Source organism: Oncorhynchus masou, unplaced genomic scaffold (genome assembly GCF_036934945.1).
Source record: "Oncorhynchus masou masou isolate Uvic2021 unplaced genomic scaffold, UVic_Omas_1.1 unplaced_scaffold_1908, whole genome shotgun sequence".
In the NCBI taxonomy this organism is placed as follows: Eukaryota; Metazoa; Chordata; class Actinopteri; order Salmoniformes; family Salmonidae; genus Oncorhynchus; species Oncorhynchus masou.
The window spans coordinates 51342-102069 of NW_027008406.1; the positions used below are offsets into that span (position 1 = coordinate 51342).

The 50728-nt window shown below is 41.5% G+C and overlaps 1 pseudogene; it reads right to left on the reverse strand.

Annotated features, from left to right (window-relative positions):
* Nucleotides 1-16193: 16193 nt before the first annotated feature.
* LOC135532565 (C-1-tetrahydrofolate synthase, cytoplasmic-like) lies at nucleotides 16194-47816 on the reverse strand (annotated as a pseudogene).
* Nucleotides 47817-50728: the final 2912 nt, after the last annotated feature.

The window sequence follows — 50728 nt, forward strand, 5'->3', positions numbered from 1 at the left end:
TTTTGTTAGTTTATTCATGTATAGTGTCTTTATTAAAGTACCATGAATAACCACCACGCTGCGTTTTGGTCCACCTCTCCTTCACCTCAAGAAAACCGTTACACCAGGCTTAACTGCACTCTATAATAATTAAAATAGGTTACATATCCCAAATGATTGCACAACATTAGCCTTATGTATATGATCCACTATTTCTAGAGACCCTCAGGAACAACCATAACGGACGTGACAGAGGAAAGAAAGGAAACAGAGTAATGTAATGTAATGTAATGATGCAAATACTCTACAAACTGAAGAAAACTAACTCTCAAGTGCCAGTTATAAATGTATGTGGGTATTGCTGAAGGTGGCTACTGATACTGGATAATATTTAACATGATACAAATAAAAAAGAACTGAGAATAGCCAGAGCATACAATTAAAACACTCTAGAGCCCTTAAATCAACTTGGTAGTTTCGGCGCTATGCCTAAACCTAAAGTTTGGGTCTCCAAATTTCATCCCTGAAAATTATGATGACATACAATTAAAATTCTGAATAAATGCACAGCTATTTATAGCCTACTTCGCTTTGGAAACGGGACCGAAATACATATTATGTTGATACGATATTCCGTTAGCTTCCTTATAACTTGTTTCAAGTCTCCAGCGATCATAAGTAAAAATGATCTAAAACAATTGCTATTTATATATATACATTCCCCTTCTCCAAATAGATGACTCATTTAGCTCTTGTCAATTTATAAATTACAGTGCATGGAGAATGGTGTTATTCCGATCTGAAAAAAATTATTATGTGTTTTTCCACTTAGAACCTACAGGAGATTGACCATATTCATGGTTTCCTGGCACTTCATTTTTAAGGTGACGTAATTATGAGGGAATAAAGTCCATGTCAGTAGACCCACATCTGTAGACACACCTCCTGTAGACACACCTCCTGTAGACACACCTCCGTAGGTACACCTCCTGTAGACACACATCCGTAGGTACACCTCCTGTAGACACACATCCGTAGGTACACCTCCTGTAGACACACCTCCTGTAGACACACCTCCTGTAGACACACCTCCTGTAGACACACCTCCTGTCGACACACATCTGTAGACACACCTCCTGTAGACACACCTCCTGTAGACACACCTCCTGTAGACACAACCTCCTGTAGACACAACCTCCTGTAGACACACATCCATTTCTGTGATCTCCACCCCAAATGTTTAGCTGGCAGGCACATACGTTTCCCCATGCTTAAGTTCAAAGTCAGAATATGCATAGAGAGAATAGTGTATAAAAAGGGAATTAAGTTCCATTTATGCTTATGGGTCTCAATTCCCCCCATGTCCCCTTTCCAGACAGTGCATTTGAGGAGGAAAGGGACATCTATTTCATAGTCCTAAATATTGAATGAAACAAGTCAAAATCAAGAGTCCCTGGGATTCAGAGGAAAATTTGATTCACAAATAAATACCAGAGAGAGAGAGAGAGAGAGAGAGAGAGAGAGAGAGAGAGAGAGAGAGAGAGAGAGAGAGAGAGAGAGAGAGAGAGAGAGAGAGAGAGAGAGAGAGAGAGAGAGAGAGAGAGAGAGAGAGAGAGAGAGAGAGAGAGAGAGAGAGAGAGAGAGAGAGAGAGAGAGAGGCCGGATGTTAATCAAACAAAGTTGAGGGCAAAAAAATGTAGGGCAAAAAAATAGTTGGATGTTGGTTCTAGTGAGCCACGCTTGGATTGGGAGTGACCTTGCTCTCAAGACTTGCATAAGCTCCCTGAGCTATTTGGGGTTTAAAAAGGCTTCTGAAGTTTGTAATTTAAACTTTGAAATATAAGATTTGATTTTCTCTTTCGAAAACCCCCCCCCATAAAATTCCAATAATTAGAACCCACATAATAATTGACATTTCCTGTTGCTGAAAGAACAAAGGGGAGAACAAAGCTTACACTGGCCTCTCTCTGAAGTCAATATGAGGAAAGTGTGTGTATGTGTGTGTGAGCGTGCACGTGTGTGTGTGTGTGTGTGTGTGTGTGTGTGTGTGTGTGTGTGTGTGCAAGGAGATCGAGGTAAGTGGTCATTTTAATGGAGAATAACACAGATTTCTCATTATCACCGCTAAGGAAGAAGACTTCTTTCTGGCAAAACGTTGTGACTCAAATTGCCTCCTTTCTGTGCTTTCCAGTGGTAATAAGGAGAGGAGCTGAGGAAAGAAAGCAATGTCCCTTTCCTTATCTAATGAGCCTTTAGTTGTTGGCTAATGTCTCTCCATCTGTGTGTATTAGCATATTTTACTCTGTTATTGTAAACAATGTAAACGTAAACAAAAAATTTGATATAAAAATTTTGATATACATTTTGATATCATGGATGGTCAGTCCATGCATCCATAACTGAATTTGAGAGTGGTCACATTTATCCAGGCCCATCCCTCAGGTTTTTACCAAAACACAGGCGAGATGACCTCTTTAATAAAGTTTTAATTCAGGATTCTACTTATAAGGTTCTATGCATGTTGCCACTTCTTCTAAATTCTACACTCTTGGGGATTCACAAGATTGTCAACATCAGAAAAATGTCACTAAAACTGATTGTGAATGTGTTCTCACGGTTTCTTAATTTAGAGAATGACTGCATATTGGACTAATTCATTAGGTATATTGATTGGCAATTATAAAAGGCTAAATTATTACATTCAAGGATGTTGATAAGTGAGTAAATTAGTACAGGTGGGATTAGCCACGTGAAAAAATACTACAGTTTATGATATATAGAATATTAATATAGAATTCTGTAGTAAACTGTAGAATACTATACTACACACTGTAGTATTCCTCAATCATATGTAGTACTTATTATAGAAGTTTGTGGTATACTGTAATATGCTATATTAAATACTTCAGTATACTACAGAGCGCAAAACAACTACAGTAAATACTAAATTATATACTACAGTATTTAATTTGCATATATCCTGCCCATTCCCCTCCCCCATATAACAAGTTGTGCCTTCTATAAGTGAGAAACCTACATGTCAAGTATAGACTATATATTGTGTTCCCTACAGCTTATGGAAAAGAGCAGGGGCCTTGAGCCTATCTGCTCAGATTTCAGTCCTACCTATCTATTGATTATGGAAAATGAGCTATTTTAATATATGCCATTAAGTTTTCAACCAGGGGAATGCTTCTACTTCTATGTCAAATATTATAACACAGTAGTAAATATTACAGTAATGTCTGCAGAAACACTACAGTAAATATTATAGTTTACTACAGTCTGTAAAAACACTACAGTAAATACTACATTATAAACCGGGTGGTTTGAGCCCTGAATGCTGATTGGCTGAAAGCCGTGGTATATCAGACCGTATACTACAGGTATGACAAAACGTTTATTTTTACTGTTCTAATTAAGTTAGTAATCAATTTATAATAGCAACATGGCACCTTGGGGGTTTGCGTCGTGCATAAGAACAGCCCTTAGCCATGGTATTTTGGCCATATACTGGTATTTTGGCCACCTATGTAACAATCACACTATACTGACAATAAAACAATCTCTGACAAAGACATGAGGGGAAACAGAGGGTTAAATACACAACAGGTAATGAATGGGATTGAAAACAGGTGTGTGGGAAGACAAGACAAAACCAATGGAAAATTAAAAAAGGATCAATGATGGCTAGAAGACCGGTGACGTCGAACGCCGAGCACCGCCCGAACAAGGAGAGGCAACGACTTCGGTAGAAGTCGTGACAATACTACATTAATTACTACAGTATACTACAGTCCACAAGCACAGTAATTATTTTTACTGCAGTATTTATTACGGTATACTAAAGTCATGTCCATAACACAGTAAACACTACAACATCACTGTACATTGAATACTACAGTAAGGTTTGTAAAAACACTACAGTGAATACTATAGTATTTATACCACAGTATACTATAGTATTTTGTCATGTGGGTACTGTCACTAAAGTGACCATTTTATCATCATGCAGTTTCAGCTCTTGACTCAGTTCATTTACGTAGTGTACAGACTTTATATGTTGTAGGTTGAATTGATTACAATTGTCCTGTGTGGCTCGGTTGGAAAGAACGTGTGGCCTGCAATATCAAGGTCATGGGTTAAAGTCCCACAGGGATCACATAAGCGTCATTGTACATATGCAAAACATTTATGCACTCACTGTCTGGACATATGGAGCCTCATTTGGCATTTTCAAAAACTATTACCAGAGGATAAAGAGCCCATGAAATATGTCTTAATTGTATATCCTAAAAAGACAGCATATAACTACAGTACAAAAACACAACAACCAAGATTTATTTTATTCAGTCCTTCAATTATGCATTCAGATTTCTGTAATACTTTTGTGGGCAAATGACATTTCCAAATGAAAAGTGAAATGCCTGCAGGAATAAGAAAAGGCCTAAAGCGCTTTGGTGATATCAAAAGTATTAAAATCTCAACATCACGTTGGTAAAAGTGCTGTTCTTAAAAGTCTTAATATGATCATATTAAACAGCTTATGATTGGTCCTGTGGTATCTCAAATTGTGCCAACAAAACAGCATTTGAGACTTCCCTTTCAGTCCATGTGGCTAGCTAGCTAGTTTCTTCACAATCCCCTTTCACACTAAGTGCTGATGGACAGGCTGGCTAATTCTCCACAGCAGCAGTAGCGCTGCCTGGGGTCTATTCCTGGAGATGCTACCTATGGTTGTGTCCCAAATGGAACCCTACTCCCTTTATAGTGCACAACTTCTGGCCAGAGCCCATTTAGAGTTAGATAAACGTGGAATTTTTGGCAAGGACATATACAGGATACTACCCTCCACAAGATAACCTTCACTCCAAATCAAAACTCCAAACCTACAACCTGATTTTGGACAAAATAACCTGGGAAGATGCCTACTGCCTGTCACGGATCCCTCCGGAACTTTCCTTACGCACACCTGGTCCCTATTCCCATTTGATTAGTAATTGTATAAGTGTGCCCTTTGTTCACCATTGTCCTGTCGATTATTGTTACAATGTCCATTGGTTTGTGTGAGTACTTGTGCTGTGTGTTTTGGCTTTCCTGCCATTGTGGATTGCTCAGATGATTACTGGTCTGTCCAGCGCCGCCGCAACTTCTGCAGTTGCAATCCGGGCCGTCCGATGTCGCCACAAGGTGTCCGTCCAACGATGCAACTTCTGCAGTTGCAATCCGGGCCGTCCGATGTCGCCACAGGGTGTCTGTCCAAAGATGCAACTTCTGCAGTTGCAACTGGCCCGTCCGACGTCGCCACATCCGGTCCATCCGACGGCACTGCAACTGGCCCGTCCAACGATGACACAACTTCGGTAGCTGCAACTGGCCCGTCCAACGATGACACCACTTCGGCAGCTGCAACTGGCCGTCCGATGCATGCCACAACTTCGGCAGCTGCATAGGGTCCTGTTCGACCCGTACTGCGTTCCTGTGATCATCCTCGTTGCACTGCTAGTGCGTCGGGGGGTTACTGTCACAGATCCCTCTGGAACTTTCCTTACGCACACCTGGTCCCTATTCCCATTGATTAGTAATTGTACAAGTGTGCCCTTTGTTCACCATTGTCCTGTCGATTATTGTTACAATGTCCATTGGTTTGTGTGAGTACCTGTGCTGTGTGTTTTGGCTTTCCTGCCATTGTGGATTGCGCAGACGATTACGTGTCTCGTCCCGAATGTGTAACGGTTCTCGTCTGTCGAAAGAGAAGCGGACCAAAATGCAGTGTGGTGGTTATTCATGTTCTTTGATGAAATGAACTAGACATGAAATAACGAACAAAACAAAGAACGAACGTGAAAACCTATACAGCCTATCTGGTGAACACAAACACAGAGACAGGAACAATCACCCACGAAATACTCAAAGAATATGGTTGCCTAAATATGGTACCCAATCAGAGACAACGATAAACACCTGCCTCTGATTGAGAACCACTCCAGACAGCGATAGACTATGCTAGATACCCCCACTAAGCCACACACCCAACACCTAACAACACCCCAAGACAAAACACACCACAATAAACCCATGTCACACCCCGGCCTGACCAAATAAATAAAGACAAACACAATATACTACGACCAGGGCGTGACAGAACCCCCCCCTAAGGTGCGGACTCCCGGACGCACACCAAAAACCATAAGGGAGGGTCCGGGTGGGCGTCTGTCCATGGTGGCGGCTCCGGCGCAGGACGTGGACCCCACTCTATCAATGTCTTAGTCCCTCCTCCTCGCGTCCTTGGATAGTCCACCCTCGCCGCCGACCATGGCCTAGTAGTCCTCACCCAGAACCCCACTGGACTGAGGGGCAGCTCGGGACTGAGGAGCAGCTCGGGACTGAGGGGTAGCTCGGGACTGAGGGGTAGCTCGGGACTGAGGGGAAGCTCGGGACTGAGGGGAAGCTCGGGACTGAGGGGAAGCTCGGGACTGAGAGGAAGCCCAGCACTGAGAGGAAGCCCAGCACTGAGAGGAAGCTCAGCCAGGTAGTTGGATGAGGCAGATCCTGGTTGGCTGGCGGTTATGGCAGATCCTGGCTGACTGGCGGATCTGGAAGAGTCTGGCTGACTGGCGGATCTGGAAGAGTCTGGCTGACTGGCGGATCTGGAAGAGTCTGGCTGACTGGCGGATCTGGAAGAGTCTGGCTGACTGGCAGATCTGGAAGAGTCTGGCTGACTGGCAGATCTGGAAGAGTCTGGCTGACTGGCGGATCTGGAAGAGTCTGGCTGACTGGCGGATCCTGGCAGACTGGCGGCTCTGGCTGCTCCATGCTGACTGGCGGCTCTGGCTGCTCCATGCCGACTGGCGGCTCTGGCTGCTCCATGCCGACTGGCGGCTCTGGCTGCTCCATGCCGACTGGCGGCTCTGGCTGCTCCATGCCGACTGGCGGCTCTGGCTGCTCCATGCCGACTGGCGGCTCTGGCTGCTCCATGCTGACTGGCGGCTCTGGCTGCTCCATGCTGACTGGCGGCTCTGGCTGCTCCATGCTGACTGGCGGCTCTGGCTGCTCCATGCAGACTGGCGGCTCTGGCTGCTCCATGCAGACTGGCGGCTCTGGCTGCTCCATGCAGACTGGCAGCTCTGGCGGCTTCTTGCAGACTGGCAGCTCTGGCGGCTTCTTGCAGACTGGCAGCTCTGGCTGCTCCATGCAGACTGGCAGCTATGGCAGCTCCTTGCAGACTGGCAGCTCTGGCTGCTCGCTCCAAGCAGACTGGCAGCTCTGGCTGCTCCATGCAGACTGGCAGCTCTGGCTGCTCCATGCAGACTGGCAGCTCTGGCTGCTCCATGCAGACTGGCAGCTCTGGCTGCTCCATGCAGACTGGCAGCTCTGGCTGCTCCATGCAGACTGGCAGCTCTGGCTGCTCCATGCAGACTGGCAGCTCTGGCTGCGCTAAACAGGCAGGAGACTCCGGCAGCGCTGTAGACGCGGAAGGCTCTGGTTGCGCTGAACAGGCGGGAGACTACGGCAGCGCTGTAGAGGAGGAAGGCTCTGGCTGCGCTGAACAGGAGAAAAGCTCCGGCAGCGCTGGAGAGGCGAGGCGCACTGTAGGCCTGATGTGTGGTGCTGGCACTGGTGGTACTGGGCCAAGCACACGCACAGGAAGCCTGGTGCGGGGAGCTGCCACCGGAGGGCTGGTGTGTGGAGGTGACACAGGATGGGCTAGACCGTGAAGGCGTACTGGAGATCTTGAGAGCAGTGCTGGCACAGGACGTGCAAGGCTAGGGAGGTGCACACGAGGCCTGGTGCATGAGGCTGGCACCATCTTCACCATCCGACTAACACGCACCTCAGGACGAGTATGGAGCGCTGACCCAGGTGCCATCAAATCCCCGACACGCTCCGTCGGGCGAATTCCATGCTTAAAGCACCAACACAGCAACTCCCTCATTTCTCTCTCCTCCAATTTCCCCATTAACTCCTTCACAGTCTCTGCTTCGCTCACCTCCAACACCAGCTCTGGTTCTGGTCTCCTCCTTGGCTCCTCACGATAAACAGGGAGAGTTGGCTCAGGTCTGACTCCTGACTCTGCCACACTCTCCCTGAGCCCCCCCAAGAAATTTTTGGGGCTGACTCTCGGGCTTCCATCCGCGTCGCCGTGCTGCCGCCTCAGACCGGCACCTCTCCAGGCGGCGATATTCTCCAGGCTGAGCCCAGGGTCCTTCTCCGTCCAATTCGTCCTCCCATGTCCATTCCCCTCTTTGTTGCTCCTGCTGTTGCCTGTTACCACGCCGCTTGGTCCTGTTGTGGTGGGTGATTCTGTAACGGTTCTCGTCTGTCGAAAGAGAAGCGGACCAAAATGCAGTGTGGTGGTTATTCATGTTCTTTAATGAAATGAACTAGACATGAAATAATGAACAAAACAAAGAACGAACGTGAAAATCTATACAGCCTATCTGGTGAACACAAACACAGAGACAGGAACAATCACCCATGAAATACTCAAAGAATATGGCTGCCTAAATATGGTTCCCAATCAGAGACAACGATAAACACCTGCCTCTGATTGAGAACCACTCCAGACAGCCATAGACTATGCTAGATACCCCCACTAAGCCTCACACCCAACAACACCCCAAGACAAAACACACCACAATAAACCCATGTCACACACCGGCCTGACCAAATAAATAAAGACAAACACAATATACTACGACCAGGGCGTGACAGTATGTTAATCATTGTGCGCTTGTGTTATTTATTCGAGGTAATCCTCGCTCTTTTGTTTGTATTTCAACCCTGTGTTTTGTATAGTGTTTGGTTGGTCTTTGTCCCCGTGCAGCAGAGAGCGAACACCGGTATAAATACACAGGTAATAAAAGGTTCAAATGGGAGACACCTGGTGTGGGGTGGAGACATGTACACGAGAGGTGAAACAAATCAGGGTGTGTCTGTACATTACTTTACTACTTATATTTTTGACAACTTTTACTTCACTACATTCCTAATGAAAATAATGTACTTTTTACTCATTACATTCCCTGACAACCAAAAGTACTATTGACATTTTGAATGCTTAGCAGGACAGGAAAATTATCTAATTCACACACTTATCAACAGAACATCCCTGGTCTTCCCTACAGCCTCTGATCTGGCAGACTCACTAAACACAAATGCTTAGTTTGTAAATGATGTCTGAGTGTTGAAGTGTGCCCCTGGCTTTCCATAAATACATTTTAAAAACTAGAAAATCTTATGGTTTGCTTAATATAAGGAATTTTGAATAATTTATACTTGTACTTTTAATTTTGTTACTTAAGTATATTTTCCCGATTACATTTACTTTTGATACTTATGTAAATGTTAAATCAAATACTTTTACTGGGTAACTAACTTTTACATAAGACATTTTCTATTAAGTTATCTTTACTTTATGACAATTGGGTACTTTTTCCACCACTGCTCATCAGACCAAAGGACATATTTCCATCGTTCTAATGTCCATTGCTTGTGTTTCTTGGCACAAACAAGTCTCTTCTTTAGTAGTGGATTCACGCAGTGTCATCTGAACAGTTGATATGGAGACATGTCTGTTACTTGAACTCTGTGAAGCATTTATTTGGGCTGCAATTTCTAAAAATGGTAACTCCAATGAACTTACAGTGGCTTGCAAAAGTCTTCACCCCCTTGGCATTTGTCCTATTTTTTTTGTCTTACAACCTGGAATTGAAATAGATTTTTGGGGTATCATTGATTTTCATTTGTATCAGACAAAAAAAATGGAAAACTTGAGCGTGCATAACTGTTCCCCCCAAAGTCAATACTTTGTAGAGCCACCTTTAGCAGCAATTACAGCTGCAAGTCTGTTGGGGTATGTCTCTATAAGCTTGGATTTTTTTCCCATTCTTCAAGACAAAACTGCCTTCAAGTTGGGTGGCTTCCGCTGGTGTACAGCAATCTTTAGTCATACCACAGATGCTTAATTTAATTGAGGTCTGGGCTTTGACGAGGCCATTCCAAGACATTTAAATGTTTCCCCTTAAACCACAGCAACCAGTGTTGCTTTAGCAGTATGCTTAGGGTTATTCTCCTGCTTGAAGGTGAACCTCCGTCTCAGTCTCAAATCTCTGGAAGACTGAAACAGGTTTCCCTCAAGAATTTCCCTGTATTTAGCGCCATCCGCCATCCATAATTCCTTCAAATCTGACTAGTTTCCCAGTTCCTGCCGATGAAATCCCCGCTGCCAGCATCATGCTTCACTGTGGGGATGTTGGTCTCGGGGTGATGCGAGATGTTGGGTTTGCGCCTGACATAGCACTTTCCTTGATGGCCAAAAAGCACATTTTTTGTCTCATCTGACCAGAGTACCTTCATCGATATATTTGGGGAGTCTCCCACATGCCTTCTGGCGAACACCAAACATGTTTGCTTATTTTTTTCTTTAAGCAATGGCTTTTTTCTGGCCACTCTTCCGTAAAGCTCTGCTTTTTTGGAGTGTATGTTTTAACCTCTTGGGTAGGGGGCAATATTTTGAATTTTGGATGAATGAGGTGCCCAATATAAACTGCCTGTTACTCATGTCCAGAAGCTAGGATATGCATATGCATGGTAGTATTGGATGGAAAACACTCTAAAGTTTCCAAAACTGTTGAAATAATGTCTGAGTAAAACAGAACTGTAATTGCAGGCGAAAACCTGAGGAAAATACATACAGGAAGTGGGATCTTTTTGATGTGGGTACTTTTCTATTGAATGCCTATACAGTATGTAATGGGATAGGACTCAGGATTCAGTTCCTATGGCTTCCACTAGATGTCAACAGTCTTTAGACATTGTTTCAGGCTTGTATTCTGAAATATGATGAAGAATGAGACCATTTTCTAAGTGGACTGTAGAATGAACCAGAGCTGTTTTGCCGGCATGACCGATTGCGCGCCGTTCATTGTTTTTCCTTTCTATTGAAGATGCTGTTGTCCAGTTGAAATATTATAAGTTATTTAGACAATAGACAACCTGAGGATTGATTATAAACGTCGTTTGACATGTTTCGACAAACTTTACCTGTACTATTTGTCTGCATGTCGTGACCACCTTTGAACCAGTGGGTTACTGAACAAAAGGCGCCAACATAAAAGAGGGACTTTATCGAACAAAACAAACATATATTGTATAACAGGGACTCTTGTGAGTGCATCCAGATGAAGATCAAAGGTAAGTGATTAATTGTATCGCTATTTCTGACTTTATTAATTCCTTTACTTGGATGCAAAATGTTTGTTTGATTTGTAAACGGGGCGCTGTACTCAGATAATCGTATTGAATCCTTTCGCCGTAAAGCCTTTTTTGAAATCTGACACAGCGGCTGGAATAAAAGGAAGTTAATCTTTAAGCGATGTATAACACTATTTTTATGAACATTAAATTGGACTATTTCTGTATTTTGAATTTGGCGCTCTGCAATTTCACCGGATGTTGTCGAGGTGGGACACTAGCACTGCCCATAAGAAGTTAAAGCGGTCCTATGGACAGATACTCCAATCTCCGATGTGGAGCATTGCAGCACTTTGTTGCCTCTCTGATTAACGCCCACCTTGCCTGGTGCGTGAGTTTTGGTGGGAGGCCCTCTCTTGGCAGGTTTGATGTGGTGCCACTTCTCCACTACTTTGTCTCTGACCTGTTTGGAGAGCTTCTTGATCTTCATGGTGCCGCTTGCTTGGTGGTGCCACTTGCTTAGTGGTGTTGCAGACTCTGGGGCCTTTCAGAACAGGTGTATATATTCTGAGATCATGTGACACTTAAATAAAGTCAACCTGTGTGCAATCTAACTAATTATGTGACTTCTGAAGGTAATTGGTTACACCAGATCTTATTTAGGTGCTTAATAGCAAAGGGGGTGAATACATATGCAAACACCACTTGTCCGTTTTTTATTTTATATAATGTTTTTTTTTTCACTTAACTAATTTGGACTATTTGTGTATTTCCATTACATGAAATCCAACTAAAAATCTATTTAATTTACAGGTTGTAATGCAAAAAATAAAGTGGAGACAAATTTGACCCCAATAACTACCATGGGATATGCGTCAACAGCAACCTTGGGAAAATCCTCAGCATTATCATTAACAGCACACTCGTACATTTCCTCAATGAAAACAATGTACGGATCAAATGTCAAATTGGCTTTTTAGCAAATTACCATTCGACAGACCACATATTCATTATTTGTTGATTTCAACAAAGTTTATGATTCAATTTGGCATGAGGGTCTGCTATACAAATTGATGGAAAGTGGTGTTTGGAGAAAAACATACGACATTATAAAAGCCATGTACACAAACAACATGTGTGCGGTTAAAATTGGCAAAAACACACACGTTTCTTTCCACGGTGCCATGGGGTGAGACAGGGATGCAGCTTAAGCCCCACCCTCTTCAACATATATATCAACGAATTGTCAAATGTCTACTGTTTGGTGAAGATATGGTGCTTCTGTCCCCAACCAAGGAGGGCCAACAGCAGCACCTAGATATTCTGCACAGATTCTGTCAGACATGGGCCCTGACAGTAAATCTCAGTAAGCTAAAATAATGGTGTCCCAAAAAAGGTCCAGTTGCCAGGACCACAAATACAAATTAAATCTAGAACTGTTGGCATAGAGCACACAAAAAACTATACATACCTTAGCCTAAACATTAGCGCCACAGGTATCTTCCAAAGGTGTGATCTACCTGAGAGACAAGAAGGGCCTTCCATGCCATCAAAAGGAACATACAATTCGACATACCGATTAGGATCTGGCTAAAAATACTTGAATCAGTTATAGAACCCATTGCCCTTTATGGTTGAGAGGACTGGGGTCCACTCACCAACCAATAATTCACAAACTGGGAAAAACATTAAATTGAAACTCTACATGCAGAATTATGCAAAAAACATCCTCTGTGTTTTTTGTTGAGAGAGAGACCATCCTCTTAGAAATGCAAGAGAAAGGTCAAATGGTAAATTAGCTCCCTTTATGCAATTCTTATGGCTTCCATATGGTGTTAGCAGTCTATTTTCAAGGTTTCAAGCTTGAAACTTCAAAGACAAATAAGACATAAGAGTTTTAGTAGAAGGACACAGTCTTGGAAATCCGTGTTTGCGCGCGCCATGAAGATAATACGCAAAATTAATTTCTAACTTTTTCCCAAAATAAATGTTATAGTTTTATTACATTTTAAGGTAGTAAATAGAAATGTATTTTGACTTGTTGAAACAAAATTTAGGGGTAGTTTTTCGGATTCATTTCTCTGCAAGTTGAACGAGTGGATTACTCAAATCAATGGCGCCAACTAAACTGACATTTTGGGATATAAAGAAGGATTTTATCTAACAAAACGACCGTACATGTTATAGCTGGGACCCTTTGGATGACAAATCAGAGGAATATTTTCAAAAGTAATTCAATATTTATATGTAAATGTGCCGGTGGAAAAATATTTTGATGTGATAGTGCACTACTTTTTGCTGTAATAGCTACTGTAAATCGGACAGTGCAGTTGGATTAAGAAGAATTTAAGGTGTCAGCCGATATAAGACAAATATGTACCTAAATGTTAAAATCCATAATATTTATTAGAATTCATTTGAATTGAATCGGAAGCTGTCCCGCTAGCGGGACCCCGATCCTTAAGGGGTTTTATATTCTACAACCAAGCAATTCCCAATCCTTCAATAACAAAGCCATCACCTCCAGAGAGATTAACCTGGAGAAGAGACCCTTAATAAGCAAGCTGGTCCTGGGGTTCTGTCCACAAACACAGACTCCTATGGTGGGAGAATCAGAATTAGTTCGGTAACATAGTAATTAAGATGTCTTATCTGCTTAAAACTTCTTACTGATCATTGGGACACTAGCGTCCCACTTCGACAACATCCTGTGAAATTGTAGGGCGCCAAATTCCAATGACAGAAATCGTAATATTAAACATTCATGAAAATACAAGTGTCATACATCATTTAAAAACGTCTAGTTAATCCAACCGCTTTGTCAGATTTAATAAAGGCGTTACGATGAAAGCACACCATGCGATTATCTGAGGACAGCGCCCCTACACACAAAAGCATTACATACATTTTCCAACCAAGCAGAGGCGTCACGAAAGTCAGAAATAGCAATAAAATAAATCCCCTACCTTTGAAGATCTTCCTCTGTTTGCAATCCCAAGGGTCCCAGCTACATTACAAATGGTCGTTTTGTTCGATAAAGTCCTTCTTTATACCCCAGAAAGTCAGTTTAGTTGGCGCGCTTGACTCAGTAATCCATTGGTTTCCCTTGTTCAAAATGCATACAAATGAATTCTGCAAGTTACCAATAAACTTCTTCCAAACATATCAAACAACATTCCTAATCAATCCTCAGGTACCCTAATATATAAATCAACGATACAATTGAAGACAGAGAATACCGGAGACCATTACCGGAGATAAATAACAAAGTGCACGCCCTCACCGGAACCGACAACAAACACTACAGCCAAAATGGGAGCCACATAGAAAAACTACAAAGTCAAGCTAATTTTTCAAAAAACAAACCTGAAACTCTTTCCAAAGACGGTTGACATCTAGTGGAAGCCCTAGGAACTGCAATCTGGGAGGTCTTCCTTTTATATTCACATTCCCAGCCATTGTAATCAGTGGTGAGCTGAAAAAAATCTGTGTGGATTGTCCTCAGGTTTTCACCTGCCATGTCAGTTCTGTTATACTCATATACATTATTTTAACAGTTTTGAAACTTTACAGTGTTTTCTATTCAATACTAGCATGCATATGCAAATCATAGCTTCAGGGCCTGAGTAACAGGTAGTTTAAATTGGGCACCTTATTCATACAAAATTCAAAATACTGCTCCCTAGCACGAAGAAGTTAATATGCTTAAAACTGTTGAACTCTTGTTGTTAGATTATATCCCTTCAGACTCTGGTGTTGGCAGTCGCACTTACTCCCCATATGGGCCTCAGTCACCTGGGGCCCAGAGAGAGGAGAAGTCAGGCTTGTCTTTCACATGTCCCTGGTGCTATGCAGAATAACAGAAAAAGAAGAGAACAGGAGGGAACATTGTCTTCAATGTTGTCAATGTTGCGATTGTGTCTTTACCTATTTTAAACCATAATGTCGTGATTTATCGGAAACCATTTACTATTCTCCACAATGTCTGTGCGCCAGTCACTCCCTCTATTGGCCTTAGGGGAGATAAGGTCTGAGACAAGATGTGTGGGGTAGTGTTTGGAACCATTGTATGTCATCTCTGATGTTGCACCTATCCTTGGATAGTGATTGACCTAGAGGCTCACTCACCTTAGTGAGCTTGTCTAGGTGTGTGGTTAAGGAGGGGATTTACTTGAGAAGGGGATTTCTGGAGTTGACAAATTACTTATGCCATAGAATGTTTTGGGGGCCAAATTTTGTACAATAAGGACAGTCTTCATAGCAGATGCTGGCTCGGTGATATTCCTTTCTCATTTATCAAGTCTCACCTTGTGACCCATTCCACAGGTCTGTTGTTTGTCATGTAGACTAAAGGGGTGTATCTTGGCTATGAAATATATTTGTATCCTTTGTCTCGGGGCTCTCAACAAGGTTGTTTTGTTGACCAGCCATACAGAGCACTCACTAATAAAGATTCAGTTTAAGTATAACTCTGATTTGTGTGCTAAGTTTCTCTCCTCATTTGATAATACAGAAATTAACCCCCACACCCCAAAGAGCCCCAGAACAGCAACATAATTAGACCCATCCAAATCATGTGAAAAACAAAAAGATAATTATTTGACACATTGGAAAGAATTAACAAAAAAAGAGAGCAAACTAGAATACTTTTTGGCCCTAGACAGAGAGCACACTGTGGCAAAATACCTGACCATTTGTGACTGACCCAAACGGAAAGCTTTGACTATGTATAGATTCAGTTAGCATAGCCTTGCTATTGAGAAAGGCAGCCGTAGGCAGACCTGTCTCTTAAGAGAAGACAGGCTACTGAGCTGCCTTCCTAACATCCTGCCAAATGTATGACCAAATTAGAGACACATATTTCCCTCAGATTACACCGATCCACAAAGAATTAGTAAACAAATCCAATTTTGATAATCTATTGGGTGAAATATCACAGTGTGCCATCACAGCAGCAAGATCTGTGACCTGTTGCCACAAGAAAAGGTCAACCAGTGAAGAACAAACACCATTGTAAATACAACCTATTTATATGTTTATTTACTTTCCCTTTTGTACTTTGACTATTTGCACATCATTACAACACATGATATGACATTTGACATGTCTTTATTCTTTTGGAACTTCTGTGAGTGTAATGTTTACTATTCATTTGTGTTAAATTCACTTTTGTTTATTATCTACTTCACTTGCTTTGGCAATGTTAACATATGTTTCCCATGCCAATAAAGCCCTTAAGTTGAATTGAATTAAGGGAAAGAGAAAAGTCCAATGAACATGGTCCATTAGGGAGTGGACAGCAGGAGAACAGGTGTGAGATGGAGCATATGGCCTTTTTCCTTCTCATGTCTTTTTTTCTTAATTTGTTCTCCTTGTTTGGTCCACATTTAATGAAAGGGGTTGTTACAGTATATCTACAAAGAATGGTAGTTAGCTGATTTACTGAGTGTATGGTTGATAATGGTACTGTGAGTAGAGGCAGTGTTCTTCAACCACAGCGTGAGTAGGCTTTTGTTCCAGCCCAGCACTAGCAAACTCTCCTGATGCCTGCACACCCTGTGGGTTCCCCGGGACAAGGGTTGAAGAACATTGGTTCTATTGTAGTTCTCAATGGTTTGATCACTGGCTTTCCTGTTGCACTGTGGTTGAGTGTTGCTGACAGTAGTTGGAGGGGACAGAGGTCTTCACTCCTCTTCAGATTAATAATTTCCAACTCTTTTAGAAAAGCACAAAAAAAGAAAAGGATTAAGGAGGGTGGGAGAATGATGGATGGAAAAGAGGAGATGGAGGAGAGCGAGAGAGAAAGGAGAGTTTAAAGAGACAGGCAAGAGAGGAAGGGATGGGAGAGAAATGCAAGGGAGGGAGAGAAGTGAAGTGGAAAAAAGGAATGGGGGTACACTCTTAGAAAAAAAGGTGCTTTCTAGAACCTAAAAGGGTTATTTGGCTGTCACCATATGATAACCCTTTGAATCATTATTTTTAGTTGCAGGTTAAACCCCTTTCGGTTCATGGATCCCGAAGGTTGTACATAGAGCAAAACATGGTTATCCTATGGGGATAGCAAGATAATCCTCTTGGAACCCTTTTTCCTAAGAGTGTAGAAGAGAGACAAAGGGTAGAGAGAAAAATAGTGTGGGTGAGAGAAAGAGTGGAAGAGTGGGAGAGAGAGAGAATGAGTTACACACTGACAAACAGGTGTAGCAGGGAACCAACACAGTCAGCAATAAAATGCTTAATAAAAACACATTTTCAAAGCCTTACACAGACCTTGTCTATGGCCCAAATGTCACCATATTCCCTATTTAGTGCACTACTTAGGGCCCTGGTCAAACGTAGTGTACTAAATAAGGAATAGGGTGCCATTTGGGATGCAGGCATTTTTTACCATTGGCTTTCAAACTGAATTGGATTCCAGACGAGAAACATTACTATTCAAATGAGAAACGAGATCAAATTACTCACAAGAGCAGTGGCACAACACAACCTCTTTCATGATTGTAAGTGAATTCATGTTTTTGATTCCATTTAATTATAAATCGATTATGTCAAACAAAGTAAAGGTGGTGATTTAGTCATTCAGCCCGTTGCCCTGTGAACTCACCCGAGAGGAGGCAGGGACTATTTGCTCTCAGTGCTGAAGTCGTTGTCATGGAAACAGGAGAAGGCTGGAGATTGGGGTGCTACACTCGTCTAGTATAGGGCGGATAGAGGAAGATAAGAAATGTGTAAGAACAATAATACAGAATCTGGAGAGCAGCAGGTTGCAATATGCTACCTTTTTTGTTACTATACTCAATAACAAAAAAGGTGCTAGTTATTACCAAAAAAATGGTACTTCATTTTTTCCCTGCAGGGAAAATTCTGCCATTTTGAGTTCCATTTAGAACCACCATAAACAACCCTCTGGTTCCAGGTAGAACCAATGGCAGGTTCTACAGTTATACCCATAGGATACTTCAGATGTGCTAATGGAACACACTGTTAGGTACACACATGGTACTGGTCAGTACCTTTTAAGGGTAGTGACCAGTACTGACCAGCCCCCCAAAATTATTTAAAAAACATGTAAACCTTGTACATGTGGGCTACATAGATGAGGTAGTCATATTGCACACAGAGTCCATGCAACTTATTATGTGACTTGTTAAGCACATTTTTACTCCTGAACTTATTTAGACTTGCCATAGCAAAGGGGTTGAATACTTATTGACTCAAGACATTTCAGCTTTTCATTTTGTAGTAATTTGTAGAAATTTCAAAAAACATAATTCTACTTTGACAAATCTAATTTTATTCTATTTTAAATTCAGGCTGTAACAACAGAATGTGGAAAAAGTCAAGGGGCATGAATACTTTCTGAAGGCACCTAAATCTAAGTGTTAAATGCATGTTATTCATGGGGTGCCTTTGATACAACTATGAAACAGAAAGCATGTGTTGTAACAGCGTAACAGATTTTATTATGATTTTTTTTTACAAAAATACCCCAACCACCGCAGTCAGTAAGACGCATGGTCAAATGATGAAAACATCAGGAGCCTAAACATCATTATAAGTGCCAAGTGTGCTTGATAAATAGTGAAAATCAGCACAAAAACAATGGCATTATAATGATTATATATAGTTAATTGTCAGCCCGCAGTGGCATCGGTTGGAGGTTGTCCATATCACATAAATAATGAATGATGGTGAGTGAGCCCATAGCATTGTCACCGGCTTGTTTTACCCAAACAGTGCCTTCCCTTCCTCTCTCCTCTCTCACTGTTTCATTTGGTGGTGGTGTACACACCTGTCACGCTTACTGCCTCTCCCCCTCTCCAGCGCAAGATGTTGCCAGGCTACTAACCAGCGGCCCTGGCAACCATTACCACACACACCTGCATCCCATCATTACGCACACCTACTTTCCACCATTACGCACACCTGGACTTCATCATCACCTTGATTACCTTCTCCTTTTTTAGCCCTCAGTAGCCTCAGTCATCAGGTAGTATTGGTTTGTTTTGATTCACGGTCTCATGTTTTGTTCATCTGCGTTTATCATTATAAAACTCACCTACTGTACTTGCTTCCTGAATCCCGGCGTATATGTGACAGCACCTGTTTAGTGTGCACCATCCTGGCTTTTTTGCTATTAGGCCTCAGAGATATATGTTCAGGCTGAGGCTCAGAAGAACAATCAGAGATGTCATGATTCATTTCTTCCCCACCATCTGAGTTGTTTTCGTTCAATTTTGTATCAATGCTAATGCAACATGTGCATCCATTCGCCTTGGTATTCTTGCCATAATAAATTACGCACGGTTTCACTGTGTACTCCAAGTAGGCTAGAGTAGACTGACAAGGCTGCTTGGATTCGTGCATATTCAGAACCCCGGTACAACCTAGCAAATATCGTTAGAAAATATCCTCTGAGCAATTTTGGGCAACAGTGTCTTGGCTTCGTCAGCACCACAACGCTGTTCAGACAGCTCACCCGCATAGATGAAACTCAATCTCATTGAATTTGTCTCCTCAGATGAATTGTGTGTGTGTGTGCGTGCACGTACAGTTGAAGTTGGAAGTTTACATACACTTAGGTTGGAGTCATTAAAACTTGTTTTTCAACCACTCCACAAATTTCTTGTTAACAAACTATAGTTTTGGCAAGTCGGTTAGGAGATCTACTTTCTGAATGACAAAAGTAATTTTTCCAACAATTGTTTACAATTTCACTTAGAATTCACTGAAGGTACCATGTCGTTCATCTGTACAAACAAGCGTACTCAAGTATAAACACTATGGGACCACACAGCCATCAGACCGCTCAGGAAGGATAGATGAACGTACTTTGGTGCGAAAAGTGCAAATCAATCCCAGAACAACAGCAAAGAACCTTGTGAAAATTCTGGAGGAAATAGGTACAAAAAGTACCTATATCCACAGTAAAACGAGTCCTATATCGACATAACCTGAACGGCCGATCCGCAAGGAAGAAGACACTGTTCCAAAACCACCATAAAACAGGCAGACTACGGTTTGCAACTGCACATGGGGACAAAGATCGTACTTTTTGGAGAAACATACTATGCTCTGATGAAACAAAAATAGAACTGTTTGTCCATAATGACCATCGTTATGTTTGGAGGAAAAAGGCGAAGGATTGCAAGCCGAAGAACACCATCCCAACCGTGAAGCACGGGGGTGGCAGCATCATGTTGTGGGGGTGCTTTGCTGCAGGAGGGACTGGTGCACTTCACAAAATAGATGGCATCATGAGGGTGGAAATTATGTGGATATATTGAAGCAACATCTCAAGACATCAGTCAGGACGTCTCAAATGGGTATTCCAAATGAACAATGACCTCAAGCAGACTTCCAAAGTTGTGGCAAAACGGCATAAGGACAACAAAGTCAAGGTATTGGAGTGGCCATCAAAGCCCTGACCTCAATCCTATAGAAGATTTGTGGGCAGAACTGAAAAAGTGTGTATGAGCAAGGAGGCCTATAAACCTGACTCAGTTACACCAGCTTTGTCAAGAGAAATGGACCAAAATTCACCCAACTTATTGTGGAGAGCTTGTGGAAGGCTACACAAAACGTTTGACCCAAGTTAAATAATTTTAAAGGCAATGCTACCAAATACGAATTGAGTGTATATAATCTTCTGACCCACTGTGATGAAAGAAATAAAAACTGAAATAATTCTCTCTACTATTATTCTTACATTTCACATTCTTAGAATAAATTGGTAATCCTAACTGACCTAAGACAGAATTTTCACACAATTTTTTTAAATTGAAATTTCGGAATTGCGAAAAACTGAGTTTAAATGTATTTGGCTAAGGTGTTTGTAAACTTTCGACTTCAACTGTACGTGCGTTTATGTTGAAGGAGGGGTTTTCTGAGTCCTTGTGAAATATTTGAATACGTCTTCTGATTTTATTGACATGTGACTTCATCCAAAGAAAAGTGACTTGTGCTTCATTGGGATTCTGTTTTGTATTTGTCTCTTGAGGGCTTTTTGCACTAAACCAAGGCGAGCCAAACCATGCATTACTGAGCTGGCCTGGTTACGCCTCCAACATAGTTGCTAAAAAAGCACAATGTCAGCATGGTAGTGTGAAAATGTTATTAGATTCTTTCTTGCCTTTCAAATTGTGCTTGTAGAAAAATGTGCACATTTTGTGAAGTGGAGACAAAATAATCCTCAAAACAATCGCCTGAGCATGCAACTGATCTTGGAGAAGAGGCTTTTGGTCAAAATAAGAGATATGTTATGTGGCAGGTGTCATCTATCTGTTAGTCAGAGATGGAATAAGAGACACGTGTGTGGCCTTAGTGAAAATCTCTGTGTGAATCTTATTTTAGCTGAATGCTCGTCGATATTACGAGGGAGTTTCAAAAGTGTCTGCAGTGTCTGAATCTCTCCTGCAGTGATTCTAAAACGCTCAAGTCGTCACTTGTTTCAGCATTTCCTCACTATACCCATGTGTCACATGCCCATGTATTCCATGTCATGTTCCAGTTCCGCATTCATATGAGTAACACTGAGTAACTCATATGAATGAGTGACAGTCCCAGTACTCACCGTGCCAACCAAGGGGTAGAGAAAACCAGCACCCAAATTGGCATGGATGTCCCTGATGGGCAAGGTAAAGCCGGAGGGCACCCCTTTCCTCTCTGGGTCGTGGGACAGGGACAGGTGGGTCTTTGCCATGCATATGGGCAGGTTGCCCAAGCCCTGGGGGATAGATGGAGAGACGATGTGGTTAAGTTTCATTCACCCTGGTAAATGCATCACATTGGGAAGCTTTCATTGGCGTACAATGGCCAGTCCAGTGAAGTGTTAGCTAGGAATTCACCATTTGTTGTAGATGGCATTCATACAGAATCACAGCCTTTTTGCAGGGCAGGATATTTTTGGTTTATTTTGCAGTACCAGTCAAAAGTTTGGACACACCAACAAATATTTCTTTATTTTTACTCTTTTCTTCATTGTAGAATAATAGTGAAGACATCAAAACTACGAAATAACACATATGGAATCATGTAGTAACCCAAAAAGTGTTAAACAAATCAAAATATATTTTAGAGTCTTCAAAGTAGCCACCCTTTGCCATGATGTCAGCTTTGCACACTCTTGGCATTCTCTCAACCAGCTTCATGAGGTTATCACCTGGAAAGCATTTTAATTAACAGGTGTACGTTAAAAGTTAATTTGTGGAATTCCTTTCCTTCTTAAATGCATTTGAGCAGATCAGTTGGGTTAGGGGTGGTATACAGAAGGTAGCTCTATTTTGTAAAAGACCAAGATCAAGTGTCTTCAAGTGCAGTCACAAAAAACATCAAAAGCTGTGATGAAACTGGCTCCCATGAGGACCGCCACAGGAAAGGAAGACCCAAAGTTACCTCTGCTGCAGAGCATAAGTTCATTAGAGTTAACTACACCTCAGAATGCAGCCCAAATACAGTGGCAAGAAAAAGTATGTAAACCCTTTGGAATCACCTGGATTTCTAAGTCACAACAATAGACAAATTCAGTGTGCTTAAAATAAAACACAATTGATTGTATTTTTCCTGTCTATATTGAACACATAATTTAAACATTCACACTGTAGGTTGGAAAAAGCATGTGCACCCCTAGGCTAATGACTTCTCCAAAAGCTAATTGGAGTCAGGAGTCAACTAACCAGGAGTCGAATCAATGAGACGAGATTGGAGATATTGGTTAGAGCTGCCCTGCCCCCAAAAAACACAACATTTGAGCTTGCTATTCACAAGAAGCATTACCTGATGTGAACCATGCCTCGGACAAAAAGAGATCTCAGAGGACCTAAGATTCAGAATTGTTGCCTTGCATAAAGCTGGAAAGGGCTACAAAAGTTTCTCGAAAAGAAAGTCTGTGGTAAGACAGCATCTCTGTTGACAAGTTTACAATACATAAAACACTAAACAAGAATGGTGTTCATGGGTGGACACCACGAAAGAAGCCACTGCTGTCCAAAAAAACATTGCTGCTCGTCTGAAGTTCGCAAAAGAGCGCCTGGATGTTCCACAGCGCTTCTGGCAAAATATTCTGTGGACAGATTAAACTAAAGTTGAGTTGTTTCAAGGAACACACAGCACTATGTGTGGAGAGAAAAAGGCAAAGCACACCAACATCAAAACCTCATCACAATTGTAAAGTATGTTGGAGGGAGCATCATGGTTTGGGGCTGCTTTGCTTCCTCAGGGCCGTGACAGCTTGCTATCAACGGAAAAATTAATTCCCAAATTTATCAAGACATTTTGCAGGAGAATGTGAGGCTATCTGTCCGCCAATTGAAGCTCAACAGAAGTTGGGTGATGCAATAGGACAATGACCCAAAACACAGAAGTAAATCAACAACAAAATTGCTTCAACAGAAGAAAATATGCCTTCTGGAGTGACCCAGTCAGTCCTGACCTCAACCCGATTGAGATGCTGTGGCATGACCTCAAGAGAGCGGTTCACACCAGACATCCCAAGAATATTGCTGAACTGAAACAGTTTTGTAAAGAGGAATGATCCAAAATTCCTCCTGACTGTTGTGCAGGTCTGATCCGCAACTACAGAAAATGTTTGGTTGAGGTTATTGTTGCCAAAGAAGGGTCAACCTATTATTAAATCCAAGGGTTCACATACTTTTTTCAACCTGCACTGTGAATGTTTACACGGTGTGTTCAATAAAGACATGAACAATTATAATTGTTGTTTGTCGTTAGTTATTAGTTCAAGCAGACTGTGAGCGTCTATTATTTTGACTTAAATGAAGATCAGATCAAATTGTATGACCAATTTATGAAGAAATCCAGGTAAGTCTAAAGGGTTCACATACTTTTTCTTCCCAGTGTAAATTATTCACAGAGTTCAAGTAACAGACAGCTCAACATAAACTGTTCAGCAAAGACTGCGTGAATCAGGCCTTCCCATGGTTGAATTTCCGCAAAGAAACAACTACTAAAGGACACCAATAAGAAGAAGAGACTTGCTTGGGCCAAGAAACACTAGCAACATTAGACCGGTGGAAATCTGTCCTTTGAGACCAGATTTTAGATTTTTGGTTCCAACTGCCGTGTCCTTGTGAGACACAGAGTAAGTGAACGGATGATCTCCGCATGTGTGGTTCCCACCGTGAAGCATGGAGGAGGAGGTGTGATGGCATAGGGGTACTTTGCTGGTGACAATGTCAGTGATTTAATTAGAATTCAAGGCACATTTAATCAGCATGGCTACCACAGCTTTCTGCAGCAATTCCCCAAAACACACCTCCAGGCTTTGTAAGGGCCATTTGAACAAGGAAAGTCATGGTGCTGCGTCCGATGACCTGGCCTCTATGAACACCCAACCTCAACCCAATTAAGATTGTTTGGGATGAGTAGGACAGGAGAGGGAGTAGGCAATGAGTGCTCAGCATATGTGGGAACTCCTTCATGTTGGAAAATTATTCCTCATGAAGCTGGTTGAGAGAATGCCAAGAGTGTGCAAAGCTGTCTTCAAGGCAAAGGGTGGCTATTTGAGGTATGTAAAATCAAAAATATATCTAGATTTGTTTAACACTGTTTTGGTTCCTACATGATTCCATGTGTTATTTCATAGTTTGATGTCTTCACTATTATTCTACAATTTAAAAAATAGTAAAAATAAAGAAAAACCCTTGAATGAATAGGTGTGTCCAAACTTTTGACTGGTACTGTTGTTATTTTTAGGAAGGAATAAAGCACAAATGGAAGTAAAGGTTATGATGAAAATAGTTGGTGAAAAGAATTCTGGATTTTGAGTTTAATTTTCAGATTTTTTGGAATGAGTGTTTGTCTGGTTCAAGATATTGACGAAGTTTCCCCTTTCCACGGATCTAGGATAAGATTTCCTCAGACCAAGACCCTTAACCAATTGGGGGTTGCCTTAAAATATCTGACCCTGGACCAGCGGTTAGAGGCAAATTCTTCCAACTCTGTTGAGCTGTCTAACATAAAGGTTGTCCTGTTGCATGGTGTGTGGACTTACTTGTTTTGAGAACAGCGCCACCTTCTGTTGGGCCTGAGGAAGGAGCTCCACATCATCCGCTCCATACATTGACTTTGCAATTACTCTGATTTTGTCGTCAATGGGCATCTGAAAAATATACAGATTTTTTCAGTGAGTGTTGTCAACACATAGCTTGTAGCATGACGACACCAACAAGACACTGACTTTATTTGCAATGGGGTAACCAGCAGTACTGAACAATTAACACCTGAAGTAGAAAGCTTGTGGCGCATTCATTTTACAGTTTAAATTTAGTCAGTTCGAATAGGTTTTTATCCAGAAAGACAGTTGTGGTTAATGCCAATGCTATGTTATTTTCAACAAGGTCATCGTGTTCATCAGGGCATGCAGGGCAACAAAACTGTTTTAAAACATGTTGGAATACAATGGCAAGAAAAAGTATGTGAACCCTTTGGAATTACCTAAATTTGTACATAAATTGGTCATAAAATGTTATATGATCTTCATCTAAGTTTGCGTTCATTTTATTTTTTACAGGGACAGTACACATTAATCAACGTTTCAGTAAAAGTGCCGGTTTTAGCCAGCCGGCTAATTTTCAACCGCAGTCCCTGGGCAGGTTATAAGTCACAACCACAGACAAACACAATCTGCTTAAACTAATAACAGAAAAACAAACGTTTTCATGTCTTATTGAACACACCGTGTAAACATTCACAGTGCAGGGTGAAAATCCAAGAATGCGAACTCTTGGATTTACAGTTGGGATGAGGTTTTGATGTTGGTGTGCTGTGGAACCTCCGGGTGCCCTTTTGTGAACTTATCGTAGACTCATCAACAGAGATGTTAGCATGTTCCAGATATTTTTGTAAGTATTTAGCTGACACTCTAGGATTCTTCTTAACCTCATTGAGCATTCTGCACTGGGCTCTTGCAGTCATATTTGCAGGACGGCCACTCCTAGGGAGAGTAGCAACAGCGCTGAACAATTTGTCTTACCCTGTACTGATGAACATCAAGGCTTTTAGAGATACTTTTGTAACCCTTTCCAGCTTCATGCAGGTCAACAATTATTTATCTTATGTCTTCTGAGATCTCATTTGTTTGAGCCATGGTTCACACCAGGCAATGCTTCTTGTGAATAGCAAACTCACATTTTGTGAGTGTTTGTTATAGGGCAGAGCAGCTCTAACCCCTTCTAATGTTATGCTTTACCTTGGCCAGGTTGCAGTTGCAAATGAGAACTTGTTCTCAACAAGCCTACCTGGTTAAATAAAGGTGAAATATATATAAAAATAACCAGCATCTCCAATCATTGATTGTACTCCAGGTTAGCTGACTCCAATTAGCTTTTGGGGTTGTAGAACATGTTATATGAGATTGAAATTTTGAAATTGAAATTTTGCATAATAAAATTAGATACATTTTATGATGCTTCTATTCCAAGAAAAATTAAAAATTAAAACCTCCGGGAAATATGGCACTGTGCAACGTGACAGTCGGGAGACTAGCTCCTGAGTGGCGCAGTGGTCTAAGGCACTGCAGCTCAGTGCAAGAGGCATCACTACAGTCCCTGGTTCGGATCCAGGCTGTCTCAAATCTGACCATTATTGGGAGTCCCATAGTGCCTTAGACCACTGTGCCACTCAGGAGCCATAACCAATATGACCAATATATATTGTCCTGCTAATAGCCCATCCTAGAGACGTTGTTTGCAGAATTCACAACCAGTTACGCTTATGAAAAACAGGGTTATTAATAATAATGCTTATTCACCCTTCCACTTGTTAAAGGTTCCATTTTCTTATTTAAAAAAAAAAGTTTTATTTTACCTTTATTTTTACAGGGTTTTCCTCATTGAGTTAACATCTCTTTTCCAAGAGAGACCTGGTGCAATAGCAGCAGAGGGAACAACGTTTCAGACAAATTATATACACTAATATACACTAATACAACATTAAACAAAACTATAAACACAAACAGTACAACAAAAACATTTTACATTAAAAACATGAATGTTTTGATTAACAACAATGTATAACGTTTTTTGGATGAATTAGTATATTTGAGTTTAACATTAACCACAATATTTGTCTTTTCTGGTGGTTTAAACTGAAATTGCAACCAACTGGCTTGTTTAAAAAATAACAGTATTTTGGAAATTATTTCATTTACAAATAACCGAAAGTGAGCGAAAAAAGTCCATTCTTGAACATGGGGTGAGACATTTTTACTAATTTGTAAATAAAGTCAGTTTGTTATTTAGAATTATTTATTTCTGTTTTTAGAGAGACCCTCATGGGTCTCCCGGTCGGCACGGGTATTGAACCGTGATCTGTAGCAATGCCACTCGGGATGCCCCAGCCACAAAGTTTTTAATGCTGATCAATTGCCCTGCACAAAGTATCTATTGTCCTGCTAACAGCCCATAATGTCGCTGTACAACGTGACCGGTCGGAAGTAGGCTACAGTACTACAGTAAGAGCAAAATAATCCCCAAATTTCCACACCCTAATTGTAGTCAAACCAATAACCAAATGGAGATAAAAATCTCATTGATTCAATAAGACCAGTCCCCAATGCTTGTCTCAAAGCAGCGCTGTTTTGACCTCTGAATGCTGTCTTTGCCCCCTTCCACTTGCCTCTTCCATTAATTTTGAAAGCATATTTTCCAGTAAGCATAATAAGTGCTCTACTGTAACTCCCCGTTGTGTTGGTCTGGAGCAGTGACGCACCGTACTAAACCAAAAATTATCTCCAAGTCCCGCAGCATAATCTCCAAACATTTAGTTGAGCAACCACTGTAGATATATTTGACGTTGTATTATTTTCACTTTCACTTTCTTAGCAAGCGAATGCAGCTAGCCAGTTTAGCCTACTAAAACACCCAGCTCAAACAGAGAGGGATGCTCTGTTAGCTAGCTGGCTATGGATATCCAGCACTGGAACTCTTCCAAGTCAAGGTAAGCTTATGGTTTGATTAATTTATTGCCACCAGAGCCCGCCGCTCTAACTGCTAAACTACTTGGACTGTCATGTACACTGTACTTCATGATTGTAGCGGGTTTACAATTGCGTTAGTTCTTGTAGCTATGTTGACTAGGCCGTTAGCTAATATGGTGACAACAATGTAGACTGTGTGTGTAGCGATTAGCCGTTATGATATGAAAGTTTGGCTTGGAAAGGTTTATTCATCTGGTCACAAGACAGCTGATGTGTTTTGCACTGAAGCCCACAAGTGAAGGGCAAAGGTGAGAAGAGGAATAGTATGAGCAAAGTGATCATGCTGTTTGTTTGTGGCTGCTATGAAAGTGAACTGTGTTTTCCTGTGATTAGGGGTGTATTCATTCTGCTGATTATTTTCTTAAATGGAAGCAAATGGAATTAAACGGGGATATACATAGCTGAATTTGTCCAATAGAAACTATTTTTCAAGTGTTGGAATAATGATTACACCCTAGATCAGCTAGATGCAGGCAAGAGTGTGCCTAATAGGCAAGGTTGTAGAAACCTCATGATGAGTATAAGGAATATTCAAATATAATGTGAAGCAGCCTAAACCTATTGATGTTACATTGAGCTGGGTGAATGGAAGATGAATGACAGTCATCCAATATGCTGTAATAGAAATGCTCATAAAAAAATATTGATCCTCCTTCATCTTAACTGGCACCAACCGCCACTGCTTACCACCTTATTACTTTCACCAATCCAACCAACTCAGATCCATCATTACTTCTAGGAAGGACTGATGCATTTCTGAAGTTTTCCAACAGCGTCACATTTGTAATGGGGTAGTTGAGGATAGAGTATAGTTTGAGCTCCAGGGTGAATGTTCCCAATGGTACAGATGCAGGAACTGGAAAATGCTAAAACTGAACCAAGATCAACATCTAGGGGCAACTTACCCCTATGCCATAGCTGATAGTGGGAGCTTTTTTACCTCCAGGTCATACAGGAAGTTCATCTGGTGTGGTGTCTCAGCTGCCCTCTGTACCGCCTGACCCAACGCCACCGCTCCGGCACCCCTTCAGCCCAGTGTGAGCATGGCACCGCTTCCAAGGCCCCCGCCAGTTTAGCCTGCTCACAGACTAGGCCCAACTCTGCATCAGTGTCAGTGCTGTTGTAATCAAAGGACAAATAACCAATGTGTCCGATGCAAGGCTGGGCAGTAAGAAATGTTTTGCCTGTGACAGCAGGAATGAAAGTGTGCAGCTTCTCTTGAGTTGTGGTAAATTCCATTTCATTTCCGCTGAGGACCATTGAACTCTGAACTGACTGAATTGAAATGGAAAGAATCAGATCCCAATCTTGGAAATGACCCCAATGGAAATGACCTCAGGTCTTCTCGATCAGACGAGGAAATACACTTCTATTGAAAAGGTCTAAAGAGACACCAGCTCTTGAATAAGGTAAAGTCAACTTTTTAATTGGACTGAAAACATCCACACCAGACCAATACCCTGAGACCATTCAAGACAGTGACACACACTGTGTGTGTTCAGTGCTGTTTTTAAAATCCGCTGACAGACACCCAAACATCAGTCTGGAATAGGAACACTGGAGACAATGGCCTACCTGAAGGTGTTGATGGCTACAACGACGGGTAAGCCAAATGCCCGGGCATTCTCCAGCTGCTTCTTCAAGTGGTTGCAGCCATTTTCCAGTAACGTCAGGTTCTGCAAACAAAAATTGGAGAGACAGACCAACTAAAAGTGATTCTGACACAACTTCCATTGATGTGGGACTGTCCTAATATGGACACCGTACACTACTATTTTTCCTCTTGATGGCTTGAAGCACATCTCAACCACAGGAAACAACGTCAACAGCAATAACAACAAAAAGTAATTGGACATCTCATTTCTATCTTTATCTCCAATCCGACCACAACAACCTCTCTCCTCTACAATTCTCATTGAGGTTTAGCTCTGACAGAAAATCTCTAAACCTTCACTATATAAATAAGTTGAAATGTGTCAATGAAGGTTGTTTTAAAATTCTCCACAGAGTGAAAATAAATCCTGTATCATTTCGAAGGGGGACAGCCTGTGTCACGACTTCCACCGAAGTCTCCTCTCCTTATTCGATCGGTGTTCTAGCCATCGCCGCTCCATTTTTCATACAGTATATCCATTTGTTTTGTCTTGTTTTCATACACACCTGGTTTTAATTTCCCCAATCAATCTACTTGTATTTAACCCTCTGTTTCCCATCATGTTTTGTGTGTAATTGTTTTCATGTCAAGCGATGTTCTTTAGCGCTTTACTTTATCGTCCCGTTTTTTGAGCGCGTTTGTTTTGTTGTGCTCCCGGTTTGGAACTATAATAAAGTCACCTTTATTTAATCATCCTCTGCTGCACCTGACTTCACCTTCATACACATCTTGACAGCCTGATATACATTTCAGCAGCTTGTGAGTGAGTGTATGGCTGGCTGCGAAGCCATGGGGAACTTACCTCCGCTGAGTACTCCTTCGGCATGGCTGAACCTGCCGAGACCTGTGGAAAAGAAGAGGAAAACCAACAGGGACATTACATTTAGTGTGCACGGCCACTACACTGTCTCTCCCACTCTCTTTTTTGCCTTTCTCCTCACTTTGATGTATTGGGTTGTTGGGTTGGGAAATGGTCTCGGTCGCTCTCTTTCTCACTCTCCTTCTTTCTGCTAAATTCTGGCACCCATAGAGATGTGCCATCAACGGTCCACTGTTTATTTTCTCTCTCTCACTGTATCGCTCTCTTTCGCACTCTCTTTTTCTTTCAATCACTCTCACACCCCTCAAGAAGCAGGCACCACAGAAGCAGGCACAACATAAAACAATTTCTTAATTGTTCAGTTTAGATTATGAGAATAAACATTGACTTTATTTATTCAGGGCACTACCCCTGTGTTTTGGACAATTAGCATGTCAAATTACATTGACTACAACAACTCCTGTACGGCTTTACCTCCCCAGTGTCGGCACTCAACGGACTCTGAGCGTCTGTTCAATGAATAAATATCACATGTAAGAATACATGTGTGACCAGGTGTTAAATTAACGAGCGCTCAGTCCTTGAAGAGTTAGAGATCTCGAGAGACGTTACACGGTGTGTGTGTGTGTGTGTGTGTGGGTGGTGTGGTGTTGATGCTAGACATCGATGCCAGCCAGTGGTGCCCATTAGCACGTTAAATAATTAGACATCTCTGTGTCATTGCCCAAAATGGAAGAATCTGTGACCTGTGACAGAAGAGGCTTCAAGAAGACTGTATGGGCTTGAAGTTTACATCGTACTCGTCGGCTGTCCCCGTAGTTTAACCTTTTTTGGTTCCATGTAGAACCCTCCGTGGAAAGGGTTAAACCCGGAACCTAAAATGGTTCTACTTGGAACCAAAAAGGGTTCTTCAAAGGGATGAGGACAGTCGAATAAACCTTTCAGGTTCTCGATAGCATGAAGAGGGTATGTGTGGTACAGATTACTTTTCCAAAGTGCAAACTCTGTTTTAAGTTCATTGCAGTTTCTCAGTTCAATTCAATTATATTATTTTTATTTTCAATTGCCATGGCAGCTTCAGGTTTAGTGCACACTGTCATGAAAGTTCAAACCCATGGCATTTATCAACAGTCGATATCTGTGCGAGGTAGGTTGCCCTTAAACACAGATCTAGGATCTGATTATCTTTTCCCCGATCTTCATCTAACCATAAGGGATTGAAAACATATCCAATCAGTGGATAGTGGCAATTTATGTCTAATCCTATAGTATGTTTGTTTATATAGTTTACTACTTTTAACAGAGCCCTATGGGCCTTGGTCAGAAGTATTGCACTACATAGGGAATAGGGTGCTATTTTGGAGGCAACCATATCCAGGAGCCACTTGCCAGATGTTCTTAGATCTTCAAAGGGAGTGAATGAGAGGGGCCAGTGTTTAAAAAATCAAGTCTCATTTTTATGTTGTCCACGGAGTGCGTTCAGACCCTGGCTCTTACTTAATTGTATAAGAAATATTTCCTTCATTGCGCTGATCTAAATGGACTGACTACAGTAGGTGAGACTAATGATGAGCTTCTAGCATTTTGTTTTCACCTGTCAAGTCTTTTCAAATCAATGCAGATGAAGTGAAAGAAGACAGATTGTTAAGCAATTGAGATAGAGCACTTATCCAATTGACTGCCTGGTATTTTCTATTCTCCTCCCTTACTAGCACTCCCCCTAGTGGTAGCTCACCGCAGGTCCACCCCCATGCATCTTCAGGGCAGGAACTGAAGCCACCATCACCACCACGTCAGGATGCAGGCCCGAAGAGCGACACTTGATGTCGAAGAACTTCTCCATGCCTAATTCAGCACCTCCTTCTGCCTCGGTGACTGGGGGAAGTTTTGTTTGTGCGTGCGTGCGTGTGTGATGTTACATTGGTGATGTAGGGTGAAGAGAGGTGAGACACAAACAATAGAATCATTATATATTCATAAGTATATGTCCCATTTATGTAACATTACAAAAATGTATCATTTTATTTAACAGAATCAAAACCCTGGTCTAATATCCTTTAACTGTACTTTTTCTTACTGACTTTTCTAAACGTTCCCTCTATAATCCGATTGTATGACTTTGTGTCAATGCCAGCTTGTGACCATTCTGCAGAGCTGCCTCCCGTAAATGAGTCATCCCATTTCACACAAGTTGTTTTTCAAAAGCTTTCTGCTATTAATTGTGTTAAATGTTTTTCCTGTCGTCACTTATTTCACGGAATGTCCACCATTGAATGAAATAAAATGTGCTTTATTGTCCATTCAATTGACCTTCGACAGAAAATCACACAAAGTGCATACTAAAGTGCATGATACAGTTAGTTGTCATATGTGTTAAAGGCCCAATGCAGCCGTTTTTATCACACTATCATATCTGGGTAACAGTATCTTACTGTAATAGCTATTCATTAAAACTGTCAAAAATAAACAAAAATAGCCTAATAGCGAAAAAAAAAATTCTCAAACAAAAATTTTGTTAGGACTGTATGGGAGTGAGGGGTCTCATTGGAGGGGCCTAATGCGAGGGATATGTATGCTGAAACTAGCTGTTATCGGAAGAGAGGCTTGGAACTTTTGATGTCACCAAGCAAGCCAAAACTTGTATTTTCAACCATCAGGAAGTAAAACTTTTATTTACACCTTTACAGTGTTAGTTTCATCATCTGCTTTACAATATGATACAAACACAGGAAAAACAATCATTTTGGCTGCACTGGGCTTTTAACAGCATATTACTTACCCACAAACCCCTCTGGGCCCACCAGCTTTAAGGCGATCTGGTCAGCCAGGATGGACGAGTTGCCCTGGGCAATATCTGACAATGGACAGGTGTGAACAAACACAGGTGTCCCCTAGAAAGAGAAAGAGAGAGAGAGAGAGGTGGGGGGTGGAGAAGGGGAAGAGAGTCAACAGTAAAAAACCTAAGACACAGAACCTAACCCTCAATCATTTAGCAACAACAATATTAACAATTTATGAAGCAATTGTTATCTGGGCCTCACGGCTGTATTCTCTCCCTCTATCCTTTCCTCTGTCGCTCCCTCTATCCTCCCCCTTCCTTTGTCAAGATAAACATACAGTTGCCTGGTGGATGTATACAGTACCAGTCAAACGTTGTGACACACCTACTCATTCAAGGGTTTCTTTATTTGTACTATTTTCTACATTGTAGAATAATAGTGAAGAAATCACAACTGTGGAATAACACAGATGGAATTAAAAAGTGTTAAACAAATCAAAATATATTTATATTTGGGATTTTTCAAAGTAGACACATTTTGCCTTGATGACAGCTTTGCACACGCTTGGTATTCTCTCAACCAGCTTCACCTGGAATGCTTTTCCAACAATCTTGAAGGAGTTCCCACATATGCTGAGCACTTGTTGGCTGTTCATCCCAAACTATCTCAATTGGGTTGAGGTTGGGTATTGTGGTATTGTGGAGGCCAGGTCATCTGATGCAGCGATCCATCACTCTCCTTCTTGATCAAATAGCCCTTACACAGCCTGGAGGTATGTTGAGTCATTGTCCTGTTGAAAAAAATTATAGTCCCACTAAGCCCAAATCAGATGGGATGGCGTATTGCTGTAGAATGCTGTGGTAACCATGCTGGTTAAGTGTGCCTTGAATTCTAAATAAATCACTGACAGTGTCACCAGCATCCACACACCATAACACCTCATCCTCCATGCTTCACAGTGGGAAATATACATGCGGAGATCATCCATTCACCTACTCTGCGTCTCACAAAGACACGGCGGTTGAAACCAAAAATCTCTAATTTGGACTCATCAGACCAAAGGACAGATTTCCACCGATCTAATGTACATTGTTCATGTTTCTTGGCCCAAGCAAGTCTCTTCTTATTGGTGTTCTTTAGTAGTGGTTTCTTTTCAGTAATTCAACCATGAGAAGGCCTGATTCACGCAGTCTCCTCTGAACAGCTGATGTTGAGATGTGCCTGTTACTTTAACTCTAATGAACTCATCCTCTGCAGCAGAGTTAACTCTGGGTCTTCCTTTCCTGTGGCGGTCCTCATGAGAGCCAGTTTCATCATAGAGCTTGATGCTTTTTGCAACTGCACTTGAAGAAACTTTCAAAGTTCTTGAAATTTTCTGCATTGACTGACCTTCATGTCTCAAAGTAATGATGGACTGTTGTTTCTCTTTGCTTACTTGAGCTGTTCTTGCCATAATATGGACTTGGTCTTTTATCAAATAGGGTCATCTTCTATATATCACCCCTACCTTGTAGGGGTGATATATAGCTGATTGACTCAGATGCATTAAGAAGGAAAGACATTTCACAAATCAACTTTTAAAAAGGCACACCTGTTCATTGAAATGCATTCCAGATGACTATGAAGCAGGTTGAGAGAATGCCAGGAGTGTGCAAAGCTGTAATCAAGGCAAAGGGTGGCTCCCTTACATAATCTCAAATATAAAATATATTTTGATTTGTTTAACATCATTTCATAGTTTAGATGTCTTCACTATTATTGTACAACGGAGAAGATAATCCAAATAAAAACCCTGGAATGAGTATTTTATTAAATGTTTTACCTTTATTTAACCAGGCAAGTCAGTTAAGAACAAATTCTTATTTACAATGATGTCCTACACCATCCAAACCCGGATGGCGCTGGTCCAATTGTGCGCCGCCCTATGGGACTCCCAATCACGGCTGGTTGTGATAGAGCCTGGATTCAAACCAGGGTGTCTCTAGTACTGAGATATAGTGTCTTAGACCGCTGCGCCACTCGGGAGCCCAAGTAGGAGGGCCCAAAGTGAAGCCGAAGCTCTGACGTCATCTATAGCATGTTACTGTATAGCCACTGCATTCCAATTTAGCCATTTATCATTGCCCAAATCTGTCATTTTGAACCTGTATATGGGTACGAGTGTAAAGCACTGTACTAGGATACTCTTTAAAGAGGATTCAGATGTTTTCAGAGGGACTCCACTGTCCTGCATTAAGGGAAAGCTTGTTCCACCATTGGGGTGCACACACACAAACAAAAGGCTTAAGGGTCTAATACGAAATATTAATCTCATAGATCGGTCTGGGTCTCTGGGTCTCTTACCTCCATGGTCTGCATTAGACTGGGCTTCACAGCATCTCTCATCATTGTGGCCAGCACTCCACTAATACCCTGTTGGATGAACACAGCAAGAGACTCTAATAACATGTTATTCACTCAGAAACAATAAGAATAGCACTCGCTCCTGTTGCACACCATGATTGGAAATTATATAGAACAAGCGCCATAAGTGGACACACGTTCGTCCGCAAATCAATATTTGCACACTTGCTAACGCATATCGTAAACTCTTTCTCTTCTTTTCAAATACACACACACACTGACCAGGTCCTCTGTTGTGACAGGCCTCCCCTTGCGGCTGTAGGCCACCACCATCCTGGCCAAGCGGCGCGTCATGTCTCCCAGACTGGTACTGAGGGCCAACACCGCCATCATCTCACTGGCCACATATCCACTCAGCTGTTTGGAAGGAGTTTGGAACGAGTTTATTAGATAGAACCTTACAAATATACCTATTTGTATTTATTATGGATCCCCATTACCTGCCAAGGCAGCAGCTACTCTTCCCGGGGTCCAGCCAAATGAAGGAATATATACAATTCTAAAAACAATACATTCATTACAGAATTCACAACACACTAAGTGTGTGCCGTCAGGCCCATACTCCACTACCACATATCTATAACGCAAAATCCATGTATACGTGTGTGTATAGTGAGCATGTTATCATGTGTGTGTATAGTGAGTTTATCATCATGCATATGTTATCATGTGTCTGTGCCAATGTTTGCGTTTCTTCACAGTCCCCACGGTTCCATATAGTGTATTTTTATCTGCTATTTAATTCTGATTCTACTGCTTGCATCAGTTACCTGATGTGGAATAGAGTTCCATGTTGTCATGGCTCTGTGTAGTACTGTGCTCCTCCCATAGTCTGATCTGAACTTGGGGACTGTGAAGAGACCTCCGGTTGCATTTCTTGTGGGGTATGAATGGTGTCTCTGAGCTGTGTGCTAGTATTTTAAACAGAAAGCTCGGTACCTTCAGCTTATCATCACAAAATCAAGTAATGGGGAAGTCAATATCTCTTCCACTTTCCATCTGACCACACTACTGGACAGTAGTCTAGGTGCGACAAATCCAGGGCTTGTAGGACCTGCCTTGTTGATAGTGTTGTTAAGGAGGTAGAAACTAGGGCCTGTAGGACCTGCCTTGTTGATAGTGTTGTTAAGGAGGTAGAAACTAGGGCCTGTAGGACCTGCCTTGTTGATAGTGTTGTTAAGGAGGTAGAAACTAGGGCCTGTAGGACCTGCCTTGTTGATAGTGTTGTTAAGGAGGTAGAAACTAGGGCCTGTAGGACCTACCTTGTTGATAGTGTTGTTAAGAAGGCAGAGCAGCGCTTTACTATGGACAGACTTCTCCCCAACTTAGCTACTGTTGTATCAATATGTTTTGACCATGACAGTTTACAATCCAGGTTTACTCCAAGCAGTTTAGTCACCTCATATTTTTCAATTTCCACAATCATTATGAGATGTAGTTGAGGTTTAGGATTTAGTGAATGATTTGTCCCAAATACATTGCTTTTAGTTTTAGAAATACTAAGGACTAACTTACTGCTTGCTAACCATTCCGAAACTAACTGCAGCTCTTTGTTAAGTGTTGCAGTTATTTCAGTCGCTGTATTAGCTGATGTGTAACGTGTTGAGTCATCCACATACATAAACACTCTGGCCTTACTCCAAGCCAGTGGCATGTTGTTAGCAAAGATTGCTTTTTCAAAGGGCCTAAACAGTAACCCTGGGGAATTCCTGATTCTATCTGGATTATGTTTGAGAGGCTTCCATTAAAATACACCCTCTGTGTTCTGTTAGATAAGTAACTCTTTATCCACATTATAGCAGAGGGTGTAAACCATCACACATATGTTTTTCCTGCAGCAGACTATGCTTGATAATGTAAAAAGCTGCAATGAAGTCTAACAACAGCCTCCACAATAATTTCATCATTAATTTCTCTCAGCCAATCGTCAGTCATTTGTGTGCCGTGCTTGTTGAGTGCCGTGCTTGTTGAATGTCCTTCCCTGTATGCGTGCTGAAAGTCTGTTGTCAATTTGTTTACTGTGAAATAGCATTGTATCTGGTTAAACACGTTTTTTTCTAGCTATTCTCCGAATCCATTGATCTTTAGTCAAGCATGCTTATTCACAGTTGTTTTAAGAGACATTCAGTATCTCTTTGTTGTTACATTTAAAATGTCACGGTATACAGTCGCTGAAGGAAGAATACTTGTGAATGGATGTTTATGAGGGAATCATTAGTACTCCTCATGTAGCCTGGTCCCAGATCTGTTTGTGTGTTCTTGTCAACTCCTATCATCATTGTCACGCAAATTCTCAAACAATAGGAGTTGTCAAGACAATATAAACAGATCTGGGACCAGGCTCCACCTCATGATATGTGACATACCGTCTTGGTCTCTGGATCAATGTCCAAACGGATAAATCGGTATATCTCCTCTGGGTTCAGGGTTTCTGGTTTCTCTATACCCAGTCTCTACAAACACATCACAAGGCAAACAATCATCTGCAAGAATGACAAGACCCCCCCAACAAAAAGAATGAGCCCTTTAAACATGTCCCCCCACGGCCTATTTGTCAGCTGCTATTCGTTTTAAACCCTACATTAAACCCTATATTTGATTTAAACTCTTTACATTAATTTCTACATTCACTATTCCTTCGGGTTTTTTTTTCGACAATGGTCTACACCCTTGACATTTTCTGTAAGTATTTTTCTTTACAGAAATGGCCCCTTACACAAATTTGCTTTGAGATGCCTGCTTTAAAACAATACTTTGTAATAACCACATCAATAAAGAGAAGAAGATATTCCACTTGCCTTCAACCTATTGAGTTGGGACAGGGAGAACTTCCTGTGACCGTCCCTCAGTGGCACCAGCCAATCAAAGAGAGCCTGTACGGGCATGGTAAAATTAAATCGCACCCTGTCATGAATTACACACAACTTGATTAACAGCCTTTCCTCCTCCAATATATTTTGGTTTTACAAATCTGCTACGCATCTCGAATCTGCAGTGCCTTCAGTAAGTATTCACACCCCGTGACTTTTTCCACAATTTGTTTGGCAGCGTGAGTGAAGGAGGCTTTGTTGCAAAATAGGAAGCCGATTCTAGATTTAATTTTGGATTGGAGATGCTTGTTAATATGAGTCTGGAAGGAGAGTTTACAGTCTAGCCAGACAAATAAAATAAAATACAATTGGTTAGCAGATGTTAATGTGAGTGTAGCGAAATGCTTGTGCTTCTAGTTCCAACCATGCAGTAATATCGAACAAGTAATCTTACCTAACAATTTCACAACAACTACCTTTCACGCAGAAGTGTGAAGGAATGAATAAGAATATGTACATAAAAATATATGGATGAGCGATGGCCGAATGGCGTAAGCAGGATGCAGTAGATGGTGTAGAGTACAGTATATACATAAGATGATATATAAAGTGGCATTGTTTAAAGTGGCTAGTGATACATTTACTACATCCATTTTTTTATTATTAAAGTGGCTAGAGATTTGAGTCAGTATGTTGGCAGCAGCCACTCAATGTTAGTGATGGCTGTTTAACAGTCTGATGGCCTTGAGATAGAAGCTGTTTTTCAGCCTCTTGGTCCCAGCTTTGATGCACCTGTATTGACCTCGCCTTCTGGATGATAGCGGGGTGAACAGGCAGGTGTACTGGGTACTGGAGGGCAGGTAATTTGCCCCCGGTGATGCGTTGTGCAGACTTCACTTACCCTCTGGAGAGCCTTACGGTTATCGGCGGAGCAGTTGCCGTACCAGGCGGTGATACAGCCCGACAAGATGCTCTCGATTGTGCATCTGTAAAGGTTTGTGTGTTTTTGGTGACAAGACGAATTTCTTCATCCTCCTGAGGTTGAAGAGGCGCTGCTGTGCCTAGGTATTTATAGTTGTCAGAACCGTCAGAACCGTCCAGAGTAGTGATGCTAGTCGGGCAGGCAGCAATTGGTTGAAGAGCATGCATTTAATTTTACTAGCATTTAAAAGCAGTTGGAGGCCACGGAAGGAGTGTTGGCATGGCATTGAAGCTTGTTTGGAGGTTTGTTAACACAGTGTCCAAAGAAGGGCCAGATGTATACAGAATGGTGTTGTCTGTGTAGAGGTGAATCAAGGAATCACACGCAGCAAGAGCAACATCGTTGATATGTCAAAGTGGATTTTAGTTTTTTGAATTTGTACAAATGAATAATTCATTAAAACTGAAATGTCTTGAGTCAATAAGTATTTAACCCCTTTGTTATGTCCTAAAGAAGTACAGGAGTACAAATGTGCTTAACAAGTCACATAATAAGATGTATGGACTCACTGTGTGCAATATTAGTGGTAACATGATATTTGAAATACGACTCATCTCTGCACCACAAAGACCAGGAAGGTTTTCCAAAGCCTTGCAAAAAAGGGCACCTATTGGTAGATGGGTGAAAATAAAAAAGAGCAGACTGAATATCTTGAGTATGGTGACATTATCAATTACACTTTGGATGGTGTATCAATACAATTCCTAACTCAGTTGCCAAAGACGAAGGAAACCTCTCAGGGATTTCACCATGAGGCCAATGGTGACTTTAAAACAGTTACAGAGTTTAATGGCTGTGAGAGGAGTAATCTGAGGATTGTTCAACAACATTATAGTTACTCCACAATACTAACCTAAAGGACAGAGTGAAAGTAAGGAAGCCTGTACAGAACAACAGTTTTTCAAAACATGCATCCTGTTTGCAATAAGGCACTAAAGTAATGCTGCAAAAAATGTTTGCAAAGAAATTGAAAGAATGCCAAGACCGTGCAAAGCTGTCATCAAGGAAATGTCATACCCTGACTATAGAGAGCCCTTGGTTCTCTATGGTGTAGTAGGTCAAGATGTTCTAGTTCAATATCTCTATGTTGGGGATTTGTATGGTTCCCAGTTGCCTCTAATTGGTGATCATATTTAGGTAGCAATTTTTCCCACCTGTGTTTGTGGGATATTATTTGTGTTTGTGCTTGTAGCACCACTGAGGTTTCGTTGCTTGTTTATTGTTTTGTTTGAAAGTTTCACTCAAATAAAGATGTGGAACTCAACACAAGCTGCGCCTGGGTCCCGTCCTTATTACGAATGTGACAGAAAAAGGGTGGCTACTTTGAAGAATCTCAAATATAAAATATATTTTGATTTGTTTAATACTTTTTTGGTTACCACATGATTCCATATGTGTTATTTCATAGTTTTGATGTCTTCACTATTATTCTACAATGTCAAAAAGAGTAAAAAAATAAAGAAAAACCCTGGAATGAGTAGGTTTTCGAAAACTTCTGACTGGTACTGTAAATTGGCTTACAAATGGCTATCTGGCAATGATCCACAACCAATTTGACAGAGCTTGAAGAATTTTGAGAAGAATAATGGGCAGATATTGTACAATCCAGGTATGCGAAGGTCTTAGAGACTTACCCCAAAACACTCACAGCTGTTATAGCTGCAAAAGGAGATTCTTACATGTATTGACTCAGGGGGTTGAATACTTATCTAATCAAGATGTATGTTTCATGAAATTGTTTTAATTTGTATATATTTTTTCCACTTTCACAAGACATATTGTGTGTGGATCATTGACAATAAAGTTATAATTAAATACATTTTAATCCCACGTTGTAACATATCAAAAGGTGTAAAAGGTTAAGAGGTGTGAATACTTTCTGAAGACAATTTTATAATAAAGTAAAACATTCTATAATGAATCCCTTTTGTTTTTAGTGTGAGTAATGTAAAGAGGCTTTTACATACAATTTTAAATAATGCAGTTTTGCAAGTTTTGGCTTGGAAATAACAGAAAGCACACATGCCACGTACTTTCCTAGTAAACAAAGTAAAGAACAATTGAAATAGGTTTTGAAATAGAGAGACCAAATAATATTGGGACTAATATGATGTTTTTTATGACCTTATCTGACTGTGTTGACTCGCATAACACACGTGAATTGACAGTGTCCACCACCAGGCTACTGGCTGCCATGACAGCTTGTGTGTCACTGGTGAGGTGGAGACTGACCTGGAATCAGTGAGGTAGAACAGATTAAAAAGACTGCACTCAAATGTGAACATTGATGTATCTGAAGGAGGAGTAGAAAGTGCTTACCTCTTCCATAGGAATGACTTGGCAATAACCACCTCCAACAGCACCACCTACATAGAAGTTATGATCAAAGTACCGTTTTATAATTGTTTAACCATGTGTGTATAACTATCTTTACAAACAATTTACAAATCCATAAATAAAACTTTATGAAAAGGGGTATACAGAGTACACTTTGAGGGCTGAAACTTAACTTGAGAAACACGTGGTCACGTTAAGTTTTGCATAAATAATGTGCTTTTTATTTGTGCATGTGTATGAGACTACACAACAACAACTGAGTATGCTTTCTTGTGATTATTTTGATTTGTCAGTTAAAGACTTGTGATTTGTCAGATAAATTAGTTGGATTGAAATATTTTGTTAAACAAATTAACAACTGGGTAATCCAGTGGCAAAAAACGTCAAAGACAGAAACACCAAGCAGTATGTTTTGTAAAACAAAAACTCACCTTTGACCCCAAAGTTTGAGCCCCGATTGGGTTGGCGCACACAGGCAAAACTGTTGACATGAAGGTGTGCCCCTAGGGCCTGTGCCAACCCCAGGGTGGTGGTTGTCGTTCCCTCACCCAGTGGTGTGGGTGTGATGCTGCAAGGAGGAAGGCAAAAGACTTGGCACAGATACGATGCTGTGCCATTTGCCATAAAACATTTGCCATTTCCGGGCACAGACGCCAGGGCATATCCCATACAGGCTCATAATGAACTTTCCGTGCCAATGTTAATTGGTACACATACTGCATATCGGTATGTGATGTGACCTTGCATACTGTCCCATTGGGCCCAGTCTTTCATGTTTTACTACCCTTACCCTGTGACCACCAAGTATTTCCCATTAGGCTGTGTCTTGAGGCGGTTCAAGGCTTCCAGACGAACTTTGGCTCGGTTCGTCCCATAGGGCTCCACCTCCTCTGAGAAGAGGCCAACCTCCCGGGCCAGACGGCCAATTGTCTTTGGCGTGAAGGAGTGTGCGATCGCGGCGTCACTGAAAAAGGTCACACTAGCTACAGCATGTAGAGAGCTTCTTTGATCTCATAAATCACATCATACTGATGTAGGCCTACAGTGATGCCAATTCTCCCCATTCTCTTTACTAATGTGGTTGTGTCCTTATGGCCACTACTGTTAGGACATGACCCTTACTTATTGTCAAATTGATAATGTCGGAGCAATATTAAAATATAACTGTATTGGCTGTATTGGCTGGCTGACTGACTGACTAAATGGCTGACTGATCGATTGATTTCTCATTTAATTTACTGATTATCGCGGGGTCACCTATATGAAGCATAAATCCATTTGAGATAAGCGTAAAAGGCAAGTCCTCTAAATTGTGTGAAGATGTAGCAAGGATATCAAGTCTATACCTGGGTTGAGGTTTCTGTGGCTTTAGCTTGGCGTAGGAAATGTTCCACTTTCCTGGCTGGTACGTCTTGAGAAAGCTCTTTGCACTCTGGACAGTGTTCTAGAAATGACAAAGGAAGAAAACACAAGATTAAATAGTTAACAGTTGTTGTTTTTATTTAACTGGGATAGCCCCCATTTTTTCAATTTTCGCCTAAATGACATACCCAAATCGAACTGCCTGTAGCTCAGGACCTGAAGCAAGGATGTGCATATTCTTGGTACCATTTGCAATAGATAGCCATCACGCTGTTATAGCCATCACTCTGGTTGTAATAGTGTCCACAAGATGGCAGCAGTGTATGTGCAACGTTTCAGATGGATAACTTCAAGTATGACTGAACCTCGAGACTTTTAGTGTGAAGTCACCAGGTACATTTGGGCAAATCGCAAAGGAGACATTCACATTCATATTCCATTTTTATGCAAGAATATCGTCAAGTCTGTATACTTGGACTTTGATTTAGCTTTCCAAGTATTAGTAGCCATATAATAAGTTCAACATTTGCAAAACAACCAGTTTTAATAATAACTACATAACTCTGAATATCTTTATAATTTTTGTCCCAAATGAAAAGGCATGCTGTCGTACAAGGTTGGAAACTTCATTTTATGATATATACATGGTTTCCCATATACATTATACTCCCGTAAAGCCCAGCTCATTGGCTATCTAGCTAGCTTTGTTTGATCCCGATTGGTGCTTATTTGACAAAGATACGGTCATTCAAGTGGTGACCGCCCGCGTCATTGTTGTACCATGAAGACGTCGCTCTCTGACCAAATATGGTGTCCTATAGGATATACGACACCCCTAATGAAATAGTGAAGTCTTGTTAGCTTCTAGGATTTCTGAGGAATAGATTCGAAAGTGATTTGACTTACTGAAACAACGTTTAGGGTGAGATTTTCACAGATTCCTTTCTTTGCAAAATGAACAAGTGGAAATACAAAATTGATCGTGCATGCTATATGGACCTTTTTAGGATATGAAAAAGGATTTGATCAAACAAAAGACCACTTCATGTTATCTCTGGGACACTTTGGATGATACATCAGAGAAAGATTTCAGAATGTAATTACACATTTCAGCTATCACACCTATCACGATGAAAAAGCTGTTTTGTTGTTAGGCGCTCTCCTCAAACAACAGCATGGCATTCTTTCGCCGTAATAGCTACTGTAAAGTGGACAGTGCAGTTATATTAACAAGAATTTAAGCTTTCAGCCGATATAAGAGACTTACATTTACCGAAATTTGTTGTTTATCTAAAATCTGTGATCTTGACATAACACGCTGCATGATTTACAACTGTCCCGTTGACAGGACGCCGATCCTTAAGATTAAGAAAAAAAAATCCCCAAAAGATAAACATCCTCATTTAAAACTACACAGAGAAAAAAGGGCATTTTTTGTAACCATAGGTGAACATTGAACATTATAGCGTTGCGATCCTGATACAACCATTACAACTAAATGAGAAAACAAGGAAGAAAATACTCCCTCAAAAGCAATGGAGAAAGACAGCGATGTGTTCTAAATGGCACCTTATTCACTATTTTGAGCACTACTTTTGACCAGGTCCCATAGGTATCTTTTCAAAAGTAGTGTCCCATGTAGGGAATAGGGTGCCATTTGGGATGTCGCCAGTAAGTGCATAACTAGGGCCTACATTTTAATTACATTAACCAATAATAGATTTACTTCTGTGTTGTTGCCAACATGACAAAAAATAATATCTACAAGCAGCCATGGCAGGGTCAAATCCAAGATATTTATGTGGTAAGGCCTATAACATAGACTGGCAAGAACATTTACGAACATGAAAAAGTCCTATCTATTATTTTGTATTGATTTAGTATCTTTATCTTAGAGAGGAAACTAAAACAATTTAATCAGAAAGGTCCATTGTCCCCTTAGCTCAAAATGAGTGTCTGTGCATTATAATATAGCCATAATTTGTTTCAGATAAATTATTTTGAAACAAAACTTATATCTACACAAATGCAAAAAGCCAAAATAAGTCTGTTTGACGTTCATGTGGGAAAGTAAATTGAATGCACTTTTTAGCCCCAAAAACACCCAAAAGTAATATAATTGAATTTATGACAGCCTACCTCCATGAGCATAGCAACGGTCATTGGTCCCACTCCCCCGGGCACAGGGGTAATAAACCCAGCCTTCTCCTTGGCAGAGGGGTAATGCACATCCCCCACCACTCGCATCCCGTTGGCTTTGCTGTCATCTGTGGGGGTCCAATGGTCGGGGTCAAAGTTCAAAGGCTGAAGTTGAGGGTCACTGAGAACCCAAGCAGTAGCCTGGCTACTGGACTTTCTACATTCAACATCACCACATTGTTGCATTAATGAAAAGTTGACTAAAGCAGAAACAGACTAGCACCAGACAAGGAGGAATTTAAAAGGAGACATCTGCTTCCTTCTGAAAGTATTAAATGCCTCTCCTCCTCTCCTGTTCAGACCGGTATGGACAATATTCAAGACTGTTGGGTTGTGACTGAGAAAACGGTTCTTCATCACCAATGACCGGTATGGACACTGGATGCTATTCAAGACTGTTGGGTTGTGACTGAGAAAACGGTTCTTCATCACCAATGACCGGTATGGACACTGGATGCTATTCAAGACTGTTGGGTTGTGACTGAGAAAACGGTTCTTCGTCACCAATGACCGGTATGAACACTAGATGCTATTCAAGACTGCTGGGTTGTGACTGAGAAAACGGTTCTTCGTCACCAATGACCGGTATGGACACTGGATGCTATTCAAGACTGTTGGGTTGTGACTGAGAAAACGGTTCTTCGTCACCAATGACCGGTATGGACACTGGATGCTATTCAAGACTGTTGGGTTGTGACTGAGAAAACGGTTCTTCATCACCAATGACCGGTATGGACACTATTCAAGACTGTTGGGTTGTGACTGAGAAAACGGTTCTTCATCACCAATGACCGGTATGGACACTGGATGCTATTCAAGACTGTTGGGTTGTGACTGAGAAAACGGTTCTTCATCACCAATGACCGGTATGGACACTGGATGCTATTCAAGACTGCTGGGTTGTGACTGAGAAAACGGTTCTTCATCACCAATGACCGGTATGGACACTGGATGCTATTCAAGACTGTTGGGTTGTGACTGAGAAAACGGTTCTTCATCACCAATGACCGGTATGGACACTGGATGTTATTCAAGACTGTTGGGTTGTGACTGAGAAAACGGTTCTTCATCACCAATGACCGGTATGGACACTGGATGCTATTCAAGACTGTTGGGTTGTGACTGAGAAAACGGTTCTTCATCACCAATGACCGGTATGGACACTGGATGCTATTCAAGACTGTTGGGTTGTGACTGAGAAAACGGTCCTTCATCACCAATGACCGGTATGGACACTGGATGCTATTCAAGACTGTTGGGTTGTGACTGAGAAAACGGTTCTTCATCACCAATGACCGGTATGGACACTGGATGCTATTCAAGACTGCTGGGTTGTGACTGAGAAAACGGTTCTTCATCACCAATGACCGGTATGGACACTGGATGCTATTCAAGACTGTTGGGTTGTGACTGAGAAAACGGTTCTTCATCACCAATGACCGGTATGGACACTGGATGCTATTCAAGACTGTTGGGTTGTGACTGAGAAAACGGTTCTTCATCACCAATGACCGGTATGGACACTGGATGCTATTCAAGACTGTTGGGTTGTGACTGAGAAAACGATTCTTCATCACCAATGACCGGTATGGACACTGGATGCTAATCAAGACTGTTGGGTTGTGACTGAGAAAACGGTTCTTCATCACCAATGACCGGTATGGACACTGGATGCTAATCAAAACTGCCGGGTTGTGACTGAGAAAACGGTTCTTCATCACCAATGACCGGTATGGACACTGGATGCTATTCAAGACTGTTGGGTTGTGACTGAGAAAACGGTTCTTCATCACCAATGACCGGTATGGACACTGGATGCTATTCAAGACTGTTGGGTTGTGACTGAGAAAACGGTTCTTCATCACCAATGACCGGTATGGACACTGGATGCTATTCAAGACTGTTGGGTTGTGACTGAGAAAACGGTTCTTCATCACCAATGACCGGTATGGACACTGGATGCTATTCAAGACTGTTGGGTTGTGACTGAGAAAACAGTTCTTCATCACCAATGACCGGTATGGACACTGGATGCTATTCAAGACTGTTGGGTTGTGACTGAGAAAACGGTTGTTAAACATACCTGGGATGTGGTTGATGCCACAGTCGATAACCACAGCACCCTCCTTCAACCACTCGCCTTTCACCATCTCCGCCTTGCCTGCACCCACCACCAATATGTCTGCCCTTCCCACCTGGAAAAGGGTTCAAATGTCATACATTCACGTATATTTGGACCTTTTAGCTCTCAGTCTTATTGTTATAGGTTACATCTTTACATCTTATAAAATATGTTTTAACCAGGGGCGGGAACCAAAATTACAGTGCCTTGCGAAAGTATTCGGCCCCCTTGAACTTTGCGACCTTTTGCCACATTTCAGGCTTCAAACATAAAGATATAAAACTGTATTTTTTGTGAAGAATCAACAACAAGTGGGACACAATCAAGAAGTGGAACATTTATTGGATATTTCAAACTTTTTTAACAAATCAAAAACTGAAAAATTGGGCGTGCAAAATTATTCAGCCCCCTTAAGTTAATACTTTGTAGCACCACCTTTTGCTGCGATTACAGCTGTAAGTCGCTTGGGGTATGTCTCTATCAGTTTTGCACATCGAGAGACAAATTCTTTCCCATTCCTCCTTGCAAAACAGCTTGAGCTCAGTGAGGTTGGATGGAGAGCATTTGTGAACAGCAGCTTTCAGTTCATTCCACAGATTATCGATTGGATTCAGGTCTGGACTTTGACTTGGCCATTCTAACACCTGGATATGTTTAATTTTGAACCATTCCATTGTAGATTTTGCTTTATGTTTTTGATCATTGTCTTGTTGGAAGACAAATCTCCGTCCCAGTCTCAGGTCTTTTGCAGACTCCATCATTCTTCCAGAATGGTCCTGTATTTGGCTCCATCCATCTTTCCATCAATTTTAACCATCTTCCCTGTCCCTGCTGAAGAAAAGCAGGCCCAAACCATGATGCTGCCACCACCATGTTTGACAGTGGGGATGGTATGTTCAGGGTGATGAGCTGTGTTGCTTTTACGCCAAACTTATCGTTTTGCATTGTTGCCAAAAAGTTCAATTTTGGTTTCATCTGACCAGAGCACCTTCTTCCACATGTTTGGTGTGTCTCCCAGGTGGCTTGTGGCAAACTTTAAACAACACTTTTTATGGATATCTTTAAGAAATGGCTTTCTTCTTGCCACTCTTCCATAAAGGCCAGATTTGTGCAATATACGACTGATTGTTGTCCCATGGACAGAGTCTCCCACCTCAGCTGTAGATCTCTGCAGTTCATCCAGAGTGATCATGGGCCTCTTGGCTGCATCTCTGATCAGTCTTCTCCTTGTATGAGCTGAAAGTTTAGAGGGACGGCCAGGTCTTGTTAGATTTGCAGTGGTCTGATACTCCTTCCATTTCAATATTATCGCTTGCACAGTGCTCCTTGGGATGTTTAAAGCTTGGGAAATCTTTTTGTATCCAAATCCGGCTTTAAACTTCTTCACAACAGTATCTCGGACCTGCCTGGTGTGTTCCTTGTTCTTCATGATGCTCTATGCGCTTTTAACGGACCTCTGAGACTATCACAGTGCAGGTGCATTTATACGGAGACTTGATTACACACAGGTGGATTGTATATATCATCATTAGTCATTTAGGTCAACATTGGATCATTCAGAGATCCTCACCGAACTTCTGGAGAGAGTTTGCTGCACTGAAAGTAAAGGGGCTGAATAATTTTGCACGCCCAATTTTTCAGTTTTTGATTTGTTAAAAAAGTTTGAAATATCCAATAAATGTCGTTCCACTTCATGATTGTGTCCCACTTGTTGTTGATTTTTCACAAAAAAAATACAGTTTTATATCTTTATGTTTGAAACCTGAAATGTGGCAAAAGGTCGCAAAGTTCAAGGGGGCCGAATACCTTCGCAAGGCACTGTATATCCCAACCGTTTTGCTCTGAACAGAACCATTATTATTTTTGTTCCGTTCCACAGTTCAGAACAGCAGTTCCACATTTAGCTCGATATTAAATCACTTCACCAATCAGTGTGGATTAAGCAGCGTCTATAGTTGTTTGCATTGGGCAGACAAGTGTGGGGCAAGAGATGCGACTGTAATTGTAGGGAGAAAGGGCCTCAAACATGAATCCTTAAAGACATGGGTGGGGATAAGAGCTTTAGAGGATTTGAACAATCCTGAATGGGTGTAGACAAAGACGAGCTCTCTAGTAGGTGTACCAAAACATTTAAGGGCCATTTTATAAAGATTGGGGTCACAAGTTTATCAACTTTCAATGCAGAATAACTTTCCCACTGTTCTTCAACTGCAGTGTATGATATACCATCTTGTAATACTATCCAATGTAAAAAAATATCACTTCAAATATTGCTACATAAGACAATCGAGGCGGTTGGTCACATAAACATTCGGGAAAGTATTCGGACCACTTGACTTTTTCACAATTTGTTATGTTACAGCCTTATTCTAAAATTGATTCTTGTTTTTTCCCTCATCAATCTACACACTATATCCCACAATGACAAAGCAAAAACAGGTTTTTAAAAATGTTGGCTAATTTATAAAAAATGTAAACTGAAATATCACATTTACATAAGTATTCAGCACCTTTGGCAGCAATTACAGCCTTGAGCCTTCTTGGGTATGACGCCTCAAGCTTGACACACCTATATTTTGGGGTGTTTCTCAGATTCTTCTCTGCCGATCCTCTCAAGCTCTGTCAGGTTGGATGGGGAGTGTTACCTTACCCAGTTCCTGTGTTGTTGTGGGTTTGTATGTATGTGTATGTATTACAAGAAATGGCTTCCTGGATTCCCCTAAGCAGCTGATTGGTCGGCCCCCATTGCTAATTGGAGCTGACCGCTGACCCCGCCCTCTCGTCAGGGGATACAGCTGTCTGCAATCACAGACTCCTTCTCCAGCTGTATAAAAGTCAGTGTTCCTTGGCTCAGAGGGAGAGCTTCTGGGTATGCACCAGTATTGTTTGTTGCTCAGAGAGAGTGGCTTTGATTCCCTGTGGTGCTCATTGCTCAAACAGTTTTCGTAACGTATTTTGTAGCTGGTCCTGCTGAGGTATGTTTTTGTCACAAGGACTGCAATTGTTCACGTTACGTTAGTATTATTCTGTTTTTGTTCCCAGGGGGGAAGGGAAATGCACCTTGGGAGTGCTTAGGCAAGAGGCCTGCGGC